Source organism: Brassica rapa, chromosome A02, assembly GCF_000309985.2.
Source record: "Brassica rapa cultivar Chiifu-401-42 chromosome A02, CAAS_Brap_v3.01, whole genome shotgun sequence".
NCBI classification, from domain to species: domain Eukaryota; kingdom Viridiplantae; phylum Streptophyta; class Magnoliopsida; order Brassicales; family Brassicaceae; genus Brassica; species Brassica rapa.
Window position 1 is genome coordinate 12,076,644 of NC_024796.2, and position 70,463 is coordinate 12,147,106.

A 70,463-nucleotide genomic window follows, 5' to 3' on the forward strand; every position below is an offset into this window, starting at 1 on the left:
TAGCTAACTGACCATATCTTCGCTGTGGTTAAGATGTAAAAAGAAATATAGTTAAAATTAATTGAGAAAACACATTTGAATCAGGATATTTATAAAATATTTTTAATATGTTAGTGTTTTAAAAATTTAATAGAATAATAAAAATAAATAAATAAATATATATATATATATATATATATATATATATATATATATATATATATATCAGTATATACTGATTTTTGAATTAATAAATTATAAACTAATAAGTATTTAGTCCGCATGTGCGGACAAAACACTTAGTATCAAATAAACTGAAACACATGGAATGATAATTTACACTATTAAAAAAGCCCAAGATTCCAACCCACTAAAAGTAAATGTTTCAAAACCGGGTATTTGCTAGAAAATTTGATAGAGTTAACAGCCGAAAAGTCGTCTTGATCCTAAATGATCAGCCCAAGCCCACAGCTATTGACTTAGTGACATTTTATTGATTCTCTGAGTTTTTTTCTCTTCTGTATCGGTTTTTAAAATACTTCAATTTATTTTGGAAAAGTTGATTCTGTAACCTATAAAAAATTATAAATAGCTAACTGATTCTGTAATCTGATATGCTTTTCAAAGTGATTAATGACATTGAATTGTCGAATTTTTCATCCTAATTATAAGGGATGTTCTATTTAGTTCTAGAGAAACATAAATACATACAAATTTAAATGATAACTTTTTAAGTAGATAAAAAAGTAGGACTCTAAACTAATAGAGTAGATTTAAATTTTCTCAAATCCAATTAGCCTTTTTAGATAAAATTGTAAAATATATCAAAATCTAAAAATTGTTAATCGAACTAATCCAAATAAATTAAACCCAAATAAAATTTTTTGAAATTAGTACAAAGATTTTTAAACCGAAGAGGAACCAAACACACCCCACATAATCATAATCAGATGACGTCAAAAGTCTACATGATTATCTCTAGAGCATCATCTGCCTTTTGTTGTTTTCCCAGCTCCGTAGAGAAATGACCTCTACAGCCGAAACTCCTCTTCTAGAAGAATACGTGACAGACGCCGTTGACCACGGCGAACTTCCCGCCGGAAGATCCAGTACCGGTAGATGGAGTGCCGCCTGGTTCATAATCGGTAAAGAAACCAAAACAAGATCGCAGAGTGCTCTGTTCCCTTTTATATATCTCTCCACCTGTTTATGAATTTCTCAGTATATTTTCAGGTGTGGAAGTAGCGGAGAGGTTCGCTTACTATGGAATCGCATCAAACCTCATAAACTACTTGACTGGGCCACTTGGTCTATCTACTGCTGTCGCCGCTTCTAACGTCAACGCTTGGTCGGGAATCTCATGTCTTCTCCCTGTTCTGGGAGCTTTTGTCGCTGACGCTTTTCTTGGTCGGTACCGAACAATTATCATCGCTTCTCTTGTCTACGTACTGGTTGGTCTCTTCTCGAGTTTAGATTATGTCTCAATACTTGTCTATATGCTAAGTGATCACTTCAGTTGTGTTTAGATTATGTCTTAGTGTTTTGTTATCGTTCTGTCTTTAGGGCTTAATGTTTTCATTTTTTTTTCGATCAAAAGGGCTTTAATGTTTTGTTATGGTATTGTCTTTAAAATCATATCTAAACTTAGATATGCTTAAGTGATCAAAAGTTGAGAAATAGACACTGACTGGAGTTGACTTCAATGTCAGGGGCTGGCACTTTTGACTTTATCTACGTGTCTGGTTCCTATTAGTACACCAAGTGAACATATTGCTAGTGTGGCGTCTTCTTCACCATCTTCATTGCTGAATCTACTCTTTTTCTTCTCTCTGTATCTGGTGGCTATTGGACAAAGTGGGCATAAGCCTTGTGTTCAAGCGTTTGGGGCAGACCAGTTTGATGAGAAAGACCCGAAAGAGAGACTTGAGAGAAGCTCTTTCTTCAACTGGTGGTACCTTAGCATGTGTGCAGGGGTCTCCCTAGCGATTCTAGTGGTTGTTTACATTCAGGAAGCTGTCAGCTGGGCACTTGGGTTTGGGATACCTTGTGTATTCATGGTGGTATCTCTTGTTCTGTTTGTGCTTGGGAGAAGGAAGTACAGGTACGTTAGAAGAAGACATGAAGATGAAACAAACCCTTTTACCAGGATAGGTAGAGCCTTGCTTGCTCCAAGTGCATGCCGTGCTAGTGATGTAGAAGATGCCACAGCTCTTGTTAGGCTTATCCCAGTGTGGCTTACAACTCTCACCTACGCTATACCTTACGCGCAATACATGACTTTCTTCACAAAGCAAGGCGTTACGATGGAAAGAACTATAGTTCCCGGTGTTAAGATTCCTCCTGCTTCTCTTCAGGTCCTTATGGGTTTCTTAATTGTAATCTGTGTACCCATCTACGACCGCGTTTTGGTGCCAGTCTCCAGGTACATAACCAAAGATCCTTGTGGCATCACAATGCTCAAAAGAATTGGAACCGGAATGGTACTGTCATCTCTCACTATGGTGGTTGCAGCTATGGTTGAGTCAAAGCGGCTCGAGACAGCAAAAGCATACGGGCTTATAGACCAACCGGAAACAACTGTTCCAATGTCGATATGTTGGCTACTCCCTCAGTATCTGATGCTGGCATTGGCTGAAGTATTCACAATAGTGGGAATGCAAGAGTTCTTCTACAGCCAAGTCCCTACAGAGCTGAGAAGTATCGGTCTCGCACTTTACTTAAGTACATTAGGAGTGGGAAGCTTGTTGAGTAGCTTACTCATCTCTGTGATTGGCTTGGCCACGGGAGGAGATGGTGGAAACAGCTGGTTCAATAGTAATCTGAACAGAGCACATCTCGATTATTTCTACTGGTTACTTGTGGCTATTAGCGCCTTAGGGTTCTTTGCTTTCTTGATCATTTCTAGATCGTATATATATCGCCGTGTGGATGGAGTGTAGGTTGTACAGCTTTTCTTGGTAGATGGCGACCATAATAAGATTGTTTCAAACGCAAAAATATACAACAAGAATGCATAGAACTTACACAATGCATGGCTGTATGTTTAACTGTATATCTCAACATAGTTATCGAGCAAATTGTCCCTTGTGAATTTGACAAACTAAAAAGAAAGCTTCTATTCGTGTTTTCTTTTCTGATCTGTTTCAGCTTGACTTTCTTTTTTCTGTTTTTTTTTGTATCGATTCCTTAATGATAAGAGTTGATTCTGAAATTAACTTAAATCTCAGTGCATTACTAAAGTGTGAAATTCGTTGGGCCGAACGAAGTGACCATCATAGACACAAGGCGGATTGCTTTGTTATCAAGATTGATATCCGGAGGATTAGGAAAAATGTCATTAATAGATAATATATTTTGGTTATTCTTGGATTCGCTCCTTTGAGTTAATTTCTAGATTTACTAATAACCAATAAAAATTTGTCAGTTTTTGAAATCAAAAAATAAAATAAAAATAAAAAATAATAGTAATTACCAATTCTTTAAATCCTAAACATTAAACCTTAAACGTTTGGAAAAATCATAAACATTAAACTCTAAACTCTTGAAAAAATCTTAAACTCTTTGATAAATTTTAAACCCTTGAGTAAGTCCTAAACCCTAAAATTCACTTATTAGGGTTTACTCTAAGGTGTAGAAGTTATCCTATGATTTAGAATTTATCCAAAGATTCATGATTTATCCAAAGATTTATGATCTATCCAAGAATATAGAATTTATTTAAGGGTGTAGAGTTTAGAGTTTAGTGTCTAGGATTAGAGCTTAGGGTTTTACTCACGGCGTTAACAACATTAAAAAAAAATATTTCCTTTTCAGTAATTACTGTTACTTTTTTTTCAAAAACATACATGATATTGACTATTATGACTGTGGTGAACCTAGACATTCACCTTAAATGGTGAACCCAAGAATTATTCAAAAATTTACTCTAAATGGAAAATTAGAATACTGAATTTTAAAACTATAAATACGAGTATAATGAATTGTAAGTTATTCATCCATATAATCAATATACAAACTGTAGAAATAGATATTACACCCACTCGTAGATAAGATGGCAAGGTATGATAAATGTTCGGCTATAAATAACACATGAATGGAAAATAGACTAAATAGTTATACATAGAAAACACTCGTATCATAGGAAATGAAGAACTGATGCGACTTTTTTGTGACTAGGTTCGTTTAGATGTCTACGTCGAACTTTTACTGTCGCAAAAAGCATTATCAGACATTTCGTTTCAAACGCCCAAATCGGCAGAAATTTCTTCTTCGACAGCTGATTTCATAATCTGAAGAGCTTCGACTATGTGATCACAAAGGTGATGAGGGTCTGGAATTACGTCGAGATCAACTCCAAGATTGATGATAGCTTTGTTTACATAGCTTGTTATGTGGACAATGAGCGCCTTGTCCAATAAAAACACAGTGTTAGTTTTGTCTATATGTGCGGTTTCATTCTCGTTCGAACCCAATTAATGGTAACTTACAGAAAACATAACTAAACATCCAAATAAATATCACTTTATAATAACTTTTAAGCTCAAGTTGCAGTCATTTCTTAAAACATTTTTTATTTAAATTTAGTTTAACATCCGTTCTTTTTTCTTTTTGACCATTTTAGAATTACTAGACTTGCAAAATAAATCAAGGATATATTATTTGCCTTTTGGGTCATACCTGTGGAAAACCAGATATACTTGCGGCAACATAAGATATTTGGTGGTCGAAAAGGCTTATTTCTTCGGTCGGACCGGCAACATTTGACAATACGACTGTTGAGCGACCAAAAATTCTCATTGCAAGAGTTCTTAGTGCCTGTTATCCACCCACACGTCCAAATGAATCCGTTTGAATTTACCATCACATATAATATATCAAACATGATCGAAATAAGAATGATATACAAACTCACCTTATATCCAAAAACTTCCACAGTCAATTTGAACAACGTATAGGAAAATAGAGGTTCGAGAGAGAGTTTTTTTCGATCCATAATAGTTTTAGATCGTCGGATGTATTCAAATATATCATTTTCAGATTTCATCCATAGCGGAATCATAACATAACCGATTGAGTTTCCCCATCTTGACGTCGAACCTTTCTCCATCATTTTAGCAAGATCCTATTTATATGACAAGGCAAAATTAATTAGGGCGTTGAGGTGATAATATATATATATCTTAGAAAGTTTTCAAAATGTTTTTAATTTGCACCTCGATTTTCTTATTTGATCTTAGGTTAAAGAATACAACACCACGAAGACATATATTTTCTAGAGATTTCTTTAACTTCGGATTTGTTTCCGAGTCTGTTTGAAAAAGACCATGGCAAGCAATTTAAGATTAAACGTTAATAAATACAACTTGCGATAATATTATAAATTATAAATTAAATAAATGGTTTACCGTATTTTTGACTCAGATATCGTGAAAGACCAGCTTGCACCATTCCAAGAATAACATCATTCACAGTCTAATTAAGTGAGGACAGAAAAATTTTGCGCTCATGTTTTAGTCAATTAGTAAGTATAATTAACAAAAAAAAAAAGAAAAAAAAAACAATCAACATACCATATTCATTGCGTTCTTCACGACTTTCACATCGTCCAAACTAATGACTCTGTGAATGAACTTGTTAGGGGTAAGTGTAGCCCTTGGTTTCTCCATTAGAGGAGTTGCGTTGTCACGGACGGAGCATAGAATGAGCAGAAACTTGAAAACTTCAACAACAGTGTTGAACATTAGTTTTATTATTAACCACAAACGAGAAACCAACGACCACCAAACAACATTGGTTACTTTGCTCTTTTTTTGAGCAACCAAAGTGGGTAATGCCCCTGGGTCACTTGTTTTTCGACTACAAGCGAGTAAAAGAGACATAAGTGACATCCCATCACCCAAGGAGTGATGAAATCTCGCCACAAGGAGAGATTCTGCATCTGATGTTTTAATATTGAGTATGTGTATCTCCCATAACGGTTTACACACATCAATTGGTGAAAAAACCATATTTGATGTATAATCCTCTAGAAATTGATCAGGGTTTTCAATCGTGGGATCTATATTCGGAACAACTACATGATCTTTAACGTTTACGTTTGTGGGAATCCATCTTGGTTTGTGTTCACCAGAACCTGTCTCCTACAAAGTTGTACATAAACAAATATGTTTAAGTCCCGCGCAAAAAAGGAAAAAAAAAAGTCCCGCACAAATATCGTTGCAAAAAAAAATATTAATCAATATGGACGTATGTGTTATATATATGGAACAAAAATAAATCTATAAATCTATCTGTCGCGGATGGAGTTATTACTAGTATGCAAGAGAAGCGTGGATGGTTGAGCAAAGTATTCTTCAAGCCTTCTATAAAGGCTGATGGACTGGCCTCGTTTTTGAATCCAATGGTGACTATGTTGAAGCAATCGAGGCCTGGCATGCTGAACAGCCGTGAAAACGGGCTGACCGGTATCTCTCCAACAATCACTTGCTTCTCAATTGCCATATCTTCTTTTTTTTTTGGCTGTTTATATGAATAATTTCATAAAGTGCATGGTTGATTTATATACACATGCTAAGCCTCACGTAGCTATCAATATTTCAAGGCGTTGAACAGTTCAATATTATATATTAAGCTTTATAAAAACGTTTAAATTCTCTCGAAATTTTGTATATCGTCTGTGAATAATTTTTATCATGAGTTTTCATAGAAAACGATATTTTGGTCATTATTTTGTTTTAATTTTATAAAAGATGTATTTACACTAACAACACAAAAATCATCAACCGTGACTTTTAGCGTAACACTTCATTGCTACATATACCACTTTTTGGTGCAAATGTCAAAATTTATATCCATTTTATAGACAGACACAGGCTCTATAATTAAATAACATCGACATCGTGATATTTTATTAAGTTATATAGATATATTACTCTAAAAAATAATTGGATCAGAACTTAATTTTTTTTTAAATTATTAATTTATGTCACGTAGTATTTTATATAGGACGTTATACTGCATTTTCTATTGTAATCTTCAGTCATTAATAACTGTCTCGAAAAATCTACTATATATTAATTGAGAAACATTTAAAAAGTTATAACTAAAAATGAGTCGTGCTTAAGTGTCATTTAATTAGAATATCAATTTTGCTTACATTGCGGCTTGAGAATCAATTGAGAATTTTGTTAGTCCAAAATTAAATTGCTAGAGAATGTTATATTATATAGTATGTTCATTATGAATTATTTATTTATCAAATTGAAATTTATTATATATTATTTCCTTAAATAAAGCATACAGAATTACCTAATGTGATTAAGATATATATGACAAGTAATAATTTTAAATAATAAAGATGTCTAACAATCTAATTACTTTTTATCATTTTTGTTTAATTATTTATTATTAAAATAAATTGCACGATTACATTAATCATATAATAAAAATTTATATTTTTTGTATATGTTTTATTTTGAATTTTTCAAAACGAGTATAAATTGCTAAAACTGTTAAAAGTCTCACATAAATTTTTGTGATGAAAGTTTAATTTTATTTCTATAATAAAATACAATGATTATAAAATTATATGAATAAATAATTTTATTTAATAGGTGTTTATGTTAATATATATTTCAAATCGTTTAAATTAAATTATACATCATATGAAAATACATACTTATATTGTGATATTTGCATTGAACATATATTGAAAAGTTAATATTTTAATTTTAAAATCTTCATTGTTTTTTTAAATGATTATAAATTATTGAAATCAGTAAACATTCCACATTAAAAAAATCGTTAGTGTTAAATATTGTTACACAAATATGCAAAGAATCATATAATCATATGAGTAGAAACCTCATTTAATAAATATCCATATTAAAAGTATACTATATATTTATGTTAATAACATTTAAATTTAATTATATATCATATACGATATATAATTAATTACTTTGATTTATTTACCCTAAAATTGAAAATTTATAAGAGTGATCGTTTGATTTATATGTGTACAACAATTTATTACATAATAGGAATTTATTTCGTAGTTATTTGATATATAATTATTATTTTATTATTTCATAATATGCAAAAATACATAAAAGTAATAAATATAAAATATTTCTTCTGCACAAGGCGCGGATCTTAGACTAAGTATATATCTTTTTAATAATTTTAAATCCTAAACAATTTTTAAATCTCATGCCAAAAAGAAACGAAATGAGAATAAACTCAAAATTTAATATTTATATCGAGCAATAATCAAAATAAAAAAAATGACACAAAAAGAAAAAAATATTGAAGATAGATACTATTGGCACGTGAACATATATTTCTCTTAACCATAATTAACTTTTAAAAAGGTAAATAATGATATAACACCAAGCTGACACAGTTTCATTGTAACCACATAGTAGACTTGAGATTCTTCGGCTTAAACGTTAGACTCTTATGCAATAAATTATTTTTTGACCTAAAATATTTTTAAAAATGGAATCAACTCATCAGTAAACAAATTCTGTAATTAAAAAAAATTAAAATTGTTTAAGTACCAAAAATATTAATTCGATCAAGAATATAAATTTTATTTTTCCATACGATATTTCTTAAATAAATTTTATATAAATTTTACCATGCGCAAGACGCAAGTCTTATCCTAGTTAGAACATTATTTGGCATGAATATGATTATGCAATAGAAAATAGGATCTCAATTTTCGGTCTAATAATCAATAGTTTGTGTCGAAGAAAATCATGATAAGCCACTGTTCAAAAAAAAAATGATCGTAAATCAAAGAATATCATTTTCTCTTGTCATGCAATAATATCAGATCATGGTTTTACGTTGGAATGGCATAAGTCACTTATTTTTTTTATAATTTTCTAAACATCTAAATGATCCGAATTAAATTGGCAAACTACTTTTTTCCGCAAATCAAAGAAAAGAACGACTGAAATTTCCACAAAATGATAATTAATCTGTGCATGCTCATGAACAGTGTATATATCTATGTGTAGTACAGTACTATATTTTCTTATAAATAAGAATGGTACGACGTGCTTTCTATGGTTGATGTAACATGCATGTCTCATCCGAGCCCGAGGAGGGCGAGCAAGAGTTCTTACAAATAAGAAAAGACACCACTTCTAGTCTTATATGAACGAAGTTTGCAGTAAAAAAATAAAATAGGATTTTATCCCAAGCTTGGTTTTTTCAGGACGATCATGAATTGATTTTTTTTTTCATTTTCAGGAATTGATTTTTTTTTCTCTTTCGTTTTCCAAATATTTTCTTACCAAGAGTTTATGAACCAAAACCTTTATACATAATTTCAGGCCAAAAACTAGAACCTGTAGTATGGTTATCTCGCAAACGTAGCCTAAATTCTTGACCCGAGGTCCATGAGAACTCTCAACCAACCGAGTATGATATCGATCAATTAGAAAAGAAATAAAAAAATACGATATAGATGCTTGGTGGGAATTAAATTCACGATACTTTTCTTCTGCCAAAGAAACACGACTGGAGTTCTAACAAAAACGTTTTAAATGTGTGTTCACGAACTATATGTGTATTTTTCTTTCTAAACAATAGTACATTTTATATATTACAATTTATAAAATTGACGCAACATGTCTGATTCTGGACACTGTAGAATTACCAGCAAAGTAGGGAAGGGGTTATTGTCAAAAGGTGTGCAATCCGAGAAAAATGAATTAGAGATCCAGAAACATACTTTTGGCGAGTTTTAAGCAACCTATGGTCAGAGCCTGTAATCGAGTATCTAAACCATAACGTAGTATTATTTTAACGTTGGTTTTATTAACTAACAAAGTTAAATTTAAAAAAAAATGAAATACTTAAACCCGAGCTCTTAAGGTGGGGTTCTTAGCTTCGGCTAAAAACCGTTTTATAGCTTTTAATTAAGAAAAGCTAAGAACTGTCTCTTAAATAAGAAGTATAAAAGCCGGTTCTTAACCGAAAAGTATAAAAAAAAATGTCAAATGATGAGTTAAGAACTCCAAATTAAGAATTCAGGTTAATCCATGCTCTTACAGGCTGACATTTTTTGTGTGAGTTTCTAGAAATGATCTCAAAGGTTCTTACTCAGAACTTGTATCTCAACATTTCATCTTCTTAACTTTTCATAACAAAATATTTTTGAAATATTTTAATTAAAAATATTTTAACAAAAACCATTTAATGAAGGTGCTCTTAGGAACCAACATTAAACCAACAATCACTTGGTGATAAATATGAATTTTTCACAAATCAAACGGATACCAATACTAATTATACGAACATTTTTTGTGGTTGATAACATAAACACTTGTTGTCTATATATATAAAGATAATTAAAGGTATAATTAGGTTTATAAAGACGAGAAAATAAATATAAGATGACATTGACACTTATATTTTTTTAACATTGGATAATTATATTATTACAACTATGAAAAATATTACAAACGATTCTACATCCGACAATTCTATCTGCCGTATGAGGATTCACGTCTGACTGCATCACCTGAACCGTTTTATAGGATCCACGCTTGCCGGTACTCCTTACGCCATACTGCAGATGTTTCGTTAGTTTTTTTTTTAATTAACATAATTCTGTATTTTCAGGGAACTGAAATTCAGATCTCTTGATGTAGAAGCATTAATGAACCATTGACCATTGGACCAATGGAGCTTTCACATTAACGCATATATATAATCATTGGGCTTTCACATTAACACCTATATATAATTATGATTTTTGTAATAAATATAAAGTTGTATTCAATTAAAAAGCCTTTGTTAAAAAGCTTTCATCAAAATAAATGTACTTCAAGCAATCACTAACTCAAACTCACACGTTTAGTAATTAGTATTCCTCAACAAATAATATTTAATTATTGGAGCATAATCCTAATCTCTACATTTGGAAAAACCACCGTTAGTTTTTTTTTAAGCGCTGGATAAATATTATGCTATTACAATTATGCTACTTTTTGAGTTATGCTCAAGATTTTTTGTAAGTTTTTTCTCTCTTAATTTACATAATTCTGATTTTTTTTTTGATTTGAAATCCAAATTTTTTTGTGTAAACATTAATAAACTCTTAGTCAAACTACCAATGAGACTTCCACAGCCATCATAAACTTAATACGCGTGAATTCTATATATCTAATCCGCGTGATCGTCTCCCAAGTCCCAAGCTGCGTTTAGATATCCCGCCTTATGTCTCCTTTGTGGTTCAGCTCCAAAAATCGATACGAATTATTATGGGTTGCAAAGCTCAGTCTCATTAATAAGTTCATGTTACTTGCCACGATTTTTGTGACCTACAACAACTCATGAAAAGCAGACTAGCCGGACTTGACACTTGACAGGAGTATATCCTCCACCGCCAGCCAAGCTATCACCGCACACACCTTCGACAAGGGGTTGATTTTCGTACATCTTTACTTTATGTCTTTATGGGTATTGATAATATGATGAGAGATAGATAGGTAAGAATTGTATTTACCGCACACACTATATTACACACGTTTATATACTACTATTTTGTGACAGGACCAGATGTCTAGGCCAGATGTTATATTAGAGACATACACTAGTAGAAATAATCGCTATAGGGGATGATTGGTAAGTGCTGTAGCTTTATATTTTTTGCTATAGAATTTAATCTGTAGATTTATTTGCTGTAGCTTTCCTTGCTGTAGATTTCTAAAGCACTAATTTTTTGCTCTCGAAATAAAGTTCTCTACAGCTATATTTTGATTTTGCAGAGATTTTTTTGCTGTGAGTTTTTTTAAGGAAAGCAAAGCTCGATTGGTTGAGATATATAGCTATAGACTAAATTTTGGCTGTCCAAAACATCTACAGCCCCAACCAATCATCCCCTATAGTTACATAAATTTACGTGCTAAAGTAGTTATTCCCTGACTAGATGTTGATATAGCCACGAAAAGTCACGAATAAACGTGTTTATACGATCGTGATAACTTTTCCTTGTGATTTTTTTGTGACTAAACTAGTCACCTCACGTATAATTCATGACTAATTTAGTCAAGAAATAGACACACAAAAAAATGTGACTAAATTAATGTGTAGTCACAATTTTGTTCATAGCTAAAACGTGACTATTACAAAAAAATTAAAATAATAATTACTAAATTATAAAAACTACAATATACATATATATATATATACATAAATATGTTTATATCTATACTATTATTTTTGAAGTGATATTTTGCATTCAATCTCTCACGTTAAAAGTTAGAGCTCTTAAAATCAATGAAACCCTTAATAATTATAATTTATAATTTATTATATAATTAAAAATAAATTTTACATTAATAATACTAGATCGATAGTTATCACTACAAGAAAATAAAGTGATTCCTGACGGAAAAAAATCATGACAAAACCAAAAAACTGACTTCCGCCGGAAATTCGTCGAAAATTCCCAACGAGTTTCAGATAGAAAAAATTGACTTTCATAAGAAATTCGTCAGAAATTCCGGACAGATTCTCGACGGCAACAAAAAATTGACTCTTGTCCAGACTCCATCAGAAATTCCCGAACAAACGTACTCCCGATGGAAACAAAAAAATTGACTTCCATTGGGAATCCCGAATTCTTGACGAATTCGCAATGAAAACAAAAGAAATTATATTCATCAAGAATCTGTCGAAATTCCCGATGTTGTTGATGGAAATATATATATATATATATAATTTTGTCAGGAATACATTAGAAATTTCAAACGGATTCCCGGCGAAACAAAAAAAATTGATTTCTATCGGGAATCCATAACTACAAAAGCTCTTCGCTCGACAATAAATTGTCTCGACGATTGAAGTTGTACTTAGGACATCATTAACCCCGGTCTCTTAGTCATGGTTGTTAACTCATGATTTGACACTTTTTGTTTTTTTACATACTTTTCGGCTAAGAAACGGCTCTTATATCTCTTATTTAATAGACGGTTCTTAACTTTTCTTAATTAAAATCTAAAAAAAATAAAGAACCGTCTCTTATCTGAAGCTAAGAATCCCAGTTAAGAGACTGTGGTTAATGATGGTCTTAGCAACGGAATGAGCTCCGGTGGTCACAGCCAGGGTTAGCTTTCTGAATCATTCCCGGACACTCAGCAGGATAGGTATGTCTGATGTTGTTGTCACAGTAATTGGTGGTGTCTTCCTGCCTAATGGGCCCATGACCCAATCCGGAAACTGGTAAGAGAGAACAATCAAAGTTCGATCCTCCAACACATAAGTCATTCTCATGATGCTCAGCAAGATCCTACCGGGCTGAGAAGTATCCGTCTTGCGCTTTACTTAAGTTCATTAGGGGTAGGAAGCTTGTTGAGCAGCTTACTTATCTTTGTGATTGGTTTGGTCACTGGAGGAGACGGTGGAAACAGCTCGTTCAACAGTTCTCTGAACAGAGCACATCTCGATTACTTTTTACTGGTTACTTGTGGTTATTAGCGCCGTGGGGTTTTGCGCATTCTTGTTCATTTCTAGATCTTATATATATCTCGCCGTGTGGACGGGTGTCGATTTTACAGCTTTTGTTGGCAGATGGCGAGTTGTATTGTGTGAAGTTTATGGTTCACAACCTTGTGTTGATATTAGGCCACTACAAAAATATAAATATTTTTTCAGGTTTTCATAATTAACATATTTTGATAAATACCAAATCAAACGCAAACGAAATGAATTTTGCTAAAAGAATGATTGACACCTACACCAGGTATATATATATATATATTAGCATATAACCACATATTTAGATGATACTAATGTATCATTAACTATACACACTATCAGAAAGAATCACGGGCGCAGAATTTATTAAAGTTAACAGAGGAGAAGGAAATTTTGGAGCCAAGTATTACAAAGCTCCAGGCCTTTGCATGGAAATTGAAGGCCCCTTCGAAGATATGTCATCTTATGTGGCAGTTGTTAACTGGTCATGTGGCAGTAACGAGGAATTTAGTTAGACGCAATATGAGGTGTGACAATTACTGTCCAAGATGTGGAGAAGCAGAGGAGACTGTCACACATGCAATCTTTGAATGCCCACCAGCCCGTCAAGTATGGTCTTTATCTTCAACTCCGACGTGCCCAAATATTTTTCCGGTATCGAGCGTCTACACAAACATGGATTATCTATTCTGGAGGAAAAATAGTATCATGGAGCCAGAGCAAGACAGGGATCCTTATCCCTGGATAATATGGTACATTTGGAAGGCTAGGAATGAAAAACTCTTCAGGGGAATAGATAGAGATCCTCTGGAACTAATTAGACATGCTGAAAGTGAATGCCATGCATGGTTTGAAGCTAATGAAGTGGTACAAACAGTATCACAAGACACTATAAATGAGGAACCCCAAGCCGTATGCTTGGGAAATATTTGTTTATTAGATGGTTCTTGGACACTTTCAGCTAACTTTAGTGGATGTGGATGGACATTGATGGATAGCTCTGGGAATAGTCAGCTTATGGGGATAAAAAATTTCCCTCGACGTGAATCAGCCTTGCATTCGGAGGTAGAAGCACTGCGGTGGGCGATGGAGAGTATGCTGCAGCACTCGACCTGCCAGAGCTTTGGGACAGACTGTAAGGAACTGATTGCTATGGTTAAGGATCCTCAGGCGTGGCCAAGCTTTGCGACGGAATTGGAGAGAATAGAGACATTACAGATATGCTTCCCGGACTTCAACATCACTTACGTTCCACGGGCGCAAAATCACACAGCAGATTTTCTAGCCAAGACTGCTAGATCTTTTCGTAGAGAGTTACACTTTGTTGGTTGTTCTATTCCGGTTTGGTTACCCAGACCACTTCAAGTTTGAGTAATAGAATAGCTTTTTGACGTCAAAAAAAAAAAAAACTATACACACTATATGGTTAAACTAGTGTGTTATGTTATTCAATAACAAAAAAATTTTTGTCACCTAAAAAGTGAATCGATATGAAATTTGATAATTCAGTATTGGGAAATGAAGCAATTCCAAATAGGAAATCAATCATAACTTTTTTTTGGAATTAATGTTAAATTATTCAAGAAAAAAAATCCTTGTACAATGTGTGTAACCTGAGCTGAGAGTTTTGCCTAATGTTTAGAAAAAAAACTAAACATTCACTTTTCATCTCAGTGAAAACCATGTTTTTATGGCTGACATACTGTCGATCTCCCATCATCCGCATGCTCGAGATCCTATTCCTGACCACCTTATCAATGAGTTTGGTCAAAAAAGAAGGATTGTTTGGGTTCTCGCCGTGCCTTCTTCTGTTTCTCGCATTCCATACTGTTGACAATGTGACCTGGAAAACATATATGAGGAGAAACAAGTGCTGCTTGCTTCGTGTTTGGTCTAATAAAAGTTGGACTATCTCCTCCCACACATTTGTGTAATGCGATGACAGAACTTCTAAGTCAAGTTTTTTTTTTCATATTTCTTCTAAATAACTGCAGGTAAAGGAGAGATGCCTTTTAGTTTCCAGCTGCTCAGGACATAGACTACAGGGAGCCTGTTTTGGACTGCTATCTATGCTGTAAAGGAATATTTTGGTGTACTGTAAGAAAACCAAATACCTCTATGCCAGTCAAGCTTAGTGTGTACTGTCCGAGTGAGGTGCCAAGTGGCTTTTGCTTGAAACTCTGTTTTATACGAGTCATCCCCTGTTGCCCATAGTCTGACATATTCACTCTGCTTTAGACTTCTCATGCGCCTGAAAAATTTCCTCCTCAATGACATTAAAAATCTCCTCTCGGCGTCTTTTTCTTCGGTCACCGAAGTTCGGTGAGCTGTTTTTCTATGCGAAGTCGTATGTCTACAAGAGACCAAACACCATTTAAAGCATATTCTTCTCTGTGCTGCCTGCTGTATTGAGTTTATCCATTTATTGAAATGGACTTCAGAATTTAGATTTACATATTACATTTTTAATAACATATTTGATTGTTTGAGTGTATGTTTATGTTTTGTCTTCAACTTGGATTTTAGTGTATATTTTTGGTTATTTTTTAGACTTGGAATGGTGATTTACTTACTTTTGGTTTTGTTCAGTATTTATAATAAATTTCAGATTACTAAAACAATAGCTAATAACAATTTCTAAATAATACAAAAAATTATCAATAAGATATGAATTATTCACAATATATTCTAAGAAGTTGATTTTTAAAAAATTAAGTTAATTTTATTGATAAACTAACAAATATTTTTAGTATGAATTGTTTTCATGTTATATTTTAGATGCTAAAAGAATTATTTCTATAAACATTAATGATTAGGAGTATTTGTTATTTTATCAGTTTGCTTTTATTTAGAAACGGCTTAATTTTTCAAAAATCTAGTTTTCCTAAGTTTTGGGAAATTCATTTTTCAAAAATGATTGATGAGAAATGGTTTTTAGGAAAATAAAAATAAAAGCTATTTCACAACCAACAAATAAAAAATCAAGGTCTTAAACCAAGTCACGTTGTGGAAGCCCATTTAGTCCAGTGGTTTGACTAAAAAATTATTAATGTTTCTACACTAAGAGGTTTGGGATTCAAACCCCAGAAAACGCAAATTATGCAGATTATAGAGAAAATGGGTTACCAGAGGTTTTCAGCATGGTGCAAGGGCGTATAATCGAACTTGGATCTCATAAGGCGGCTCGGTGTGATGCAGTCAGACGTGCGTTCTCATATGATTGTAAAATTATTGGCCGTAGAATCGTCTATGTAATATTTCTCATCGTTGTAATAGCATAATTAATCAAACGTTAAAAAAAAAAACAAGTCACGTCAATATTAAATGATAATGCTCTCTAAAGCAACTTTATAATCTAGGTAATAACTTAATATTAAGCACAGCTCAGAAGATGTATTTTTTACTTTGTTTATTTAGAACAGTATTATACATGAGATGTCATTTTAGAAATCTTTGAAATCTGATTATTTCTTACAAATAACATAAGTGATAATTTGGATTGGATACAAATACCACTCGGAACATTTGGATCAAAATTCTACTTGACTTTGACCCGTGCATCCATGCATGTATTATTTTAATTTGTAATTTTTAAGAGTATAACTTTTATATTTAAATTCAATGAGAGAGTAAGGTTAAATATTTATAAACAAATGTTATATTTTTGTTGTTTGATAACTGTAAATCGAAGAACGTGCAAGATTAAGAATATACTCGAAAAATGCCAGATTTTGTGTAAATTAACTGTAAAAGTGGATCATAAAGTTAGTATATCTGTGATTTTTGGTTTGACATTGACGGTTACTGATATTCATTGATCAACTTAATACATGTTGAATATCAACTTAATAACTTGTAATATACAGTATAACCTCTTTAAATTAATAATCTATAAATTAATATACACTAAAAATCTCTATAAAATAATATAATTTTATAGTTCCAAATTGAATTTTTGATTTAATTAGTATATCGATAAATTAATATCTCTATAAATCAATAAAAATTATAGTTACGGTGTAGTTCCAACATTATTAATTTATAGAGGTTTCACTATATGTTGGATCGGTCTCATCGTAAGGTGAACCAATTATAAGATTTGTAACACACCTTGCTTTTGTATATCATATGTTTGGTACACAGAAATGACATTTGTCTATCCAGCACCGGTTCCTTTTACTATTTGAAAATTGTACTTGTGTATATTTTTGTAGCTAAAATGAAGGCGTAAAGGCATTTTGAAACTATGTATTCAAACAGAGAATGAAGTTTGAAGAATTGCATTTCCACTATGCTCTAAGAGAATGTATAAAACAAATTGTAAATGTTGGTAATGGCTGAGTGCTCGGTTATAATCATTTACTATTAAAGTTAGTAAGTTGGCTTGGTTTGGTACACTCTCATTTTTTTTAATTATACAGGAACATCGGTTTAACATAAGTGATCTAGACTAGTCACGTGTTACTAGTGTCGGTTTTCTGTTTCTGTCGTTGCCAAAATGTTAATTCTCCAGTAGTCGGGACTCAAACTCTGATGCCTTTACCGTATTTGAGCTTTTGCCTTCAAGTTAATCATTCTCATTTCACTAACAAGCCAGAGTTATTAAGTAATGAATCACCACGGGCTTAATTAGGATGTGTTTTGATTTCATTAGTCACGGGTCTTATATTAGGATGTTGATTAAATATAATAAAATATGTAGTTAGTGGTGGACATGTGCATTTCTAAGGGATTAACAAATGACCAAAATACCAGTATTCAATTTTAGTTAAAACGTAGTGGTTTTTTCTGTAATATATCACATGAAATTAAAGTTAGTTTCAATATGTGCTTCTCTTTTTCTTTTAATAGAGAAGATGTTCGAAATGCATCATACATGTAGAATTATGAGTTACATTTGTACTTAATCCATAATTGTGATTGTATACATGCTCAATGTACACATTTAATATATTGGAACTATATAATTTTAACATTCAGTTACTAACATATCATTAAACTCGAACATCTTGAACCAAGTCTCACTTTTAATATATTTTTGTGTTACATCATTTGAAAGATACTTTGGATCACTAGTCTCTTTTTAAATCATTTTCAGATCTCATTTCTGGATCACTTATATTAGTTTAAATCAACTTGAAATCAATAAAACAAAGCAACTTTCTAATAGTTAAAATCAATAAAACAAAGCACATATGCAATAGTACAAAGTTTTAGCACCTTGCCATAAACAAAAACAACACAAGAAGCAAATAATATTCTTTTAACACAGCACCTCTAAAGTAAAAAACCCAATGTTGATCGCCGGAGATGAGCTCGGAAATACTCTTCCTCCGGGAAATCTAGCCGTCAGATCCACCTCTGGAGGATGGAAATCGGCAAGGCTCATCATCTGTAAGTAAAGTAACTAAGCTCAGTTAAGTCCCTCACTCTCACCAACTTCTCATCAGAGGTTTCTTTGTGTGTTTGTAGTCGTAGAAATGGCCGAGCAGTTCGCCTCTTACGGGATATCGTCCAACCTCATAACGTACCTGACAGGACCACTGGGAGAGTCAACGGCCGCAGCTGCAGCAAATATCAACGCCTGGAGTGGAACGGAAGCGTTTCTTCCACTTCTCTGGAGCTTTGTCGCTGACTCGTTTCTTGGCCGTTTCCGTACCATCATAATCTCATCTTCTCTATACATCTTGGTAAGTAGTATATACAGTACGATCTCAACCTATCTCATCTATTATAATCTTGTTTGTTATTGTTTCTTACAAGAAGATATAACAATCAGGTTTATCATGACTTCCAACTTGAAACTATTGGCGTTAAGTAGATTGATAGTTACTATTTATATATTAGTTAATTATTTCTTCAATTACCAATGTGTGACTTTATTCATTCATTAACAGAAGGTGCTTTGGTGAAAATAAAACAAACAGGGACTTGGGTTACTGTCTTTTTCAGCCATGATTCCTTCTCACTCCAAAGATTCGAATCAACTCCAAGTGACTCTCTTCTTCATCTCTCTGTATCTTATAGCCATAGGAAAAGGAGGTTTCAGCCCTTGTATTAAGGTATTTGGAGCTGATCAATTTGATGGAAATGACCTAAAAGAGTTGAAAGCAAAGAGTTCTTTTTTCAACTGGTTGATGTTTGGAAGCTGTGTTAGCATATTGACAACTCGCTTGATCTCTAACTACATCCAAGAGAATCTAAGCTGGTCCTTAGGATTTGGTATTCCAGGTGCTTCCATGCTACTTGCTCTGCTGCTCTTCCTCCTTGGAACTAAGACTTACCGTTTCACTACTGAGAGAGGAGGAAACAAAAACCCTTTTGCTAGAATTATTCGTGTTTTTATAGAAACCGTAAAGAACAGAAGACAACCAGATTTACACATAGCTAACCCGAACGAGACCCTACTTCTCGTGGCTCACCAGAGTTCCAAACAATTTAGGTAACCTAATTAACAGAGATTCTGAATTTTTCTTTCTTTAGAATCTTGGAGGCCACGTTTGTGCTTATACTATTTTGGTTAGGGATACATATACAAATTGTTACTTTTTGTTCCTCTTTGGCGTTGTGGTAGGTTCCTTGACAGAGCGGCGGCTTCATGTGATTTGTCTGAAATTGAAGACGCAAAAGCTGTGCTAAAGCTTGTTCCCATATGGATAAATTGCTTGGTTTACTCCACTGTATGTTCACAGATCCCTACTTTCTTCACAAAGCAAGGATCAACCATGAACAGATATATCTCACCAGGAATTTTAGTTCCCGCAGCTACGCTCCAATGCGTCTTAAGCCTAGCAATGGTTGTTTTCATCCCAATCTACGACCGTCTACTAGTCCCGATCGCAAGATCATTTACTCAAAACCCTTTAGGAATCACAACGCTTCAGAGGATTGGCGCTGGCATGTTTCTCTCCAATATTGCCATGGTGGTTGCCGCTTTTGTCGAGACCAAAAGGCTCCAAACCGCTCAAGATGATATCACAACAATGATGAGCGTGTGGTGGTTGGTTCCACAATATGCTATCTACGGTGTCTCGTATGCGTTCTTAACGATTGGCTTACAGGAGTTTTTCTACGACCAAGTCCCTAGTGAGCTTAGGAGCGTCGGTATGGCTCTGTATCTAAGCATATTCGGGGTCGGCAACTTCCTAAGCAGCTTCATGATATCAGTCATCGACAAAGTCACAAGCCAGCTTTGTCAAACGAGCTGGTTCGATAACGACCTTAACAAGGCTCATTTAGATTACTTCTACTGGCTACTTGCTTGTGTTAGTTCCATTGGTTTAGCCTCTTACTTGTGGTTCGCCAAGTCGTATGTGTACAATAGACCAAACACATTCTAAAAACACTGGTTTGTCTTCTTGACTATGTGGGATTTTTGCATTTTTATATCCGCTTCATGACCAACTCGACATTTGCATACTAACTACAACATTAAATATAAGAAAATTAGGATCAGATCCGCAACTTTACTATCCAGATCTTGGAATCATGCTTTTCACGTTTTTTCAGAAAATTGATAGTTACATTTAAAACTTTATCTTCATTACATGAAGTAGCAATTTAAGTTATGTAGCTGGATCCTTCTCTCATAATCTGAAATATATCATGTACGTTAAACGTTAAATATCCTGAGAATATCCTCAGGACAAGAAATCGAAAATGATTTAGTCCAATATTTTTTTTTTTGGGTAAAAAAATCCAAAGAATAGTTAGTCAACCCACTATAATCAAACATGATCAACTTATTTGCCAGTTGCCAAAAATAACGGAGGTTTAATACGTCTACAATTATTTGATCGTAGACCTAGGGAGCTGACATGCATCGTTCTAGTATGAAGAGCGGCTAGAATCATCTTTTCAATTAAATCTAACCTAACGTTCCATTCATCATATTAAATTTTTCAATTTCTAACCACCCGATCTTGACTATTCCCATTCGTTCCAACAACTTCATACCGTGTCAAACTTTCTTGTTTAAACGATCTTTGACTCTCACTTTTTTTGTAAAATTAATTTGATTACTGGTGTGCATGGACCAACAGCGTGTAAGAAGGCCACAATATTGATTGTAACATGTGAATGTGATCTCTCCACAAGGCGTTCTTGCCGTGGATCACGTGTAAACAAAGGGGTGTACACGCCGTCTATTACAAGATTTAGGTCACTGCGATGATGTGCACCAACTATAAATATTTCAACTTTTCGGATAACTCTGAAACAATAAACAAGAGACAATGTCGATCTCTAACGCTGATAGTGAGACTGGAACTACACTTTCATATGGTGTTGTCGAGGGTTCCGTTGACTTCCGAGGCAAGCCATCCGTCAGGTCCTCTTCCGGGGGCTGGAGATCCTCTGGCTTCATCATTGGTAAGTACTTACCCTTTTTTTTCTCCAACGTCCTCAATGTTCCCGCCAAATTCTAAAAAATAAGAGAATATTCCGACAGGAGCGGAAGTGTCGGAGAAGTTCGCCTACTTTGGAGTAGCCTCGAATCTGATAACCTACTTCACGGCGCAGTTAGGGGAGTCAACGGCGGCTGCAGCCTCAAACGTCAACCTCTGGCTCGGGACGGCAGCTTTCTTGCCACTGATCTGGGGCTCTATAGCGGACTCATTTCTTGGTCGTTTCCGTACCATCCTCTTCACGTCCTCTCTCTATATCTTGGTACGTTACTAAAATTCTTCTTATTTTGTTACCTTAATAGTGCCTCAAATCTAGGATCTCAAGCTGGAACTAGAGATGAATATTCAATTCATTTATTGTCAATTGGTTTTAAACTAACGTTACTAAAATTCTTCTTATTTTGTTACCTTAATAGTGCCTCAAATCTAGGATCTCAAGCTGGAACTAGAGATGAATAGTCAATTCATTTATTGTCAATTGGTTTTAAATTAACGTTTCCTATACTTTGTATGATTTCTAACAGTATTTATTTTCTATAATCCTGAATTTAGGGACTTGGGCTGCTTACGTTTTCAGCAACGATTCCGTCTGCATGCAAAGATCAAGAAACACTTGTCTCGTGCGTTTCTCAGTTTAAAGTGACAGTATTCTTTTGTGCTCTCTATCTGATAGCACTAGGCGAAGGAGGCTTCAAGGCATGTCTCAGAGCTTTCGGAGCAGATCAGTTTGATGAACAAGACCCTATAGAGTCCAAAGCCAAGAGCTCATTCTTTAACTGGTTGTATTTTGCGATATCATTTGGCATATTGGCCACTAGGTTGGTCTCTAATTATGTCCAAGAGAATCTGAGTTGGGCTTTAGGGTTTGGGATTCCATGTGTTTCCATGATGATTTCTCTATTCTTCTTTTTACTTGGGACCAACACTTATCGCTTCAGCACTGGAGGAGAAGTAAGACAAGGACGAAAGCATAATAACCCTTTTGTAAGAATTGGCCGTGTTTTTGTTGCTGCTGCGAAAAATCGACGAGAGACTTCGTCAGAAACCCTTCTCCTTCTTCCTCACGAAGGTTCGAAACAATACAGGTAATATTTTATTTACGTGTTTGGTTGTTAGTCAGTACGTTATATGTGGTTTTGCTTCTTTCCAAAATGAAAATAACGATTTAAATTATTTAATATTTTTGTTAACTGTGAACACTTAAATGAACAATTTTCAGAAAAAAATTAAAAAGTGTTCAGTTTTTAATGGAACTTGATTATTTAATATATTTTTTTTTGTAAATTGTAAATGTATAACCCAAAAAAACAAAGTTTTAGCGTTAAGTGTTCACACTTATATTTTTACAAATTCTCAAGACAAAGTGTTCAAATTTTTATGGAATTTAAAGTTTAAACCCTATCAGAGTTGCTTGCTTTACAAGTTAAAAGAAAGTACCTTTAAACACACAACTTTTGGCAACTGCAGATTCCTCGACAGGGCGGCGATTTCATGTGATTCAGTTGAAGTTGAAGAAGCGAAATCTGTGTTAAGTCTCGTTCCAGTTTGGATGTGTTGTTTAGTATTTGGCATTGTTTTTGCGCAGTCCCCTACTTTCTTTACAAAGCAAGGAGCCACAATGGACAGATCAATCTCATCAACATTCTCAATCCCTGCAGCGACACTCCAAGGTTTCATAAGCGTAGCAATCCTTGTTTTCATCCCAATCTACGACCGTGTACTTGTCCCAATCGCAAGATCAATCACTCATAAACCAGCAGGAATCACAACCCTTCAAAGGATCAGCACAGGCATTTTCCTCTCTATTCTTTCAATGGTAATAGCTGCTTTGGTCGAGATGAAAAGACTGAAGACCGCTCGCGATCACAGGCTTGTTGATTCCCCTAATGCCACGGTTCCAATGAGTGTTTGCTGGCTAATTCCACAGTACGTTCTCTATGGAGTCTCTGATGTTTTCACTATGGTTGGATTACAAGAGTTCTTCTACGGACAAATCCCGGTCGAGCTAAGGAGCTTGGGATTATCTATGTACCTTAGCGTAATCGGCATAGGCAACTACTTGAGTAGCTTCATGGTATCAGTCATTGAGAAAGCAACGAGCCAGCCAGGTCAAGCGAGTTGGTTTGATAATAACCTGAACCAGGCACATCTTGATTACTTCTATTGGCTACTTGCTTGTCTCAGCTCCATTTCATTCGTTTCTTTGGTCTATTTTGCTAAGTCGTACGTCTACAACAGCCCAAAGTAAACTCTTTCAAGATTTTGAGGAATAATGTCGATTGACTTTAAATAAAAAATGAATAAAAAAGTAAAAGTAGAAGATAAAACTAGAGTTTGATCCGTGGCAGATATTTTTCGCTTTTATACTGATTAAAATTTGATTTTTTGTCAACTTTATTTTTTTCGATGAAAATTTGGTTTATGTAAAAAATATTGTATTTGTTGTTATAGTTTATGTTATATATTGTGTAATTCTATAAATTATTGTTTATTTGTCTTGTTCATCATTATTATATTTTGCTTTATGTTTTTGATATGTAATGTGTTTTGTCATTAATCAATATCAATATTTTTACAATATTTAGTACACGAACGTCTTTAAAATAATAAAATAAAAACATCTTCAATAATAAGGAGACTGAACATACATTTTTAAAAAAAGTTTTCATACGTTATTTTTTTAAAAAATTATTAGTTATATTCTTAAATCATCATCTTATTCATTCTCTTCGTATTTGAAAATAGTTAATTTTGAAAATTTATGTTTGTTTACTTGATAAATGGGTTGGAATCAATATTTTATTTTAAATTGTTGTAAACACTTACATGTAAAATATAATGTTTGATTTATTTTGGTTATTGAAGGAAACATGGTTGAAATTGAACAAATAAACCTTATTCTAAACAATATTCTTAAAGCTTTAATTTGTTATTACCACAATGAGCTTGGTCATAACCTCGACTTAAGATCCAATTAACCAGTTACCATACTAGACTTAAAGATGAAAGCAACACATTTGGCAGGAGAAAACATAACCTCTCCATGTGATTTTATTTCACCGAATTCATCTGTTTGATACAAATGTAATACGAGTATACATAGCTATATATATAGCTTACATAATGTCATAACTTAAAAAATTCTGTAGTAGTTAAAGGCCATCTGTTTGATCCAAAACTAACTTTTGTCGCAGTTTTGCGTAAACTTCGTGTTACTTTGAAGCCGTTTCTAGAATTACTCGGTCATTTATAAAATTTAGGCCCATTAAAGTGTTTTAAAATATTGAAAATGCATTATTTGAACTTAACACCTTCATATAACTTAACAAAGATTGTACCTAATAGAGCTAAAGACTATTTTCTATTATTATTGACCCCTAAAATAAATTAACCTAGTCTGGCATCTGCTTCATTAACTTCTACTCAGACCCGGCTCTGTACGGTAATCTTCTTAACGGCATATTCCTCGAGTTACCATTCAAAAATTAGTTTTCAAAGGGACTCTGCCATGCCATGATTTAGTTTAAATAAAAGTTAGGATAACATATATGGGATGTCTGGTTATTTCTAGTAGAGAAAAAAAGGAGAAGATAATGCCTTTTCAAATTATTAGTTTCTTTTTCTAACACAACATTTTAAAGTTATTATTTTCTTGTCATTTACTATATATTGTTCATGGCTCGTCTCTAAGAAACTCTAATCAATACTATTAAGTATTCACCATGTGTCAATGAGAACCTCTTACTGTAAAATAAATTGTTGTGTCCTATATAAAACTGAGTTGAAATGAGAAGGTTCTAATATAACTATAGCCTATAGGTTTTTAACATATATATATATGCATGGCTTGGGCACAAGGCAAGGCAAGTACTTGCCAATTTTCAGGTACTTGATACTTGGGTTGGTTCCTTCAAATAGTTTGATTAAGTATTTGTATTTAGCTTGTTCGAATCAAATACCCATCCTATCAAATACTGAGAGGAACAAAATTTAATACTTGTAAGTTACTTGGCTTGCGTTGATACTTGCCAAAATCAAATATTTATTTATAAAATATTTGATTAATTGAATACTTTTTAACGAGTAACAACTGTTTTTTAATGCAAAATAGATAGTTTCTGGTGGATAACAAGTATTCTTAGGAATAAATAATGAGTAACAAATAAGAGGACAAGTACCAAGGCAATATGATACTTGATCTGGAATTACAGATAATAAAAAAAAATTGATTTGTTATTAAATTGATTTTTCAAAGCGTGGATGAAGTAACGAGAATAAGCCAAGTACCAAGTAAAATCATATTCAGCTCCATATATGTGTAAGATAAAAAAAGTCATACGATGATCTTTAACACTTAGAATCAAAATTATTTATTTATTTTCCCCCATCAGAAATTATATAATAAATTCTTAATATCTCTAATGTATACTGCGATCAATCATTTCTTAAAAATATACTCCCTCCGTTCCTAAATGATGCATGTTTTAGAAAAATATTTTGTTTTTAAAAGATACATATTTTACATTCTCAATGTATGTAATAATGGAAAATTGTAAATTTCAAAAACATTAATTGTGTTTACTGAATTTTTATTGGTTAAAAATCATAGGAAATAGCTAAACACAGAAAATCATACATTTATTATCAAAATTTTAAGTGTTTTCTTAATAAGTGTGAAAATTCTAAAACATAGATTATTTAGGAACAGAGGGAGTATAAAAATAAGTAAGTGGGTTACATATAAAAAAAAAAAAAAAGAAGGGGGAAACCAGCTAAATACAGGCAAGAATGTTGAATGTTGAATGTATAATAATATAATAAGATGGCACCAGCGATGAACAAACCAACCAAACAGCTTCTTCTTTTTTGACAAAAGCAACCGATGAAGGGATGTTTACCGGATCACTGCCGGGTCTACCAACCTTACATTTTCAAATACTAAATACGATTCTAATTTTGTTTCTTCCATTATATTAACTGTTCTAGTATCAATTTTTTTGTGCAAATGCACTACTCTACTCACATAGTTTTTTTTATTTGACACATGAAAGAAGAACAAAAATAGTTGAATATCTGGGAGACATAATATACAGCATGCAAGAGCACTAAAAAAAATACAAGTCATGTCACACACATACATTGATATATATATCAATCGAATCGAATATGTGGATACATAATTCACACAATTACGTATTTACTAAATATGCAGCATCCCTTAGAACCATTACAACATGTTTTGTAGCCACATATCATCACTAGAATGAATTTTAGAATCATTAGAAAATAGGTTGATTCATTTAAATATATAATAATATTTTTATTAAACTAACTATAAGTTCATTATTAATGTATTTTATTGTTTTCTTAAATAAAAGTTACCGAATTATCAAATATGACTATAATATATATGACAATTAATAATTTTGAATAATAAATATTTGATAAAAATAGGTGTATCTTCTATCATATTTTTAATATTTTAAACTATTAAAATAAATTAAATAATTACATTAATAAAAATTTAGATTTTTCTGTATATGTTATATTTTGAATTTTTATAAATGTCTATAAATTATTAAAACTGTTAAAAGTGTCACATTCAAATTTTATGATCTATGATTTAAAATTTTTGTTACGACAAGATACTACAAAATCATATAAGTAGAAGGTCTTATTTAATAATTATTAAGATTAAATTAAACTAGATACCATATAAAATACATAAATATTTTAGTTTCAGAATTTATTTTGAACATTTTTTTAGATAAAAGCTTTGAACGTACATTGACAACTTATTTTTTAAAAAAAAATTATAAATTACTAAAATTATTAATCTCACAATAAAATTTTTTGTTATCAGTAAATTAAAGTTTTTGCTTTAAAAGATACAAATGATCAAAAAACATATGACTAGGAAACATAATTTAATAGAAATTAATTTTAAAAATATACTATATATGTTAATATCATTTAAATTTAATTATATATCCTATAAAATAGAAAAAAAATATTGTTTGGATTAATAAAACTTATTTATATGTTTGCACCAATTTAATTATATATGTAATAGTTCTTGACTTTTTAATTCATCTCAAAACTAAGAAAGTGTGTAACAAATCTTGAGTTTCACCAATTAATTAAAAAGTGTGTAACAAACAAAACTAAAGTAATTCATCTCAAAATACATAAAGTAATTTATATATAATGTTTATCCCATGGATCTTAACTTAGTATACAATATATTCAGTGAATTCATAATAGGTGGCAAAGAAAGTCTGATGACCAATAGAATAAACATGACATGAGTTTACGTGCTGTTTAATGAATGCACTTGGTTACATGTCGACGTAAGGTTGACAGCTCTAGTACCTATTGGAATTTTCCCCTTATGATCTGATTTGCGCAATCAATTTAGAATCAATGATTTATAGGTTGTAGGTTACAGAGACGCATCAGCTATGGTTCCAGCATACAAGTTGTAGATTACAATTACAAATACAATCATTTGAGGATTTCTTACCTGCGAAGTGATCTCTATGTTTTTTAGCTTATATATGTAGGTGTTTGTCAGAAATGGATTACATCCCTCACCATCAAATAACTAAAATTTGGTCCAATTAAGTAAAGTTGGCTAGGATTTACATCGATGGATACAGAAAAGGCAAGAATCCAAGTATATGAAGAGAAGGTCGAAGACTGATAGAAGTAAAGGACATTCACAAGCACTTGTTTTCGGCATAAAATTATGGTTTCTTTTGCTTACCTTGTTTTGTCTTAAAACACCATTTTCATAAGTTCTTAGTTAAAATTCTTTGTAATCGTTTTTTGATCATCAATAAACGTTTTTTCAAATAATTTACCATCAAATTCATGTGTACCTTTCAGTACATGCCGAATTAAACTAACCAATGCTGCCCACATAAGTTGAAACGTGAGACTTTTAAATATCAAAACCTTCGATCATTATAAGTTACAAAAAAAAAAAAAAAAACCTTCGATCATTAGATTATATTCAATGTTTTTTTTAATTGAAAATTGTCAAATTATCATTATTAGTGGAATTAAATCTTCTTTCTTGACCTAAAAAAAAAATTAAAAAACAATAAATTCTTAACGAACCCATAAAGTAATAAAACGAGAATAATTTGTTTAGCACATGTAAGATAATATACGATATACATATATGTAATACTGTGATTCTTGGAATTATAAAAATATACACATATAAGGATTTTCGAAATGATTGATTAGGCCGTACAAAATTATTTAACTTTATATTTATCTACAATCATTAAAATTGTCAACAATACTTTATTTAAATTTTAAATTCAAAGCAATTTTTTTTTAAATGGCTATAAAAATTTTGTTTTCTAACATTAAAAAAATATTGTTGTTGAAATATATTTTCTTTTCATTTTTCTTCAATTATTTTTTATAACTATATTAGAAACAAAAGACTAAGCAGACAAAAAAAAAGATATGAAACTAAATAAAAAAAATCTTACAAATCAAATTTTACAGTATAAATTTCCACAGTTACAATTCAACCTATCATCCACAAATGAACATAGGCATATTAAAGTATAGGTGCGACAAGTTTCAACGTCCATACGGCAACATGGAAAAGGAATAAAAGTTTTAATTTTGGATTGGCATCATTTATCCTTGACACAACACCGCAAAAAAAAAACATGCATGTTATTAACGCCCCTAATCTCTGCCCAAAAAAAGAATGCCGCTAATCAATCATATTAGTTATGTTAACTGATATTTGTATATTCCGACAGTTTAATGACAAGTACAACTGGAACGTTTACCTCTTGTGGTGAATTGCGTTTACATTTTGTGGTGGATTGTTAAATTTGTCTCACATCTTATCACCGATCAAACTGATTTGTATGATTAATAAAAATATTTAAATTAGAAAAAAAAAACAATAGCTGAAAAAAGAATAACGCAGACGTAAACGACTTTTACGTCGTCAATCTTAAATCTTATAAATCCTAAACTCTAAAGTTGGTTTAAGTTATTAATGGGCATCATTTTTTTCAGCTAGTTTACCTTTTTAATTTATTACTCCTTCTGTTTTATTAAGATACAAATTTTAGAAAAAAAAATTGTTTTAGAAAAATATATTCTTTATATTTTCTATACAAAAATTGTAAATTTTAATAAAGTTAATTGGATTTAGTGAAAAATTATCGGTTAAAAAACATTGAAATTTGATAATTTCAAAATCCGATATATAATTAATGTATTTTTTAATATGTGTGAAAAGATTAAAACATGTATCTTTAAGAAACGGAAAAAATATCATTTTTATTAATATTAAACACCTTAATTGGTGATTAAAGATGAGGCGAATTTGATGGTTCACAAAGAAGAACACATGTATTTTTCGTACAACTGTACGTTTTATGCGGATTTTCATTCATTATGTAACTGGGTTAAATCCTTTCTCTTTTTTTTTTGCTTAAAATTGCAGTTAAATTTATTTTATTTTTTGCTTAAATTGCGGTTAAATCTTTAAAACTCATATGATAGGTTGACACCCAAAATTTTCTAAGATCATCTGAAATATGGATCATACCCACACGTATTTAGATCAGAAGAAAAATATGAACGGTCTCAAAGTTGATAAAATATTTGCTGGTGGCATATTGTAACCCTAATATATATTTAAGAGTTATGTGATGATATAACATGGTGTCATGATTTGAAACACACTTTACTTCAAAATAAAAATTATTAAAAATACACCCCTTCCCTTTTTCTTTCTCAAAATGATTCCACTTTTTCATCAACTCAAACTTTAGTTCTTTCATATCTAAATTCGAAATTTTCTTCCATAACAGTAAAGATTCTATATTTCACCTTTAAGTAAAGTCTAAACAAAACTATTTAGGGCACATAGAAAGAATCTTGAAGACAATTCGGTATAATATTTTTAAAATAAAGGAAATCATCAACAGATATGTTAAAATATAAAATCATCGGATTTTGTGAATATATATGATAATATACCCAAAATTATCGCCTAATAGCCTTATAGGAGGAGGAATATATAGATATAATAAATAATCTAATTGTTACTTATGGAATATAAAAGTAAGGAAAGTGATATGGTTAAATTGGTTAAAAATAGGAAAGTGAACTAAATCGTGAAGCAAGAGACGGCCGTTGGAGGAAAAAGAAACTATAGACCCACAGAGAAAGCATTCGTATGAGCTGTCAAACAAAAAAAATAAACAGCTCCGACCAGTCTGTGTTCTCTTTTGTCTTCCGTGTTATAAAACCTCTCTCTCTCCTGTCTCTCTCCTCACAAAACATATTCTCTCCTTTCTTTTCTTGAATTTCTAAAAAGAATCAGAGATGGCTCAAGAAGAGGCACAGAAGTCCGCTGATGTTGTCGCCGTCGCTACCACCGATAAGGAGGTGACTGTTCCTGCTCCAGTGCCAGAGAAGGAGGTGACTGCTCCGGTTGCCTCGGAGGAGAAGGCCGTCCCGGAGAAGGAGACCTCCGAGGCGGAGGCGGAGAAATCTGTTCCGGTGAAGGAAGAAGAGACAGTTGTGGCTGAGAAAGTGATTGCTCCATCGCCTGAGGAGCTTGAGAAGAAGGCACTTGAGGAGTTTAAGGAGCTCGTTAGGGAGGCTCTGAACAAACGGGAATTCACTCCTCCGGCGCCGCCGGTGAAGGAAGAGAAAACAGAGGAGAAGAAAGCGGCGGAGGAAACTAAAGGAGAAGAGAAAACAGAGGAAAAGAAGGAAGAGGAGAAACTAGAAGAAGCCGTCAAGGTCGAGGAGAAATCATCTGATGACGTGGCTCCGGAAGAGACCAAGCCGGAGGAGAAACTTGAGGAACCAGAAGAGAAGGCAGCTGTGCCAGCCACCGTGACCACCACCGAGAAAGCCTCGGGTGCTGAAGAAGACGGAACCAAGACGGTAGAAGCAATCGAAGAGTCAATCGTCTCCGTCACTCCTCCAGAATCCTCCGCTGCGCCTGTTGTGGTAGAGACCACCGTCGCCGAGCCTATTGTGCCGGAAGAAGTCTCGATCTACGGTGTGCCTCTCCTCGAAGACGAGAGATCCGACACAATCCTCCTCAAGTTCCTCCGTGCGAGAGACTTCAAGGTCAAGGAAGCCTTAACCATGCTGAAAAACACCGTCCAGTGGCGCAAGGAGAACAAAATCGACGAGCTGGTCGAGGCCGAGGCCGGAGAAGAAGCCAGTGAGTTCGAGAAGATGGTGTTCGCTCACGGCGTCGACAAGGAAGGTCACGTCGTGATCTACAGCTCCTACGGAGAGTTCCAGAACAAGGAGATTTTCTCCGACAAGGAGAAGCTTAACAAGTTCCTCAACTGGAGGATTCAGCTACAAGAGAAGTGTGTGAGAGCTCTTGACTTCAGCAGCCCTGATGCCAAGTCTTCGTTCGTGTTCGTCAGCGACTTCAGGAACGCTCCTGGACTCGGCAAGAGAGCCTTGTGGCAGTTCATCAGGCGTGCAGTCAAACAATTCGAGGACAATTATCCAGAGTTCGCCACTAGAGAGGTACGTAATGGTTACATAAGTGTTTTTTTTTTTTTTTTTGGTTACATAAGTGTTACGTAATATTTTGTTTTGCTTTGCAGTTGTTCATCAATGTTCCATGGTGGTACATTCCTTACTACAAAACATTCGGATCTATCATCACATCGCCAAGGACTAGAAGCAAGATGGTACTTGCTGGTCCATCCAAATCTGCCGATACCATTTTCAAGTAATTAACCTTTTTTTTTACCGTTTCATAATAATTATTTTTAAAAAATTTTGTCACTAAGGCTTATGTTTGGTTAAAAACAGATACATAGCTCCTGAACAAGTCCCGGTTAAATATGGCGGACTTAGCAATGAAATTGGTGGAGACTCTGTAACCGAAGCCATTGTTAAACCAGCAGCCAAATACACCATCGAATTGCCTGCTTCTGAGGTATATATATGTTCAAGATTTGATTAGGACAAGTTCAAAGTGTAAAATGTTGTTGATTAGTGTGGATTGTGTTAATTGTGGCAGGCTTGCACGCTCTCATGGGAGCTTAGGGTTTTGGGTGCAGATGTGACTTATGGAGCTCAGTTTGAGCCGACCACAGAGGGAAGCTATGATGTGATCGTCTTTAAGAACCGAAAGATTGGTTTAACTGACGAACCGGTGATAACTGGTTCTTTTAAGGTTGGTGAACCGGGAAAGATTGTGATCACAATCGATAACCAGACTTCCAAGAAAAAGAAAGTGCTCTACCGGTTCAAAACTCAACCAAGGTCCGATCTTTGAAAATGTGTGGCCATACTTTTACTTGCCAGAACCCAAATCAAAGGAAGAAAATAATGGTTATTTTTGTTATTTGTGGGAACAAATCTTTTAATTTATTTGATTTACTTTGTTATTTAATATGTAATTTTGAATTATCATAAGGTGGTTTTGTGTTTTGCTTTGTTTATTTGGATGAATGTGTGTGGAGAACATGTGATATATATATATATATATATATATATATTTTTTTTTTAAACACTTTTTCTTCATTTACCTTTTACTTTTTTTTTACTGTAATTTGTGTAAATCTTAATGTATTCATTATTTATATTTGTTTTACTGTGTCTTTTATTTTTACTTCTTCTTCTTGGTATTGATTATGAAACAAAGGTAAGGCATTCTGAAAAATTCCCATTACCAATTCTTTGAATAGTTAAAAATATAATTGAAAAGTTACAAGAGTTTAATTCTATTGTATCATCATCAAGATATATATATATATAAACTAAGTGTTTTGCCTGCACATGCGGGTTTAATCATTTTAAAAATATTTGTTATTTTATTTTTTATTAATTCAAAAATTAGCATGATAACTTATTATTTATATTTTTTAAAAAAAATCAAACATCAAATTATATATATATATATGAAGAAAAAATTAATTAAAAATATATGTTTATTATTTTCAGAAATTTTAAAAGAAAACCTTCACATATTAGAAATATTTTTAAAAAATATCTTTAGACAAATTTAGTTGATTAATATTATTTTAAATTGTTTATCTGTTATTTTCCTAACTTTTATAATTGAAAAAAAAATTAAGATAACAACACAATTTATAAGAAGTATCTTATTTTAAAAAAATCTAATATTATAAATAAAATTTCGTTTTTAATTATGTAATTAATTATATATAAAATTCATTAAAGGTAACATTGACTTTAACCACTTAATTTATTATAAATTGTTTTATATCTTACTTTTAAATTTTATAATTGATAAATATGTTTTAAGATAACAACAAAATACATAAGAATTATCTTAAAGAAATATTATTGGTAAAAATTTCTTTTTGATTATATAATAAATTATATATAAAATTTATTAAGGATAATATAGATATTAACCGCTCTAACTTTTAATCTGATTTGCTCTATTATTAAAATTTACTTTGCAAATAATAGTATAGATATAAAGTTCAATGGATATATATGACTTTATAAGATAAGGAGAAGAGACGTGTAAAGACTGGTTCTAGACTACTTGATATATCAATATTGTGATAGAGATAGAGAGATATGAATATAAATATGATAAAGGTCACTTTATGTATAATCCATGGAATTGGATAACACTGAGTGAGACATCAAGGACGAGAACTAATGATAATGGACCCTATTGTTGAAATATGGACTAACATAATTCGTGGGTAAGAGTTGAAATCAAAGCACACATCATTAAATTTGACAGTAAGAGAAGACTAGTGCATAGAAAATATCAACAGGGGATTTTAGACTTTTAGTTGCTTATATTTCAGGGGATTTTAACTATCCAAAAACCAAACACGATTTTTTGGGAGTGTTTTTTTTTCCTCGAAAGTAAGTGTATATATAACGATGAACTAGTCACAAATACATCAAAAGGCTTGTAACAAACAACACAAAGCCACAACCAGCGTAACAACGTTTATGCATCCAAAAAATTTTAACCAGTGCCATACCTAGACCCAATACATGCTAAACTTTCTCAGAAGCTACTAAACTTTCAATCCAAAGAGGAACACCTCTAGCAACATAGGATTGATAAAACCGATCAGTCGTAGCACTATCAACTATAAGAAAGGCGCATCTATTAGAGCTTCTTGATTCAACTATGCTTTTCCAGCATCGAAACTTAATCAAAAAATTCTTCATCTTTTGGTATATAGAAGTAAAGGACGGCCAAGCTTTTGGTCTCTCAATGACTTTCATAAGGACATCATCCTCACCTGCAATGATAACATTGTCTAACTTATGAGCAACCATACATTCTAGCGTCCAAGCAAGAGCTATCTCTTTTGCTTCCTCAAGTGTCGCCACATTAACAAAAGACCTCCTGCTATGTAAAAGGGATCTCCCCTCATTATCCCTAACAATCCATGCTACTCCCATTCTCTGAGTTTTCTTTAACCACTTGACTCCAAAATTACACTTTACCCAATTTGGAGGAGGTTTTTTTCATATTCTCTTCTGAGATCTTACTAATTCCTCCTCTCTCTGTTCACCCATCTTATCCAACTGTTGAGCCAGGAACCACGCTGAAGCTTCATCAAAAATATTATCAACAATCTCTACCGCCTTTTGTTCTTTTGCTTCAAACACAAATTTGTTCATGTTCTTCCAAATTAGCCACAAAATCCAAGGGTAACATCTTCTAATTTCCACAGGGACTCTAATGTTCTTACTCATTTGAAATAGGTAACTAAAATTCACGAACATAGAGTCCTTGTGGAAACCATTCAAAGGCGATGGAAAGTTCGACAAAGTCCACACTTGTCTAGCCAACTCACAAGTGAACAAGACATGATTCGGAGATTCGTCTTTACTTCCACAATGCGGACATAAAATATCAACTTTCATACCTCTAGACCTCAAGTTTGTGGCCACAGGAATCGCATTAGATAAAGTTCTCCACATGAAAGCCTGAATTTTTGGAGCCGTTAGAGAATTCCAAGCTTCTTCCTTCAGTTTGTTTATCGAAGGCTGCATTTCGGCTTCTTGAAATTCATTCCTCAAGACCTCTCTCATGGCTAACCAGTTCCCCGATTTAACAGAGTAGTCTCCACTTCTGTTATGTTTCCAACACCAGAAATCATCACAATCTACTGCAGTTCTAAGCTTCGTTATTGTCTGAATGTCTTCAGGAAAAAAATTTTCCTCCAAAGCTTCTCTATTCCATTCCCCCGTCTCTTGATCTAGACGATCACCAACCTTTAACTCAAGATTAACTATCGGGTTCTTCATCCAAGGATTCCATCTTCCACCAAAATCACACCATGGATCAATCCAGACTCTAAGCGACTTCCCATTTCCAATCTCCTTCCTCAATCCTCTTCTGAGTAAGGTTCGACCATGAAGCAGGCTTCTCCACCCATAGGAAGGTCTACTTCCAATCTCAGCTTCAAGGAAATCTCTGTTCTCAAAATATCTACTCTTCAGTAACCGAGCAAAAAGAGAATTTGGGTTCCGGATAACTTTCCAAGCCTGATTTGCTAACAGCGCCTGATTAAAACTTTCCAACTCCTTGAAACCCAAACCGCCAAGAGCTTTTGGCAAGTAGAGAGAATCCCATTTAACCCAGTGAATTTTGTTTTTATGTTCCACCGAGTTCCACCAAAAGCCTGACATCGCACTTGTGAGATTCGCTAAAGTTGTTTTCGGTAATCTAAAACAACTCATTGCATACACAGGGAAAGCCAAAGCCACTGCCTTAAGGAGCACTTCTTTTCCTCCTAATGATAGAGATCTCGCAAACCAACCAGAAAGTCTCTTCTTCAGCTTCTCCTTAATGAATGAAAAAAGTTTAACCTTTGATCCACTGAAGCATTCAGGCAAGCCAAGGTAATTCCCTACTCCACCTTCCTTATAGATTCCCAAAATCTGTTTGATCTCATCTTTAACGTCATCCTTTATCTCAGCGCCAAAAGTAATTGCCGATTTTTCCAAATTTATCACTTGTCCCGTTGCTTCTCCATAAATACTCAGAACTTCTTGAATTGTTGACGCTTGTTCAGCCTCTGCCTTACAAATGAATAAGCTATCATCTGCGAATAACAAATGGCTGACTGATGGTCTTTGCATAGAAAATTTTACCCCATTTAATCTTCCCCCATCCTCTGCTTTCTTCAAGAGATGAGACAAGCCTTCAGCACATAAAACAAACAAGGCTGGAGACAGCGGGTCACCTTGTCTCAAACCTCTCTGAGGTACAATCAAACCATGAGGCTGATCGTTGATTAGCACGGAATAGGAGACTGATGAGACACAAAACATGGTTAACTCCACCCATTTCCTATGAAAACCCAACGCTAAAAGCAAAGCTCTGAGATACTCCCACTCAACTCTATCGTAGGCTTTGGACATGTCGAATTTGATAGCCATGAATTTCGTTGCAACAGGTTCGAATGTTCTCAACCCATGTACTATTTCATGAGCCACCAGAATATTATCTGAGATGTTTCTTTCTGACACAAAAGCAGATTGATTCGGAGACACAATCAACGGCAGCAATGGCTGAATTCTCTTCACCATGATCTTTGATATAATTTTGTAGAAGACAGAACAAAGACTGATGGGCCTCAAATCCGTCATCTTCATCGGTTTAACTATTTTTGGAATCAGGCAAAGATGTGTGAAGTTCAATTCCCTATCAAAAGAGCCTTGATCAAAAAACTCCTGAACTTCTTTAGTCACATGTCCTCCAATCTCCTTCCAGTATCTTTGAAAAAACAGAGCACTCATACCGTCTGGTCCCGGAGCACTGGATGCTCTGATGGTAAATACTGCTTCTCTAATTTCCTCATCAGAAACTGGAGAAAGAAGGTCTTTATTCATCTGATCAGTAACCTTAGGAGTAAAACCATCAAAGAAACTCGTGAAGTCAGACGGCTTAGTAGATGAGAACAGCTCATGGAAATAACTTAAAGCAATTTCGCCTTTTGCAGATTCACCCCTGTGATTCCAACCATTCTTGTCTTCCAAAACATCCACCCCATTCCTACTTCTCGCTATCTGAACAGAAGCATGGAAAGCTTTAGTGTTTCTGTCTCCACATTTTAACCATCTATCCTTGCTTCTCTGTTTCCAAAAAGATTCCTCATCTCTATTAGCTTTCACCAACTCCCATTTGAGACTGAGAACTGTATTACGACAAGGAGAGCTGCTTGATTCTTCTGTTTCCAACTCATTCTGAAGTTTTAAAATTTTCCTTTTTGCGTTCAGTTCAAAGTTTTTCTTCCAGTTGCAAATCTCATTTCTACAACTTCTGATTCTGTCTGCAACCCTCAGATTCAAACAATCTCTTTGATTATCCCAGGCCCTTGCAATTTTATCCTTCAGATTTGGTAAAGCAAGAAGAAATTTGTCAAATCTGAATCTACCTTTTCTCCCCGCATTATGATGGGAGAGCTTAACCAGCACAGGTCGATGATCGGATCCTCTCTTCTCTAAAAAGGATTGGACTACACTTGGGTACATAGCTAACCATTCTTTGTTACCAAAACATCTATCAAGCTTGCAACGTACCCAGTGATCTCCTCTCCGACCTCCCCATGTGAACGGGTCTCCAAGACTTGCAGGTTCCTTCATCTTACAAGCTCTCAACATATTATTAAAACTGTCAAAAGTAGCATCACTTCTAGACAGGCCACCTAACTTCTCATGGTTTCCACAAATTGCATTGAAGTCTCCTAACATACACCAATGACCTCTTCTTTGAACACCAAATCTGGAAACCTTCTCCCAAACCCATTGTCTTCTACCTTCATTGGGCTCTCCATATATACACGACACAAAAAATTTATCTTCCCCCAACTGAACATCTATATCAACAAGGTTCTTGTCAGCAGAAAGCACTTCAACATCTACAGAGTTCTTCCAAAAAACAGCCAACCCACCACTTCTTCCAACCGGATTAACAGTATAGACACGGTTGTATCCTAACCAGACCTGTATATCTACAAGAGCGTTCCTTGAATGCATAGTTTCCATCAAAAATAGAAGCTCAGTGAAATATTTTTTACGTATCTCCATGAGCCTATTAATTGTCAAGTCCTGAGAAGATCTCAGTCCTCGACAATTCCAAGCTAGTAGGCTCATAAATCTTTGGACAGTCCCTCCTTTGGAACAGCTTCATGAGTTATTTGCTTTACAGCTTTGGAAACTCCACCCATCTGATCGACTGCTTTCCTTTTCTCGACACTCCCTATCAACACCCCTTCTTTCATAGATACTTGTATGTTATCCTTCTGACCAGTATTAGCATTTGTATTCCTCTTGTTTTTCTCCGGTCTTCTCCTAACACCAATCTTCTTTGAAGAAGTTCCGGACAAATTGAGATCAAAAGATCTCAATCTAGCATCCGTAGAACCACTTATAGAAGATGAGGAATTAGAAGATTGAGCAAAACATCAAACTGGCTGGCATCACTACTCGGATACACTGGCCTCTATCCAATTAAGGGACTAGCTCTAATAGCTGATGCCATCAATTTTTCACCTTGAGAATGTGGAGCATTCAGCCTGTTTGAAACACCTTCTGGCTCATAGCCAAAAACTATCCCTTTCCCTTTCTCCAAGTCTTTTGTCACTACCGGCAATGGCTCCAAACTTAAAGCAGATTTCATTAAGACTGGATCTTTTTCTACTTCTCTGACAGAAGACTTGACTCTTTCCTCTCTAATAATCCGTTCCTCTCCTTTCGCCATACACAGATATTGCCTCATACCGTCCAGAACTTCCGGCGCAATTCTTGGTCTTCCTGTATTAGGATTTATCCCAACTTGACTCTCTTCCAAAACACCAAATAACGGGTCAGATTCCGTAAGCACAGGGTTGACCTTTTTCTTGATAACACTATCTCCAGCTCTTCTTGTTATCGCTTCCATCTGTCTCCTCTGGATATTAATTGGGCACACAGACTGGTCATGGGTTAACCTTTGACAAGTATAACATCTTTTCTGAACCCTCTCGTAGTTGAAAAAAACTTTTGTTGATTCACCTTCTGGAAGATCAATGACTTTTTCTTTCCTCAAAGGTCTAGATACATCAAACCAAACTTTAACTCTTTCATAGACGTTGCTTCGAGCTTTCGATTGATCAAAAGCCACCACAATAACCTTGCCCACAATATCTCCCAAAGCTCCAATTGCTAACTCCGTTTGATAGTTGATTGGGATATTTTTAATTTGAACCCAGATAGGCAAGAACGGTAACGAATCAGGAGGCGGCACTTCTGACCATCTTTCAACCACAATCGCCCACTCATTAAAAGTATGCACCCCTTTCTCCAAAACTTCTAACAGATCATGCTCGTTATCAAAAATAAACTGAAACCTTTCCTGAGATAAAGCGATTCCTCTAACACGACCTTGCTTTTGCCATTTCCGTGGCATCTTAAAGATGAATTCCGCCATATTCTGACAATCAGGATTGAGGAGACGCCCAATTAAGCTCGTTTTGTTTCTTTCACTTGAGCAATACTCCGGTAGATCAGGCATAACAAAGGGCACATCATCATCATCCTCCAGAGACATGGCCATTAAGGCCTTATCCATCGCTGATGACATCAGGAATACCCTCTAACAGAAGATCAAACCTTTAATTGATAATCTTAAACACAACTGAACTTCCCAGCACCACCGTTCAAAACCAAAGCTTCGCTCCTAAAAGTTTCACCAACACCTTTTAGAACAGAAGAAACATAGCTCTTTTATGGAACACAGACTTTGATCTTAAAAACCGTAGCTTCAAATCAGATTTGCAAAGCCGGTCACTTGAGATCTTCGTTCAATTTTTTTTTCGTCTTTCCGATCGCTTTCTTTCACCTCTTCTCACAAAACGACAAAAGTTCACCGCTTCTCTCTTAATTAAAATGTTATATCATCTGTTGGGAGTGTTATATAATTGTTTTCTGTAGTATCATTATAGAAAGATTAAAAAACTTCAAGTGGTTTGATCAATGAGAACTACTGCATAGCAAATATCAACAGAACCAATTAAATTGAAAAAATATTGCATGCTCAGACAATTGACCTCTAGATTTAGTCCAACTTGTTAAAACGATTAGACCATCGTCGATCAGACTAAGTACACATACCCAGACAGATGTGAATTTAAACAAATGCAAACTAATTAGCTATGGGCCTATGTCCTACTCATAAATCAAATTAAGTCTGAAGTTCAAGTCTAATCCGCATGAACACATATAGTTAAACACATATAAACTACGGCCCTTGCCATGATGATTGAAACAAATCCTTTTCATTTTAAAACAAAAACTTAATATATGACTTTATACATAATAGTATAATACATAAAAGCAGATTGACATCTTAAAAGCAACTGAAGTTGAGTTTTTAATTAGTACAAACTACAAAGCATGAATATGTAATGGTTACAGAAATGAATAGATAACATGTAAACAAGACATGATGTATGAGAAATGATAGTGATCATAATGTCGGGTCCGAAGACAGTTAGGAGTTTATAAGAAAAATGCATATAAATAACAAACAATACAAAAAGGAGGGTCGTGCGTGGACCGATACAACACAAAAAGCCATGAATGAAATTTGAACACATTCACTACTAGCCATAGTTGTCGCATGTGCTTCTTCATCGATTATTTTTTGCTTTTCCTTATTTAATCCACAAAGGAAACAATAAAAGTCTCACTTTCACACAATTGAAATAAACTTATTATTGGGTTTACCCCTTAGACCTCTAGGTTCACCAACCAATAGAATTGTGTTATTTAATATTCAATATCTTTTAAAAAATGAAACAAAATATTGTCAAATTATATTATGTTTTTAAAATTAAAAAGTAAAAAAAAATACTAATAATTACAAAAAAAAATTAATATCAGCAAAACACTAAACCTTAAATCCTAATCCCTAAATCCTAAACCCTAAAACCTTAGGTAAACCCTAAATCATTGGATAAATATTAAACTCTAAATCAAAAATTAATATCAACATTTGCAAGTTATTTGGAAGATATAAACATGCCTTAAAGAGATTTTTTTCTAAGCATAGATTATCTATGTACCAAGAACGCAGAACAATAAGGCGGGTAGCTTAGTCCGTAGTGCTAGGAAGGAAACATCTTTTGTAGTTCACATGGATCAAGATCTCCCAGTTTGGTTCACAGAGTTAATATGAGTCTGTAAAGTTGATGACAAAAAAAAAACACTAAAACACTCAAGGGTTTAGGGTTTAGGATTTAGGGTTTAGAGTTTTAGTGTTTAGTGTTTTTTATTTAGAGCTTATGGTTTATCCAAGAGTTTAGGGTTTACCCAAGGGTTTAGGGTTTAGGGATTAAGATTTAGGGTTTAGTGTTCTTTCACGACGTTAAATTTTTTCAAAAAAATCTAATTTTATTTTGTAACTACTATTTTTTTTATCTTTTTATTTTAAAAACATAATATAACTTGACAATATTTTGTTTATTTCTTTTAAAAATATCAAATTTGAAATAATGAAATCTTATTGGTTGGTGAACCTAGAAGTTTACCGTAGGAGGTGAATCCAAGAATAACAACGATAATCACTTCCATAAATGGAGAGGTATGTGGTGTTTGTAGATAGACATACGTTATAGGTTTGTTCGTTATATCGTTTTCGACTTTTAGTATTAGGGAAAGGCGCGATAAATGATAAGGTGTTAACCCAACAACGGTAACTTATTTTTTTTTTTGTTGAGAAAAGTAACTAATAATTTCGTATATATAGTATACATATTTTTTATAATTTCTTATATTTAGTATACATATTTTTCAATAATACGTAAATGTAAACTAGCTAAGAAAACATTATCACTAATCTTAAGTCTAATTTTATTTAGAAAATTTTAATCAATTTATATTTAAATTTATTAGTAAATTTTGAACTAACTAAAAACATAATACATATTCCACTTAAAAGTTTATTTCATACGATATAAAATTTAAATTAGTGCCTTCTGCTTAATATTATATATATATATATATTTAAATTAGTGCCTTCTGCTTAATAATATATATATATATATATAATGCAAAATGTTGGAAAAATATATTAGTGCAAAAATTATTAATACACGCTTCTATTAAAAAATCTGATCTCACACATAGACGGTTAAACATATCTTATTTGCTGGAACACTTCAATAAATATATATGGTTCAGTAATTTATAGCTTCAGAATATTTTTTGGATTTCCGTTTTCATGTTGCCAAAAGCATGTATGATAGAGTATATCTCGACATGATCTAGTCCAACGGAAAACCAAAATTGTTTAGAAGGATGTGTGTAAACCAACGTAGGAAAGAAGAATTAAAGTGAGGTCAGTAACAGAAGCAAATAAGATGAGATGTTTGAAACTCATATGGTGGCAATGGTGCATATTATCACCTCAGAGTTTTCTATGGCTAAGTTGGACGTTAGACCAGTAGATATTTAGTCCGCAAATGTTGTTTTGGGCTAGGGGTGGGCGTTCGGGTACCCGTTCGGGTTCGGATCGGGTATTTCGGATTTTTGGGTATTTCGGTATAGAGGTCTAGAATCCGTTTGGGTATTTCTGTACTTCAGGTCGGGTTCGGGTATTTTTAGTTCGGATTCGGTTATTTCGGATCGGGTTCGGATATTTAGATTTTGAAAAAAAAAATTAAAATTTTCATTTCTCAAGTTTGTTGTATTTAAAAATATAACTTTTAGTTAACTAATTTTCTATTTTTAATAGATTGAATGGTTAATAGATTTTGACATAACATTTTAAAACTAAAAAGACATTAATTTAGTTTTTTTTTTGATGTAAGTTTTTGTTAATTTTTGAAATAAAAAACTTGACATGCATTTTAAGTGATTAACAAATCATTTTTTCCGTAATTGTATGTATATCATATGAACTTAAAGTATGTGTAGTATCAATATAAATATTTTTTATAAAATGAGAGATATAAACTAGAAATATAAGGTTAATTATACATATGTTCGGTTATCTTCGGATATCCATTCGGGTTCGGGTATTATCCGTTCGGGTTCGGTATCCAATCTCTCCTTATTCAATACCCGTTCGGGTATTTTGCTATCTCGGTTCGGATTTCGGTTCGGGTTTTTCGGATCGGGTTCGGGTGCCACTTCGGATATCGGGTAAAGTGCCCACCCCTATTTTGGGCTGTTAAAAATATAATTGACTCAGGGATGTAAAAAAGTTACTAAAATATAGAGGATTGGCATCTTCAGTTACAATTGTTGAGGTCCGAAATCGAACTACTACTTCATTTTGGTATGATATATCAGACGGTTCAACTGGGTCACGAGGCAGTATAGAGTTGGGTATTCGTTTTCACTCATCGGTAGAGACGATCCTAGACATGCAATGATGAAGAAATCATCTAGTAGAGGTAGTATAATCTCAAGGAAAATGATAAATTTTTTAGAAAAGAAAAGAGAATAATTTTAAGCTAAGATTTACATCAAAATAGATGCGGTTGTTGATCCATCAATCACGTCCATCAGTACTACTCATAGATTAAATTAAATATTTTCATTTGTCCATATATATATGATAAAATTAGTAGGTGGATGTTTTTTAAATGAATAAAAACACCTGTTTACTGTTGAAATTAGCATTCATTTTGAAAATAATTTCCAGATTCATAATTGGCATTTGAATGATGCAACAGCTTGGGTAAGCAGGACCATTGCAACTTCTTCCACCTACTCCTGTCTCCAGACACCTGCATATGTCAGTGTCGAGAAGTTGTTACAACGTGTAAATCAACAGCCTTATGAATCTCTTTAATTTATTTCAGTTGAATATAACAAAACCTGTATTTTATCGTTGATATTGCACTGACACATAATGAGCCATAACAGTTGATTTCATAAACATACACAATCAATAAACGATTGAGACTTAAAGATATTCAAGATCTTTATTATAGAAGGTCATGTAAAATAAGATTATTCTCAAATGATTACATGAGTAAAAGATGCAGAACCTCCATCGTGTAAGTGTAAACCAAACATACAAAATGATATGATAAACCAAGCACTCTCATATACAAAACACAAAGAAGGCATCTCACTTCAGAGTGGTTTGACACTGAACCTGTAAACGAGTTTCTTCTTCTTAGAGGTTGGGTTGTCTACAGTGAGTAAAACCTTGCCAAGCTCATTCACTTTGAAGCTCTGGGTTAACACCGGTTCATCGAATGGTTTCATCTTCCTCGGTTTCTGTACAACCACCGTATAAGCATCTTTCTCTTCAGGCACAAACTCTGCCTTGTAGCTCACTTCCCATCCAATTACCCTTATCTCCCACACAATCTCACATTTCTACAAATAGGATGAATATCATTATTACTCAAAGACCTTGGGACATGATGACATCAATTATATAATGCTTTGAGAATATGACACGACGGTAATGAGGAGTTGAAGGTGTAAATGCACTAACCTCATAGATTATGATCTCAACAGTTTGCTTTGTTCCAGGTTTGACAATGACCTCTGAGGCTGGATCATCCAAGGAGAAGTCTGGATTGCAGTCACAAGGATCTACACTCAATCCTCCGTATTGTACCGGGACTTGTTCAGGTGATATGTATCTATATAGTCCACATTTTTCAACATATGAGTCTGATGGTCGTAAAGAGACTAAACAAGCAAACGAAACCACAAAAAAAAAAGAACAAATATTTCGAATGTTTACTTGAAAAGGGTTTCGGCTGATCTTGACGGACCAGCAAACACCAACTTGCTCTTTGATCTTGGTGTCATGAACGGACCAATCACAGTGTAAAACACAAGGTACCACCAGGGAACATTGATGAAGGCCTAAAAAATTAATCAACGAAACATTTAAACCTCAATTTCAATCATGTTTCAATCTAGACAACAAGCTCAATCACCAAGGTTCAGTGTTCTAAAAATCAGTACATGCGGCAAATCAGTCATATTTTAATTTTTTAAAAACTTTTTAGAAAATCGGTTAGGAGGCCTAGACACTAATCCCAAGTGCCTAATTACTGCCTGGCGATTTTTTGAACATTGACCAAGACAACAATTGATGTACCTGTTTGAAGACAAACTCAGGGTAATTGTCCTGAAGCAACTGCACGGCTTGCTTGGTCGCCGATCTAAGCTCTTTCTTCCCCAGTCCCGGAGAGTTCTTCATATCGTTGATCTGAAAAATGGTGGAAACTCCACCGGAGCTGAAGTCTAGCTTCCTTATACTCCTCTCCAAGAACTGAATCCTCGTCCTCAAGAAATGTTTCCTCTTCTCCTCATCAGAGAACGTCTTGTTGTAAAGCTCCTTGTTCTGAAACTCACCGTAGACATTGTAACACACCGGGTGTCCTTCTCGGTCGTGCCCATGCATGAACACCACCTTGTCTAGATCATCCACAAGGTCTTCATCGACCAACTCGTCGATCTTGAACTCCCTTCTCCACTTGACTGTGTTCTTGAGCATTGCCAGCGAATCTTTCACCTTGAAGTCCCTAGCGCGTAGGAACTTCAGTAAAACGACGTCGCTTCTGTCGTCCTTGAGGAGAGGAACTCCCCAGATCGTGACTTCTTCAGGTGCGTTGCTGCCATCTTCCGGTTTAGGAACTGAACCGAATTGGTGATTGTCTAGAGCATCTCGCACAAGATGCTTCAGCTCATCAAGAGATTTCTTCTCGGAATCGGAGAGATCGGAGAGCTTGCTGCTCTCTTCTTTGAACGAGCCAAGATTCTGCGGAATTCTCTTGTCCTCTTCAGCAGCTTCTTCCTTCTCCGACGTCTCTTTTTTCTCCGTTGACGCCGTTTCTGTTTCCGTTACTTTTGGTGGGTGATGCTCTCCCGGTGTTACTTCAGGCTGAGCCGCGGCGGCTACTGAATTTTCCGGTGGGTTAGTCTCGGTAGCTTTCTCTGGAGTTTCAGTCTCAGTCGCCAAGACTTGGTGAGTAGAGTTTGATTCTTGTGGAGGTGTTAGTCCCGATGATGGTTGATTCTCCGGTGTAGCGAGAGTGGTGGTGGTGATATATTCTTCTGCCATTTTCTTTTTTACTTTTGCTGTCTTGTTTTGTGAGTTTGTGTTTTATTATTACAAAGGGAGAGACAAAAGTGAGTTAAAGAGTTGAAGTACGAAAGAGTATATTGGTCACGCCGATCGAACTGGTTTCTTTGCTGTGTCGTCAGCTCCGAAGATTTAAAAAACGGTGGTTGTGTTTTTTTTTATTGAAAAGTAATTTATTAACTTTTTCATGAGTTCTAATTAATTATCAGATTACAGATCTGAACGTTGGTGTGTATATTTTTTTTAACACTGACATTGGTATGTAATCTAGAAATTGGAATCCAATGATAATTGACTAATACCTTTTCATCTTTTTGGAGGTGGAAAGAAAGAAAAGAGTCAAAAGACCAGATAAATCCACGTGAAACATCAAATTCGTTTGTTTCTTCTGACAAGCTGGCTGCTCCTGATCCACGTATCTAGCTAACTCTGTGAAATTACTAATTTTTGTCTCCGTTGTCTCGTTTTGAATTTTACAATATCAGCATGAAATAATATTCACTACATAGAAAATAATAAAATCTGAGTGACTGTGGTAAAGATTTGTCCAAAAAAAACAATGGAAGAATAAGATATCAGTTGGGATGGTCGCTAGTCGCTAGTCGCTAATCATCCCGTATTTAACTATTTACCCATAATATCGAGTACTCGCAGTGATCAAACTAGGTAACAAATACCTCAAATCAAAAACTTGCAAACACAAACCAAATACCAAGTCTTAAAAATATTAACTACTTGGCTCTTCTGTGCTTACTACTCGTTGCCAAATATTTTTTTTAAGAAACATTGGCATAAGTTTTTACTGTTTCAAAATATTAATCCATTAAAATTTGAGAAATTGGGCTGGATAGCTACAAAACAAAACATAATTAAATATCTAACGAAAAAATACCTATATTATTTATATAATATATACTATATTACCTTTAGTAACCGGTTAAAGAAATATCAAAATACCTTTTTCTTCTTCTTCGATTATCAACTACCACTACTCTACTTTCATTCCCACCACTTTTTTCTCCGTCAGCGTTACAATACGATCATCACCAACTCTCTAATGTGTTTTGTATTTATCTCTCCTTAAACACTACCTCTTTTTCTATAATCAATATCCTTTTTTCATAATATTTTCACCTCATTCATATTTACATTCATCACTGAACCACCATTACCATAGCCATGAAATCTACATATCACGACGGCGTTATGGTCGAGGTGTCCACGTTTGTATCGTAATTTCCGATTGTACTATACTATTTGGACAATATATACTATACTATTTCGTTTGCAGATTTGTGACTAATATTATTAGTATGAATCAACCATCATCGGGACCAACACCTCAAGAAGAATCAAACACTACTCACCAAGTATTGGCGACTGAAACTGAAACTCTAGAGAAAGCTATCGAGACTAATCCACCGGAAAATTCAGTAACCGCCGCGGTTCAGCCTGAAGTAACACCAGAAGAGCATCACCCACCAAAAGTAACGGAAACTGAAACAGCGTCAACGAAGAAAAAAGAGACATCGAAGAAGGAAGAAGCTGCTGAAGAGGACAAGAGAATTCCACAGAATCTTGGCTCGTTCAAAGAAGAGAGCAGCAAGCACTTTTTTAACAAAATAACATCATTATTATATTTTAATAATAATGATTTTGATTAATTATTTTTACAACAATTTTATGTTAAATAAGAATTTTATGTCAAAATTTAGTAGGGGATATTATATATTTTATTTATATCTAATATAAATATCAAGAAAGAAACAAATTAAGGGACAATATATTTACTGCTGTAGAAATGCTTCTACTTAAATTATTAAGAGAAAAAGACTAGGATAGCACCAAACCAAGTTTTTGTTCCCAAAGTAGCATTCAAGGCTCAAAGTCACAAAAATAGATTTCATTAAAGAGGTAAATATACACTTATACCTCTTGAGTTAATTAATCCAAACCTTAGGGTTTAAATTTAAGGGGTAGGGTTTTGGAATTAGGGTTTAAAATTTTATAAAAAAAAATATTAAAATAAAAAATAAAAATTTTAATGAAAATAAAAAACTTAATTTTAAACCAAGGGTATTAGGGATATTTTACCCTTTAATGAATGTTATTTTTGTGACTTTCTCTTTCTAATGTCATTTTTGAGACATAAACTTCAAAAGTTGTTATTATTGACAATTGCCCAATTATTAAAGCCTAATTAGAGTCCATAATTCTGGAAACCCTAAAAATGTCACGTGTTACGTATTTACTTTTGTGCACATTAGGAAAAGATGCCACTGCCTTCTGCCTTCTTCCTTAAAGAGATAAGATGACTTTGGGGTTCAAGCGAAAGAAGAAGATGGTCCCGGCTAATCCTATAACCATTCATCATGGACGATGTTGTGGCGGTGCGTGTTTTCGGATCCAAAAATGAACAGATGAAAAAATCTTCTCAAAGCGGAGAATTGGGCAATGAAATGAAGGTCGATAGAGAGCAGATCGGACCCTCAAGGACAGGCGGAGAAGATTTGAGTGGTGATAAAGGTAGTCCCCATACCATATGCTTCTGTACAAGAATCATCAGTAGCTTAATATTGAATGCGGTCACATATCAAACTCGTTAGCTGCAGCCGTCAACATTGTTAACACTATTTTCCCTTTTATCTACACTATTATACCTAATGTATTGTTTTCTTTTTGTTTTTAATTATACCAAAATAATATTTATGAGTAGCGGATGCAGGCCCGGCTCATAAATTTAATGGACCCTGTGCATAATATATATAGTTTTCCACAAAAAAGGGCCTTAACTAGGTTTAACCAAAAAATAAAAGGGCCTTAATTATATTAGATTATCCAAAACAGGGCCCTAATTATAAAGAAAAATTTTGAAAAAAAAACTGGACCCAGTGCTTTTGCACCTCCCGCACACGTCAAGAGCCGGCACTGAGCGGATGAATGCTGTAACATAAGATATGATTCTAACAGTAATTTGATAAATTAGTGTGATAATATTTTAGTGATACACTGTCCCAAATTTGAGATTATAAAGCCGTGAGTAATTAGTCGATCAAGATTCATAATGAGAACAGAGGATGAGTTTTGATTCACCTGGAGATGATTAACTGCTAAATAATAAACATTTTTGTAGAAATAGTAAAAGTAATGAATTAGTGGCTTTAAGAAAAAGAAATCATGTTAAGAGTAAAATTTGTTATTTTGGTTTTGAATTTTCTTTAACAATATTTTAAGCCTTTAGAGTGGAGTGAAATAAAAATGGTTTTAAAACTCAATTAGAATTTCAACAAAGTTAAAGTTAAACCCCAATCGGAGACTATAACTCATTTGTCAACACTGACATAATGTTTAAGAAAATTGGGATAACAATGGAACACCCTCGTACGTTTCAAGATTTTGGTTGTTTTGCTAGCACATCAGCACTTGCTGCATCAAAGACTTGTTTACAATCCTGAATTGTATCAGTGAGACCTTCAAACTTGAGATTCAACTCATTCTTGCTGAGCACGTTATTAAAGTAGCCAAGAACAATTGTATAGCTTATATAAAGAATGACATTGCCTCTTCCAAAGATAATCTTCTTATAAACCCTTAGTGATTAGACCACATACTAATTTTGCTTTGTATTTTATTTCCTGACGAAATGATTTTATTATGTATTCGGCCAAGGAAAGAACAAAACAAAAAACAAAGAGCGGATCTCGTTCGGCAACATTAAAAGTTTAAAACTGAAAATGAAGAATTCAGAAAAAATAATATATATATATATAGAGAGAGACTTCCTCAAATAACCAATTACACGACTTGGTCTACAGATGGGCTATCATGGCCGGAGCGAAGGTGATCGGACGAACGTTCACCGATATTGTTCTTTTCAAGACACAACCAATCGAACGGTGATTTTATCGAACATGTCCGGTACGGAGGAGTTATGGAGAATGGTCTACGGTCTAACCGACCATCTTGGTCAAACCAATCATCTTGGTCAAACCGATCATCTTGGTCGAACCGTTCATAGTAGAAATAGTTTGCATCTGTCTCTAGGTTTCCGGTTCTGTACCCTCTGGCTGAACTCATCATCTGAGGAAACGTCACGTGGCATTTTGAAAAGCTTGGGTCCACGAGCTTATTGTGAATGTCTCGCGGTAACCTAAGCGTGAACCGGTCGAGATTCTCCTCATGTTGACCGGTCCATCCGGAATTGGTGAAAATCCCGGCTAAATTCCATCCGGTAGACATTGACCTACGTGGCATACTCTGGTTACATGTCAACGCCACTGAATCAATCAATCTTGCATCCGGAGAACCCAAAACCGTAGTCCGATCACCGGTTAATTCAGAACCAGGAGCACCATCAGCTAAACCGGGTATCTGGATAGAAACAACCGTCTCTCCCAGTACGGGGACGAGATTGGCGCGGCAAAGAGGACATGTGGCGTGAGACTGGAACCAAGCATCTATACAATCGGGATGGAACACGTGGCAACATTTAGGAATCAAACGCAGCGTTTCCTCGTCTTCAAACTCGTTTAAGCAAATAGGACACTCAAGGGCCTCTTTGATGATCATGAGCATCTTCACCGTTGAGTATCGGAACGTAGGAAAAGTCTCAATGACTGATGCGTCGATTCCACGCGCCTGTGGGCGGCTTAGAGAAAACCTGTTACCACCCGCGCCGACGGAGTTTGCGTTGTTCATTCCAGTGACTCGCTCGAGCCACTTACGGATACATATGGAGAAAAACCCGAGGGTGAAGAAAACGCTGACTAGGACAATCATGAGTATTACCATGTTTGGATCCAACCGGAAGCTTTCTCCATACATATCTGAATCGCCATCAGTGGCTTGAGCCGAAGTGTGGCCAGAGAAGAGTAGGAGACAGAGGTGTAGCTGTAATATCGAACCATGATGACCGGTGATTGAACGGGTGAGACCTCTGGGGTCCATGGACCAAGCTTTTGCCGGCTTGATGAGTCTCCAGTCCATGCAACAATCCTATCTACTTTTGTGTGTGTTTTAAGAAAAGAAAGAAACAATACTGGTAGTATGATCAGAGGAGATGCTAGGATAAGAACAAGAGAAACATTACTGAGATTTGAGGTTGCTCAACGGTTACAATGGGTCTTGTGGTAGGTTGGCTTTTGATGTTTGAACAATGTCACTATTTAAAAGATGTTTGCATCATTTATAATTAATATGTTATATACACTATCCATTTTCTAATAGATGATGTTTAGGATCATGCACATAAATTTAAAAACATTTATTTTATTTTTGAACCAAAAAATTATTAATTATCTATTTTAACGCTATTCAATCAATAAAGTAGAATATAAAATGTCATATAACATAAAATTTATTCATTAAAATTGAATTCTTCCTAATTTGGAATATATATTTTTTTCTAAAACGTCATATACCTTTTTAACAACGAATAAGTATAGAATAATATATAAATTATATGGCATGATTGTGATTTTCCAACTAGAAGCCGGGACGTCTTTTATCAATGAGACAACCAGTTAGTGCAAATGTCGCCAATACTTGTTAATGCCCGGCGTCTATAACATTTCAGTTCTTTCTTAACTGTGCAAGTCCTTTCTATTTTCCAAAGGATTTCAAGCCTATCCCACTTTATAAGTTAATGTATTTTTTGTTTTCGTTTTTGACAAAGTTTTTGCATGTTAATGTTTTTCACATTTAAAGTTTTAATTATTTTAGTTATATCAGTAGAAAGTAGTATCCATCAACTTTAATATATAAAGTTAAAATCACAATGATCTTACACAAATATTTTGATGTGTCTGTTGAATTCAATGATTTTATAAGATCAAGTACAAAGAATAACTCTTTTTATTGGCTTAAGAAAATAGTTCAAAACTTAAATTCTCAGACACAATTTCTAAAATTCATAAGTTATGCTACAACTTGTCATCTCGTTATATAGTAATCTAAATATTTCTAATCTTATTAGGTATTAGACATTTCCTTCTCCTAATCCATTTAAGCTTAAACCAACATTCTCTCTATTAATCTTAAACTTGAAAAATCTTTTGACACATCTTGAATCCCAATGAGATCTCTCATCTCCTTGAACCTGATCCTTCCATGTGTCTTCGTTAAAACATCCGCATTTTGCTTGCTACCAGGAACATGTTCGACTTCCACTTGTCCATTCTCAACGCATTCCCTTATGAAGTGATATCTTGTATGTATGAGTTTACTTCAACCATGGAAGACCGGGTTCTTTGTTAGAGAAATAGCTGATATATTATCAATTCTTAACCACGACCCCTTCACACGATGATCCAATCACTTCACCAAGTATATCTTGAAGCCATATTGTTTGTCTTGCTGCTTCGGTCTTGCCATAAAATCAACCTCACACGATGACAATGCGACTGTATCTTGTTTTTGTGAGCACCAAGTGATTGGTGATTCACCGAGATAGAAAATATGTCCAGTTGTATTTTTTCCATCATCTGGATCAATGTTATGGCTGATATCATTGTACCCAATCAGCTTTGTAACTTCGAATGGAGCATCCAAATGTTAATCCAAGACTTGTGGCTCATTGAAACTATCTCAGACACTGCTTCATTGCAGCACCATGAGACTCTTTAGGCGCATGCATGTATCAACTAAGTGATCCTACGCAATATGACGAATCTATTCGTGTGTGAAGAAAATATCTGAGACATCCAATATTTCTTTTGTACCCCTAGGCCTATATATCTTTCTCATCCTTACCTCTCGACAATTTTAAGCTGGACTCCATTGGCGTGTGTGCTAAGTTACAGTCCTTTAACTCTGCTTCTTCTAAGATCTTCGATGCATGTCGCCTTTGATTTAGCGTTAGACCTTCCTTGTATTGACATACCTCAATCCCAAGATAATATGTCAACTTTCAAGATCGCTCATCTCAAATTTGGACGCCATCTCCTTCTTAAACTTGTTGATAACATTCACACTTGTTCTGGTGACAAATAGGCCGTCTACATAAACAGCTACGAAAAGAAGTTTGCTGTTCACCATCTTTCGATATACTGAGAGATTTTTAGAACGCTTGTAGAACTGTAATTCCGTAAGTATTGCATTCAACTTATGGTTCCATGCTCTCGGTGCTTGTTTCAATCCACACAAAGCTTTGTTTAACTTGTAAACCTTGCTTTCACTTCCCTTTACTCCAAACCCCTCTGGTTGGGTAACATGCACAGTTTCTTTTAGTTCTCTATGAAAGAATGCAGTTTTTACATCAAGATGATGTACCTCCTATCCATGTGATGCTGGGAGATTGATAAGGAGTTGTACTGTCTCGAGTCGAGCTATGAGAGAAAAGAGCTCATCAAAATCAACACCATGACGTTGTACATACCCTTTGACGAGTCGAGCCTTGTATTTATTAATAATGCCATATGTGTTGCATTTTAGCTTGAAACCCACTTTAATCCTATTGTCTTTACCCTAAATAGAAGTTCGAAAAGCGTCCATGTTTCATTCTTCTCGATTGAAAGGATTTCATCTTCTCAAGCAAGTATACATTTCCTGTGTTCTTTTGCTTCCAAAAAAATCTCTTGTCTCGTTGTTTAGACACAATATTAATCTTTCTCATTCTTCTTATGCGAATAAGACATAGTCCTTAAGATATTTAGGCTTTACACTCTGCCTCTCTGTTCTTCTCAGCGGTACTTGAGGCTGTTCTGTTTCGTCTTCATGTGAAGTCACAAAATCATCATCTTCATTGTTACTGTGATGAGTTTCTTCATTAGTATTCTCGACTGGTTCTATGTTTGTCATCTCTCCTTCAATATCTTCTTGTATGCCTTGGTTTCCAAATCTTCCGAAAGTCAGAACAAAATTCCATTATTATCTTGTTATGTGTCGCTTGGTTCCAGTTCCATCCCTGGGTCTCGTCAAATACCACATCGCGGCTTACCACTATTTTCTGGGTTTTCGGTTCAAGTAATCGGTATGCTTTTGACCCTAGTTCTGTTCCTAGTTGAACAAGCATGTGTGATCTGTCATCTAATTTTCTTCAAATGCGGCTTCTCTATCTTTGCATATCCGTGGCACCCAAAAATTTGGAGGTGATCAATGTTTGGCTTCTTCATACAAAAAACTTTGTATGGAGTTTTATCTTTAAGAGATCTTGTGGCTATGCGATTTAAGATATATGTGGAATTTCGTATTTCTTCTCCCCATAGATAGTTTGGCATATGCATGTGTTTTAGTATACTTCTCGCCATCTCTATTAGGGTTCCATTTCCTTTTTCTACCCACCATTCTCTTGTGGACTGTAGGTAGCGGTGAGATGCCGCCTTATGCCGGAGATGTCACATAATGAGTTGAATTCATGTAATGTGAATTCTCTTCCTCTATCTGTCCTGAAGGTCTCAATACTCGTCCATGTTTCTTGCTCTACCAGACACTTGAGTTTCTTAAACTCGAAGGCGTTACTCTTTTCTTTCAAGAGAATTGTCCACATGTATCTTGAATAATCATCAGTGATGACGAAAACGTACTTATTTCCCTCTGGTGTGCTCGGTGTTATAAGTCCACAGAGGTCTCCATGCATGAGCTGGAGTGTCTTCGTTGCTCGATATGTAGTTGCTTAAAGAATGTTTCTTGTTTGTTTCCCTAGTAGACATGATGGAAAGATTTATTTTCAACATTCACTCGGAATTCTTTGAACAATTCCTTTCATATCATAGACTTTAGTACTTCAAGATTTATGTGTCCTAATCGAACATGCCATCTAGTTATCTCACTTATTGTTGCTAGGTGTAGCAACTCAATGTTTCATACTCCCATACAGACTTTATATAATCGATTTTTTGATGTATTTGTTTTGACAAGTAGTTTCCCATTGTGATCATGCATTGTTAGGTATTCTTTTCTCAATCTTATATCGCACCCTGATTCTGTATCTGGACCAAGACTTATAATGTTTCTTCTTAAATCGGGGATGAAATAGACATTGGTCATCTTCCTCGATTCGCCGTGCATGTCAGTAAATGATATCGTGCATTTTCCTTTATTATCTATGTGTGAGTCATCTCCAAATCTTACTTTTCCAGTGACTGTATTATCAAGTTTTGAAAAATACCTCCGTCTCCTAGTCATAGGATTGATGGGACCGTTGTCGAGATACCATATTCTTTCTTCACCGGTATATGTTTCAAACTTATCTGGTATGAAATTCTTCTCGTTTAGGCATACTACTGCGTGCATCATAAGCTCATCCGTACTTGTGTGTCGCTGTTATCAGTCTCCTAGATTTCTTGTAGCTTATGTAAGCGATCATGACAGTTAGACACAAAGTGACCTAACTTATCACAGTGAAAACACATTACCTCCGATGTGTCTCTTTCTCCATTAAACCGTCCATGACCTCTTCCCCTGTAATAGAAACACCCTCCTCGAACTCTGTTTCTAAAGTCTCCATTGTAATCTCAACTTGATTGACCGTTTTGAGTCTCCATGTTTGCATACATTAGTTTACTTTGATCTTCTTGGGGTTCTTCTTCATTGAAGAAACATTCTTCGAAGGCCTTTAGACGCCCTATGATATCATCGAAACTGGTGGTATTAAGATCTAGCACTTGTTCTAGTGAAGCCACAATATGTATATACTTCTTGTGAGAGAGTACTTTGGGGTTTTTTTTAACTGGCTTAGATTCCTCAATACTTACTCCTAGGACTGCAGATTTTGATGATATTTCGGCTAACTTTCCTCCAAATTCATCGATTGTCCCAGTGTCTTTCATTTTGAGACGATCAAATTCCTTCATTAGTGTTTGCAATCTAACTTCTTTTACTCTTTCTGCTCCTACATGCTTTGCCTTAATTGCTTCACATACTTTCTTTGAAGTATCAAGTTCTTCGACTTGTAAGATAAACGTCTCGGGTATGGATTGGAACAATAAAGCGATGGACATGTCTTCTTGTCTCCTTCGATTGATTATGTTTGATTATGTTTCTATAACTTCCTAGACCTTGTGTACTTTAAGTGACACCTTCATCCTCATAGCCCACACCGTATAATTTTTTGAGGTAAGCATCGGACATTGAATTAAGGATGATCTTCCAATGTCTTTTGTTTTCACGACTATATCACTCATCTCTTCCTGAAGCTCTGATACCATTTATTGAATTCAAAGATTGTATAAGATTAAGTATAAAAATAACTCTCTTTATTAGCTTAAGAAAATAACTCAAAACTAACCGTATAATATCTAGTGAAAAATATTAATCAACCATTAGACCAACAGTACTAATTCACTTCTTTTTTTATAAAGAATTTACATTCATTGTACTAGTTAGAATTCTGTAAATTTATGTAAATATTTGTAAATACATCTTTATCCAATCACTGTTACATACAGAAATGTTCAGATAGAGACTCTTAACAGACCTTTCTATTTTTTCTTTGTTAAGATAATCAACAAGAGCATGGATCAACCTATCGACATTTTAAGAACATAAACCTGTGAATTGGAAAACGACGTGATGACAAGTCCAGGAACAGACCTAGGTGGGGCAAGTGCCACACGCATAAGTTTTACTTTCATTCATATTATTGAAATCAAGAAACTCAAATGGTCTTATCTTAAGAGATTTTTAATGTCTCATGCATTTTTGGCTGAAAATTTTGTTATTTAATAGTGTGTGCTCCCTCTTGTAATATTCTCTAGATCCGCCTTTGTGGACATGGGATGAAACACGATGCAGAGCCAGATTAGTGATCGCTTATTAGTTATTAATTTAATTTTGCAAGTCAACGTGAAATTTTCATGCGTAATGGCGATATAAACCTATTCTGAAAAATACAAATCGTTTTTAACTCTTATTTGACCAATAAACTACAATTATAATTATGTGACACTGTTGGTTTAAGCTCAATGTTTTTAACTCTTATTTGACCAATAAACTACAATTATAATTATGTGACACTGTTGGTTTAAGCTCATGCGTAATGGCGATATAAACCTAGATTTGGGTTTTATTTTTCATTGAATAATTTTTTTATTTCATGAGAACTTGATTTTCGTTTCATGCTTTCATTTATTTGGTTTTCTTTCGATCAATAACTATGTTTACCTTTCACTTGATTTTGAATGATTACATTTGATGTTCCTTTTTTTTTTTTTTTGAACCGATTTTATTTATGTTTTGGTTACAAAATAGGTAGAAATCAAGTATTTTAAAACCAAAGAACCGATTTTAGTTATTTTTTTGTTACAAAGTAGATATAAATCAGGTACATTTAAACCGAAGAACCGATTGGGACCCGAACCCGAAAGTACATCGGGTTATACCGGTTCTTTGAAGATTTACTAAACCCGACCCGAACCCGATAGAACCCGAACCGGTCCCGAACCGAATTTTCATATAACCCGAATGGAGCTGATTTTGATAAACCCGAAAAACCGAAACCCGATTGGACTAAACCGAAACTCGATTGGGACCCCAAATGCCCATGCCTAGATGCAACTAAAATTTAATCTATTAATTTAAAATCTTATTTAAAATTTGCCAACGTAATTAAACATGTTGTGACTAAATATAAAAACATGCTTCATATACCATTATACTTATTAAATAAATAATTTATTTATTTTCACTTAATAATTAGTTATGTCAAATGACTCAACCGATTTAAATTTTCCTTATCAGATCACCCGGTCACTGAATTATACAGTTACTTATTCTGAATTATTTGTTTTAACCTAAAATTTATTTTCTTGATGTTTGAATCATCCAAAGTAACTCATTCTATAATTTTTGTTTCTTATGAAATACACAAACACATGAATTTGTTACTTGATTTTTACACTATCATCCCTTTATGTTCTAAGACATATCCAACCATGACACCAAATTTAATGTTAAATCAAATTTAGTGATTTGGTATCATACATTTTTTGTCATCTCCAACATAACACTAAATACTACACCAAGAATAATATTATATATTATTTAATGTATTTAGTTTTAATAATTTTCATATTTTTATTATTTGTAACTGATAAATAGTTATTTATCACACATAGATATTATCTTTTTAAATTTTTGTAATTTTATGTCTATAGAATTTATTTACATTTATATTTTGTGGTTTAACAATATTATATTTTTTACGCATTTGTTTTATATAAAATATTATATTAAAATTACAAACTATTAATTATGAAAAGCACATAACAAAATAATATACTCATCTTATGTTTTGAGTGTTTATTTCAAATTTAATATGCATTTTAATATTATCCAGCTTATATTATTAATTTATATATTTTTTAAAATGCTAATTAAAATTTTATATTATTAAAAATAAAATATAATTTTTTTATGATATTTTACTTTTTTTACAATATAAAGTAAATAATAACAGTCATTTAATGATTTCTTACTTCAATATAAAATAAAAATATTTTAATTTTGTAAAAATAATTTAAAAATACAAATAAGACAGTATATTTATGTTTATATATGAACAAATTAATAATAATAATTGAACTATATTATTAAATGAAACACAATAAAATATGTATATTAAATATTTGTTGTAATGAATAGTCTTGCACTGAATTTGGTGTAACACCATATATACCAAATTAGGTGAAATATTGTAATTTTTGTGTGTTCCATCTTAGATTTAAAAATATATCAAGTTTGGTGTTTTAGTATCCCATTGAAATTGGCCTTAACATTAATGACATTTCTTTAGTGAAACTTAGTTTCTCAACGTTTGAATCAAAGTAACGCGTATTAGGCTTTTGTTCCTCATGGAAAACATGAAAACATGAATCTAATACTATAGCATTATCACTTAATTTTCAATCATATATGTTTGGTGTAAAAATTCATAGATATTTGAAAGTTAATTTTTGATTACTTCATACGAGATATGAAGTATAACGAAATATAAACACATAACAGAAAGTTAATATATTAAATTCTAATATATGCCAAAATATTAAGCCTAAAGTTAATATATTAAATTCTAATGTATACACCCATTTAAAAAATGAATACCTTAATCAGTTACTTCTATCTAAATCTTAATAAAAACAAATATATTCCTAACAATCTGGCTAAATTATATACTTTCCTTAAGATATTTGAGTAATATAAGACACATTAATAGTTTAATTTAGTTGAAATTATAAAAATAAATTAAAATATCTTTGCAAGTATTTAAAATTGTTTTTGGAATAACATATATTCATGTAAATCTTTAGTATTACTATATTTTCGAAATTTTAAACTAACCAAAAACTAATCTAAACTCTATAAATATAGGATTTAAGTCATCGACAGTTCCCACTCACAAAAATCCACACAAACAAATCGCCTAAACCTTTTTCCATGGCTTCCCTTATTCCCATAACCTTTCTTATAAATGTTAAGCCATTCAAAACTGGAAGCTATTCATGCATTTTTAATTATTCTATCATTTTTATTTTATTTTCTAATAATATTAATATAGATTAAATTATTTCTGTTGAAGCACTTTATGCTATTGAGTAAGGTTTAAAGGCTTTTATATCTAGGTTTGGGATTCGGAACTCAGACTATTTTCTTGCATATCATAGGATGCAAGTTTTCAGGTTTCCAGACTACCATAGGCAGATCCTTTCGTTGTGGCCGTTTACTGTACAGAGAGCCTTTCCATCGAGAATGTCGTACATGTAGAACCATCCGTCGAAGTGATTTGGAGAGAGGTTCATCGTGGAATCATTATATGTGGAACTGTACATCAATATCGCATATGTGGCATTTGGTTAATGATAATGTCTAATTGAGTTAGAGATTATACGATGATGTAATGTATGCTATCTGTGTTAAAAAAAAGATATAAAAAGATTAAATTATTTCTTTGTTTCATATTTACCCATTCAAGTTATGTTCATTTGTCAAATATATTATTTTATTATATTCAAACTATTTAATTTATTTTTAAAACTATAAATCTATGTATTTAAAATATATTATGTTCATATGTGTCAGACTAAAAAAAATTAAACTAAAAAATTACAATAATTTGTTTTGTGAAATATAATTTTTTATATTGTTTGATAAATATAATTTCCAACTACACATATAGTGATAATGTTAAATTATCAACTATAATTCAATACCCATTCAAACAATCTAATTTATTCAGGAAAAACAAAAAAAACAATTTACACCAAATGTGTAAATATCATCGAATAAAAAAATTAAAATTTTACAATTTAAATTTTAAATTTAAATAAAAATAATCACGCAGAACCGCGCGGAATAGAATTTAGTAGAGAATTATAGTCTCAGTCTAATACATCTTGGTTATTAGTTGTCTTAATAACTTTAAGCTTACGTAATGTTTTGTGGTAACAATAAGCTTACATAATTTTCTAGATTAAATTTTATTATTTCAACAATATTTTTTTTGACATCTATTTCGACAATAGGTTTTGGGGATGTTAGTGAGAATTTGATGTATTGTGACTATTTCAATCTTGAAGTTATTGATTTATAGATTTTCACTTTCTCATTAAAATTTAGTGTTATTAGTTTGATAATTTTATAATTCTATAAAAAATTATTTTTATTCAAAAGTTTTCGATTTTAATAATTTTATAAATATTAAAATTAGAGTTATTGAGAGTTGTTTTAACATTTTAACTCAGTAAACAAGATTTGAAAATACTACATATACTCCTTGGATTCTTAAATAATTATAATATTTTATTGTTGCAGATTTTAACAATATACAAAATCTCTCCAACTATTTCTAAATTTAACAAATATATCAAATTTTAAAATTATCAAAATTTATATAAATTTAAGTTCCACTAACACCTCCTTTTATATACATGAGAAGCTGGTCTCATAACGATGCCATTAGCATAAACCACCAAAGTTCATGTTCTCTCATTCATAATCATATTCAAATAATTTTAACTACACCATTTTATAATTTATTTTGTATTCATAAATTATTAGACTATTTTTAAGAATCGAAAACCTAGATCTGATGTAAAACCTTTAATTCTTTTATCGCTGGACCAAAGAAATTTCATTTTTGGGATAAACAAAAAATAGATTTTGAGGCGAAATTCAAACTATTTCTCGAAACAATAAAATAGAGTATTTTTTTATATTGGTCTAAAGCTTAGCCGCATTACGTTGTACTGATTTGGGGGACTATCTAGGAATATCGTGATGCATTCGAACAAACAACCACAATTATTAGAAAATTTTCATTGCTGGGATAGAGACGAGCGGAGTATCTAACACACTGAAAAATAAATTAAAGAGGTACCAATTCTCATTTCAAGAGTTTATAAAAAGATTTCAGATACCATCCTTTCACATCTCAATTTTTTTTAGGTTTAAACTAAAAAAAATTTGTGGAAGCATCATAGCCTACTAGTTAAATTTTAAAGACTTCTACATTCAGGTATGAGATTCGAAATCCAGACTATGTAATTTCTTGCAGATTACAGGAAATCCATGTTTCAAGTTCCGCAGAAAACGATTTATTAAATAATTATGCAAACTACGAAAGAAACGTTACAAATGATATTCAACATGGTGCAGGTAAATCTGGTCAGTCGTGGATCTTTATAGCACGGCTCATGTGATGTAATTAGGCGTAGATCCTTATAAGGCATGTAATATTATCGGTTGTCGAATCTTCGATGTAATTTTTCTCATATCATAATTATATTATCATAATAAATCAGCGTTAAGAAAAAAACAAAAAAAATTAGTTATATACTAGTTTTTTTAAAAATAATTGACCCGCAGAAAAAAAAAATCAAAGAGCGGACCTCGTTCCGCAAAATTAAACTGAACATACAGAATGCGAAAATAAAAATAAAATATGTAGTAAGAGTTCCTTAAACAACCAACTATGCGACTTTGATCTACACAGTCAGATGGCTAGCGTTGCCGGCACGAAGGTGATCCGACGAACGTTCACCGATGTTGTTGTTTGATGAACGTTCACCAATGTTGTTCTTTCCAAGAAACAACCGATCGAACGGTGATTTCATCGCTAGAAGCAAACCTTTTGGTGTACCAGCACGCACCTGATCACCACTGCCACCCGGAGACGTATTGATCGAACCTGTCCTGTACGGAGGAGTCATGGAAAATGGTCTACGGTCTAACCGACCACCTTGGTCAAACCGTTCATAGTAGAAATAGTTTGTGTCAGTCTCTAGGCTTCCGGTTCTGTACCCTCTCGCTGAACTCATCACCTGAGGTAACGCCACGTGACCTTTTGAAAAACTTGGGTTCACTAGCTTATTGTAAATGTCTTGCGGTAACCTAAGCGTGAACCGGTCTAGATTCTCTCCATGTTGACCAGTCCAATCAGAATTGGTGAAAACTCCGGCTAAGTTCCATCCGGTAGACAAAGACCTACGTGGCATACTCTGGTTACCGGTTAAGGCCACTGAGTCAATTAATCTCGCATCCGGAGAACCCAAAACCGTAATCCGATCACCGGTTAACTCAGAACCGGGAGCTTCATCCGCTAAACCGGGTATCTGGATAGAAACAATCGGTTCTCCCGGTACGGGGACGAGGTTAGCGCGGCAAAGAGGACACGTTGGGTGAGACTGAAGCCAAGCATCTATACAACCAGGATGGAACACGTGGCAACATTTAGGAATCAAACGCAGCCTTTCAGCGTCTTCGAACTCGTTTAAGCAGACAGGACACTCAAGGGCCTCTTTGCCAATCCTAAGCGTTTTCACCGTTGAGTATCTGAACGTAGGAAAAGTCTCAATGACAGACGCGTCAAGTCCACGCGCCTGCGGGCGGCTCAGAGAAAGCCAGTTTCCGCCGGCATCAGCGGGGTGTGTGTTGTCCATCCCCATGACTCGCTCGAGGCACCTACGGATATATACGGAGAAGAACCCTAGAGCGAAGAAAACGCTGACGAGGACGATCATGAGTATTGCCATGGTTGGGTCGAACCGGGAGCTTTCTCTATACATATCTGAACCGCCGTGAGTGGCTTGAGCCGAAGCTTGGCCGGAGAAGAGTAGGAGAAAGAGGTGTAGCTGTAAGATCGAACCATGATGACCGGTGATTGAACGTTTGAGACTTATTCTACCTTTAGGGTTCATGAGGACAAAGCTTTAGCCGGTTTCGTCTCCGGTCTATGCACAAATCCTATATATTTTTTGTGTTTGAAGAAAAGAAAAATATTGGGATGATGATCGAAGGAGATGATACGATAAGAACAAGAGGAACATTAAGAGCTACTGTAATTTGAGGTTGCTCAATGGTTACAATGGGCCTTTTGTGGTTGGTAGGTTGACTTTGAAGGTTGAACAATGGTACTATTTAAAAGATGTTTGCATCATAACCAATTAATATGTTATATATAACATTTGTATAAATTATATGACATTATCGTGATCTTTCCATCAAGAAGTTGAGATGTCTTTTATCAGTGAAACAGCCGGTTACTGAAAATATTGCGTTGATAATTACTTGTTAATGCCCGGGATAACTTCAAGCCTATCGCACTTTTTAAGTTAATGTATCTTCACATTTAAAATTTTAGTTATGTCAGCAAACAGTAGTCCATCAACTTCGATATACATAATTTTAGATTTTGATGTATCACAGGATCATAATGGTAAACTCTAGAATAACATGAGATGGTGGTTTATTGGTCAAATAATAGTTAAAATGGATTTGTATTTTTCACTATATGGGCTTCTAACGCAGTTACGCGTGAAGGTTTCAAGTTGACTAGCAAAATAAAATTAATTAGCCATCACTAGTCTGGCTTTGCATCGTGCTTAATCCATGTCGTCATCACGTCGTTTTCCAATTTAAGTTATGTTGTTAAGATAATCAACAAGACTTGTTCCATAAAAACATAACTTAAATTGGAAAACGACGTGATGACGACATGGGATTAAGCACGATGCAAAGCCAGATTAGTGATGGCAAATCGTCGATTATCTTGATCCATGCTCTTGTTGATTATCTTAACAAAAAAAATTTGAATGGTTTTTCTAAGAGCCTCTATCTGACCATTGCTGTATGGAATATGATTGAATAGAGATGGGGTAATCGACGATTTGACGTAATATTATAAGCATATATTTACAAATCTCTAAACAATACAATGAGTATAAATTGTTAAAAGACAAAAGGAGTATATTAGTACATTGGTCCAATGGTTGAGTAAGAATATATTAATGTTTTTGACTAGAAAATTTTGTTTAATCAAGAATTCGGCTGTAAAAAGTTTATAGTTACTACTAGTATTTGTGTAGCGTCTGGAAGCCGAAGTGTTTGTATATTCTGGCTGATTGAAATAATTGTAATTTCATTAAATTTGGTATTGAGTGATGATATTTTATACAATATGATACAAAATTTCGCAGCCGCCGACCACCATTACAAACACTATAAAGAGAGTTGTAAATTAAAACGTTATAGGGCTCTATAGTCGGTTTTATGATTAACTAGGAGTTGGCCCGTCCACCCGTAATGTGTTTACATTAAAACTATTTATATTTAAATATTATAAATCATTGAAACTTTATCTTATATTAAAAATAATAAATATAATATGCTTTTATTCTAAGATCATATGGTAATATTTTTTATGAAATTTCAAATTTATTGAACTATCAAAAAAATGTTATATACAAATTAGACTTTTTAAGAACTGAAAAACTCTTCTACCGATGTAAAAACTATTTATAAGTTGTTAATTTAAACCATCTTCTTAATAATCTTTCCAGCTTATGATTTGGCTTGTACAGGAGTGAACTAATCATGTTCTTCATTTCCTTGTTTATTAGCCCTCGCATATTGTAAATTTTATTTTGTTGGTTTGAGTTGACCACTAACAATATTTTTGTTAAAGAACAAAAAAAATATTAAATAAAAAATTAAAGAAAATAAAATGATTTATATTTTTTATTTGATTTCTATTTGAATTTCATATAGTTGAAAAAATATAAAGTAAGAATAGCTAATTTTTCCTAAGAGTATCAGATTTTTCAATAACTAATTTCATATAGTTGAAAAAATATAAAGTAATAATTTCATATTATTACAATAACTATTTTTCAAAATAATAAATTAATACACCAACTCCAAGCCAAATAATTGAAAATCAAATATAATGTGATAAAATTATAAAATTTAATTTTTAAAATAATAGACAAATAGTTTCAACAATGTCATAAATAATAATTAGTACATATTATGTAACAACAAATGATTTTTTATAATATATGTTTGTTTCAGTTTATATAAGATTTTCAATTTATAAAAGGGCAAGTTTATTATTTTAGTTAAAAATGACTTCTGTAATATTTAAAAATTAATTATGTAAAATATTTAGTATACATTAATAAATCAAATTTATTATAATTTGTTGAATATGTATTTAGTAAAATATTTTTCTAATTCGGAGACTCTTTAATCTTGCATCTTACGTTTTAATCTTGTTTATTTAAATCGTTGTGGCAGGTAATGAGATTGTTTACTTGAGGATTAGTGATAAATAGTTGTATTGTAAAGATAACTGCGTTTGTAAAGGATAATGGTCCATCCATCAATATATCATTGCCTAAATTTTAAAATCTTTTATGTTTTTATTTGGAGGCTTAACATTTTTTATTATTATGTTTTGGTTGTAGCTAAAAGAGTGTATTGACAATGATCTGCAACACTAAGCCGATAAGGCAAACTTAAATCCAGTTTTGGTGTTATATTATTCTTGTTTCATGTAGAAACTCTGAGTCTCTGACTTTGTTGTGTTCTTAGAGAATGTACATAATCAATTAATTCAGATTCAAATGCTTCTCACAATAGCTACCTTTGTTGTTGTCATTTTTTTGGCCGCGAGTTTTTGGAATATATCTCATTGAAACTGTTTTTAGAGATGAGGCGATGTTCCAATGGTGGCATTCGTATAATAGATTTACTTTTCCTACTATAAGAGAATTTTTTACCATTGGTACGATGGAGCGTAAGGTTAATCTCTTAAGTCAATTCTCAAAGATAAACAAATTTGAACGTGAAACTGATTTATTTATTTAATAATAATATGCTCTGTTCAGATTTAGATGCACCATAAGAGCAAACAAACATTAAGAAACGGCCAGGGGAACACTTTTTGGAATGAGTAGAGCCGATAATGGTGATGCGTGAGATGGTTAGGCTGTAAGATATATGTACGGTATAGGTCTTCATCGATTCCAGAAGACTTATTTATAGGTCAAGCTTGTATATGTTATTGAAACCGTTCGTGAACCTGAATAAATGAGGCGGAGTGGGAGTAGAGGTGATATGGAGTTTAATGACTGAATTAAAGCAGGTGTCAAAGAGGAAGGGGAATAAAAAACTGATCTAACCCTGCCAAAGCATACCACATTTATGAAAGTAGGAAGGACCCAAAAATAACTAAAGCCCATCAATGCTTTGCACTAAACGAACATATTCAGAAAAACAAGAAGTTGTCTCTCTGCTCGACACGTATTGAAAAAGGGGATATGAGGGGTGAGGTGTCGCATTATGGAGCCTTTCTCTTCTACTTTATTATTATAGATTTCAAATGCGTGCAAGCGTATAATCGTAACAGTCATAAGCATGCCGGTGTTTATATCTTTTTCGTTTTTTTTTCTATTGAAATCAAAACGCTATTCTATTATTGAAGTACATCAATAACCAGACCAGGATATAACAACCAATAAAACAAAGATCTCTATGAAATGATCTCGCAGTTCTAGCCAAAGAGTCAAAAATTCCATTTTCGCTCGAGGAATGTAGTTAATCTTGAAAGCTTGGAAACACTTTTGAAGAATCATTATCCCATCCAATTCTGTATCGAAATTTGGCCATGCTTGAGATTTCTTTAGCATAGTTATCAAGTTCTTGCTATATCCGTCCCAAAGATTTGGCTTGTCACATGTCGAAGCATACATTCCATTGCACATCGTAATACTTCTATTTATGTATGCAAATGAGACTCTCGATATAAATTTGCATGTCCCCATTAATTGGATTTTTTCAGAAGTATCCTTCCAAACCCAACCACAACCACTGAATTGTGATGTAGGTGTTTAAGAACCATATACAATACATATGTTATCCAAGCTTACGGCTTGTGATTAGGTGACACTTTATTGCGATGATTTTGCTAGAAACACATTCGCCGAAGACCATGCATGGGATCTGCCTTCGTGTATCTGATTAATTCAAAGGGTCCCTGTCTATACATCTGAACAATTTGTCATTCCGAAATTTCCAATGGTACAAAATTATATAGATCCATGTCAAGTTGTGGATTCTCAACGTTCTTTTTCCAAAAGAGATAGTCCATATTGGTATAAATGCTAGATATCAGAAATAAATTAGGGCACAGGGGTGTTCAGGATAATGACTATGTTTGAAAATCTAGCGGGCACTCGAAAACTGTGTTTACTGTTTTGCCAGGCTCCACACATCTTGAAAAAAGTTATCATATAACATATAACGATGTATCAGATTCTTTGTTACTGCCACATGGGATGTAAGAAGTTATCATATAAGGTGACGTATCTTCAGCATACATTTATTGTCCAAGCAAAGGTTTTAAGCTTTGTTATGATTGGTTCCAAAAGTTCCTTCTCTTCTTCAGTTTTCAGGATATGCCGTGATATCCAATATCCGATTTAACTATATGCTGACCACTTTTTATATAGCTTCAACAAAAAGTGTCACGATGGTTGGTTTGGTTAATGGCTAAACTACGAATTAAGAGTATATCCTCCTGGACACATAATTTTTAAGTAACCCGCCAGCCCATTCCTTTGTTTCTCCATTTATTAAATCACTGGCGGTCATACGTAGATGAACTACCGGAGCATTAGGACGGGCTGGCCTGCCTGGTGTCGTAGGAATCCAGGGATCCTCCCACACCTTTAGTTCATATTCTGAATTACTCTTCTGCATAATCCCCAGTAGTAGTAGTTTCATGTCCTTTAAGATACTAGCCCAAACATAGGATGGAGAGTCCACTGAGATTATTTGCAAGGGCGAGCTCATTCTATAGTGTTTCCCACATAAAACGCGAGCCACCAATGAACCTGGAAATTTTACCAAACACCATAATGGTTTCGCCAATAATGTCAAATTAAACTCATGAATCATACGAAATCTAAGTCCACTTCCTCTCCCGGTAAACAAAGTTTCTCCCATTTTGCCAAGTGAATTCATCTCTTTGGTGGATTTGAACTCCACCAGAGTTGTGCAATGACAACCACCAGAATTGTGCAAAGGTACTTATAAGTTTTTTGCAAAACTCTAAAAGGAATAGGAAGCTATACATAACATACGCCGTAAGAGCTAAGATGGTGGATTTAATTAATATTTGTTCCTCTCTTTGATAACCATCTGCCAATCCACACGTTCACTCTATTTAGTAGTCTTTCTTTTAAATAGGCAAAAATTAACACTTAGATCCACTAATATATTGCTAGTCACATATTTACATGTTAGATATTTTGACCTCAATCCTAGTTATGGGTGCAAATAAGGAAATAAAAAAATCATAATCTTAATAATTTATATTATCATTTGAGAAATTACTTTTGCTTACTTGTCAGGTTTTCCACTATTTTAGAAATAGTCAATATTTCTATAAATATTTTTATATAATTTCATATTAAAAGTTTTGAAATTTATGATAATTACATGTATAATCCACATATGTATTTGATATTATCTTATTTATTATTATATAAAAATGAAGTTTTCTTTTTTGCAGGCCATTAAAATGTAAATCTATTTTCCTTAATATTATTAAAGAAGAAGTTTTGTTTATTTGTAAGTTTGGTTCTCACCCTAGTTCAGTAGGAAACAAAAACTGGGTAAACAAATTGCTTGGGTTGTTTGCGTTTACTTGATTCGCGATCAGTCACTAATTAAGGATCTAACTAAACGGTTAATCAATTGAACTCTAAGGTAATCTGATCAAGATCAAAATCGAATCTGATACCTTAACATTTATATCAATCAAAACTTAGTTTAACCAGATACCAATCAAAAAGAGCCTTTGATTTCCAATTTATAAAGCCTTGACGTACGCGGATACATAGAAACAAAGAAAAATCTTTGACGTCAAGCTTAATATCTCTCTATCTATACGCATTACGACGCACCATATATATAAGCAAAATATTATTGAACACCTACAAGGTGATGTACCAAATAATTAATATCATCTCAAACATCTTCAAATTTTAGTTCAAGCTTCATTTGATAATATCGATTCCCAGGATATACGGAAAACATTAATTTATGGCAACGTATAAAGTTGAGAATTCAACATATTATATTTATCTCTCCTCGAACATGAGTGTAACTAGACGAACCCCAAAGCCTGCATGAAACACACAGAATCTTTTCTCTGGTTCTGTGGACCGGTCTATAGTCTCACGTGCAGAAGAAACCATTCAACGTCTCTCTAT

At 33.6% G+C, this 70,463-nt stretch overlaps 9 protein-coding genes across 12 annotated transcripts; 4 read left to right on the top strand and 5 right to left on the bottom strand.

Moving 5' to 3' along the window:
• Nucleotides 1-254: 254 nt before the first annotated feature.
• Nucleotides 255-3,116, top strand: LOC103852754 (protein NRT1/ PTR FAMILY 5.13). Of its 2 annotated transcripts, none has more exons than XM_009129652.3 (3): nucleotides 255-1,124; nucleotides 1,202-1,430; nucleotides 1,689-3,116. In XM_009129652.3, exons 1-3 carry the CDS (start codon nucleotides 1,099-1,101, stop codon nucleotides 2,916-2,918), a joined length of 1,485 nt encoding a protein of 494 aa, XP_009127900.1. In that variant the 5' UTR covers nucleotides 255-1,098; the 3' UTR covers nucleotides 2,919-3,116. The 2 variants fall into 2 exon arrangements, with proteins under 2 accessions (XP_009127900.1, XP_009127898.1); XM_009129650.3 differs by having other exon boundaries at nucleotides 263-1,124; nucleotides 1,213-1,430.
• Nucleotides 3,117-3,145: 29 nt separating this feature from the next.
• Nucleotides 3,146-7,364, bottom strand: LOC103852755 (O-acyltransferase WSD1). 2 transcript variants are annotated; one of them, XM_009129653.2, is made up of 7 exons: nucleotides 6,292-7,364; nucleotides 5,550-6,119; nucleotides 5,385-5,451; nucleotides 5,193-5,287; nucleotides 4,892-5,101; nucleotides 4,657-4,794; nucleotides 3,146-4,385 (listed from the first exon to the last, which is right to left on the bottom strand). In XM_009129653.2, exons 1-7 carry the CDS (start codon nucleotides 6,478-6,480, stop codon nucleotides 4,218-4,220), a joined length of 1,437 nt encoding a protein of 478 aa, XP_009127901.1. In that variant the 5' UTR covers nucleotides 6,481-7,364; the 3' UTR covers nucleotides 3,146-4,217. The 2 variants fall into 2 exon arrangements, with proteins under 2 accessions (XP_009127901.1, XP_033141848.1); XM_033285957.1 differs by having other exon boundaries at nucleotides 3,146-5,101.
• Nucleotides 7,365-13,929: 6,565 nt separating this feature from the next.
• On the top strand, nucleotides 13,930-20,866 carry LOC103852756 (protein NRT1/ PTR FAMILY 5.11-like). Of its 2 annotated transcripts, XM_009129654.3 has the most exons (4): nucleotides 13,930-18,870; nucleotides 18,949-19,166; nucleotides 19,404-19,918; nucleotides 20,051-20,866. In XM_009129654.3, exons 1-4 carry the CDS (start codon nucleotides 18,771-18,773, stop codon nucleotides 20,814-20,816), a joined length of 1,599 nt encoding a protein of 532 aa, XP_009127902.1. In that variant the 5' UTR covers nucleotides 13,930-18,770; the 3' UTR covers nucleotides 20,817-20,866. The 2 variants fall into 2 exon arrangements, with proteins under 2 accessions (XP_009127902.1, XP_009127903.1); XM_009129655.2 differs by lacking the exon at nucleotides 13,930-18,870 and having other exon boundaries at nucleotides 19,021-19,166; nucleotides 19,374-19,918.
• Nucleotides 20,867-20,911: 45 nt separating this feature from the next.
• LOC103852757 (protein NRT1/ PTR FAMILY 5.12) lies at nucleotides 20,912-27,356 on the top strand. Its single transcript, XM_009129656.3, has 4 exons — nucleotides 20,912-21,846; nucleotides 21,926-22,143; nucleotides 22,434-22,966; nucleotides 23,349-27,356. The coding sequence occupies exons 1-4, from the start codon at nucleotides 21,711-21,713 to the stop codon at nucleotides 24,127-24,129; spliced, it is 1,668 nt and encodes a 555-aa protein (XP_009127904.1). The 5' UTR covers nucleotides 20,912-21,710; the 3' UTR covers nucleotides 24,130-27,356.
• A 3,756-nt stretch (nucleotides 27,357-31,112) lies between these two features.
• Nucleotides 31,113-33,503, top strand: LOC103852758 (patellin-1). Its single transcript, XM_009129657.3, has 4 exons — nucleotides 31,113-32,432; nucleotides 32,513-32,640; nucleotides 32,724-32,850; nucleotides 32,935-33,503. The coding sequence occupies exons 1-4, from the start codon at nucleotides 31,257-31,259 to the stop codon at nucleotides 33,190-33,192; spliced, it is 1,689 nt and encodes a 562-aa protein (XP_009127905.1). The 5' UTR covers nucleotides 31,113-31,256; the 3' UTR covers nucleotides 33,193-33,503.
• A 5,822-nt stretch (nucleotides 33,504-39,325) lies between these two features.
• LOC103853374 lies at nucleotides 39,326-43,571 on the bottom strand. Its single transcript, XM_033285820.1, has one exon. The coding sequence runs from the start codon at nucleotides 40,492-40,494 to the stop codon at nucleotides 39,376-39,378; it is 1,119 nt and encodes a 372-aa protein (XP_033141711.1). The 5' UTR covers nucleotides 40,495-43,571; the 3' UTR covers nucleotides 39,326-39,375.
• Nucleotides 43,572-44,819: 1,248 nt separating this feature from the next.
• LOC103852759 (patellin-3) lies at nucleotides 44,820-47,182 on the bottom strand. The gene is made up of 4 exons (XM_009129658.3): nucleotides 45,988-47,182; nucleotides 45,625-45,749; nucleotides 45,370-45,520; nucleotides 44,820-45,248 (listed from the first exon to the last, which is right to left on the bottom strand). Exons 1-4 carry the CDS (start codon nucleotides 46,951-46,953, stop codon nucleotides 45,000-45,002), a joined length of 1,491 nt encoding a protein of 496 aa, XP_009127906.1. The 5' UTR covers nucleotides 46,954-47,182; the 3' UTR covers nucleotides 44,820-44,999.
• Nucleotides 47,183-49,913: 2,731 nt separating this feature from the next.
• On the bottom strand, nucleotides 49,914-57,868 carry LOC103853375 (RING-H2 finger protein ATL11-like). The gene has a single exon (XM_033285019.1). The coding sequence runs from the start codon at nucleotides 51,958-51,960 to the stop codon at nucleotides 50,770-50,772; it is 1,191 nt and encodes a 396-aa protein (XP_033140910.1). The 5' UTR covers nucleotides 51,961-57,868; the 3' UTR covers nucleotides 49,914-50,769.
• A 1,964-nt stretch (nucleotides 57,869-59,832) lies between these two features.
• LOC103852760 (RING-H2 finger protein ATL11-like) lies at nucleotides 59,833-64,156 on the bottom strand. Its single transcript, XM_033285018.1, has one exon. It carries the CDS (start codon nucleotides 64,101-64,103, stop codon nucleotides 62,892-62,894), a length of 1,212 nt encoding a protein of 403 aa, XP_033140909.1. The 5' UTR covers nucleotides 64,104-64,156; the 3' UTR covers nucleotides 59,833-62,891.
• Between the last annotated feature and the right edge of the window lie 6,307 nt (nucleotides 64,157-70,463).

What these genes read in the sequence shown, in the direction of transcription:
- LOC103852754 (XM_009129650.3), top strand. Translation starts at nt 1,004, where the DNA reads ATGACCTCTACAGCCGAAACTCCTCTTCTAGAAGAATACGTGACAGAC. An exon ending in TGCCGCCTGGTTCATAATCG is followed by an intron (nt 1,125 to 1,212) that starts GTAAAGAAACCA and finishes GTATATTTTCAG; the next exon opens with GTGTGGAAGTAGCGGAGAGG. An exon ending in CTTCTCTTGTCTACGTACTG is followed by an intron (nt 1,431 to 1,688) that starts GTTGGTCTCTTC and finishes CTTCAATGTCAG; the next exon opens with GGGCTGGCACTTTTGACTTT.
- LOC103852755 (XM_033285957.1), bottom strand. Translation starts at nt 6,480, where the DNA reads ATGGCAATTGAGAAGCAAGTGATTGTTGGAGAGATACCGGTCAGCCCG. An exon ending in ATATCTGAGTCAAAAATACG is followed by an intron (nt 5,288 to 5,384) that starts GTAAACCATTTA and finishes TTTTTCAAACAG; the next exon opens with ACTCGGAAACAAATCCGAAG. An exon ending in GATCAAATAAGAAAATCGAG is followed by an intron (nt 5,102 to 5,192) that starts GTGCAAATTAAA and finishes TCATATAAATAG; the next exon opens with GATCTTGCTAAAATGATGGA.
- LOC103852756 (XM_009129654.3), top strand. Translation starts at nt 18,771, where the DNA reads ATGTTGATCGCCGGAGATGAGCTCGGAAATACTCTTCCTCCGGGAAAT. An exon ending in ATCGGCAAGGCTCATCATCT is followed by an intron (nt 18,871 to 18,948) that starts GTAAGTAAAGTA and finishes GTGTGTTTGTAG; the next exon opens with TCGTAGAAATGGCCGAGCAG. An exon ending in CATCTTCTCTATACATCTTG is followed by an intron (nt 19,167 to 19,403) that starts GTAAGTAGTATA and finishes TAAAACAAACAG; the next exon opens with GGACTTGGGTTACTGTCTTT.
- LOC103852757 (XM_009129656.3), top strand. Translation starts at nt 21,711, where the DNA reads ATGTCGATCTCTAACGCTGATAGTGAGACTGGAACTACACTTTCATAT. An exon ending in ATCCTCTGGCTTCATCATTG is followed by an intron (nt 21,847 to 21,925) that starts GTAAGTACTTAC and finishes ATATTCCGACAG; the next exon opens with GAGCGGAAGTGTCGGAGAAG. An exon ending in CGTCCTCTCTCTATATCTTG is followed by an intron (nt 22,144 to 22,433) that starts GTACGTTACTAA and finishes TCCTGAATTTAG; the next exon opens with GGACTTGGGCTGCTTACGTT.
- LOC103852758 (XM_009129657.3), top strand. Translation starts at nt 31,257, where the DNA reads ATGGCTCAAGAAGAGGCACAGAAGTCCGCTGATGTTGTCGCCGTCGCT. An exon ending in CAGAGTTCGCCACTAGAGAG is followed by an intron (nt 32,433 to 32,512) that starts GTACGTAATGGT and finishes TTTGCTTTGCAG; the next exon opens with TTGTTCATCAATGTTCCATG. An exon ending in TCGAATTGCCTGCTTCTGAG is followed by an intron (nt 32,851 to 32,934) that starts GTATATATATGT and finishes TAATTGTGGCAG; the next exon opens with GCTTGCACGCTCTCATGGGA.
- LOC103853374 (XM_033285820.1), bottom strand. Translation starts at nt 40,494, where the DNA reads ATGTCATCAGCGATGGATAAGGCCTTAATGGCCATGTCTCTGGAGGAT.
- LOC103852759 (XM_009129658.3), bottom strand. Translation starts at nt 46,953, where the DNA reads ATGGCAGAAGAATATATCACCACCACCACTCTCGCTACACCGGAGAAT. An exon ending in TCAGCCGAAACCCTTTTCAA is followed by an intron (nt 45,521 to 45,624) that starts GTAAACATTCGA and finishes TGGACTATATAG; the next exon opens with ATACATATCACCTGAACAAG. An exon ending in TTGAGATCATAATCTATGAG is followed by an intron (nt 45,249 to 45,369) that starts GTTAGTGCATTT and finishes TCCTATTTGTAG; the next exon opens with AAATGTGAGATTGTGTGGGA.
- LOC103853375 (XM_033285019.1), bottom strand. Translation starts at nt 51,960, where the DNA reads ATGGACTGGAGACTCATCAAGCCGGCAAAAGCTTGGTCCATGGACCCC.
- LOC103852760 (XM_033285018.1), bottom strand. Translation starts at nt 64,103, where the DNA reads ATGAACCCTAAAGGTAGAATAAGTCTCAAACGTTCAATCACCGGTCAT.